Genomic DNA, 72,089 nt, shown 5'->3' with positions numbered 1-72,089 from the left:
GTGCTGTTTTTCTCAACAAAATAGAGCTTTTCATTTCTTTCTACGTGTTTCTTTTTCACTCTAGACCTGAATGAGTCAACAGTAATAACCATCCAACAAAAACAATATTTTGTCTAAGAAATTAGCCCATTACTTTTTAATTCTGCCCACTTTCTCTGGACTTGGAGAGAATAAGAAAGATTTGGGTCAAACTATCAAACAAATGAACTCTAGCTAATTTTTTCATTAAGTCTTCTAAGCACCTGCCCATATTTACCAGGCCAAGATCACCTGATAGGGCCACAAGGAATGAAGCCAGGCTTGGTTGGGTTGGAGGGGCCACAGCAAGAGGAGGCTATGACTGTTTTATTGAAAGCAATCAAACTTTTTATATCTTTATCAGAAACAGAACACAATGGCAATTTCCAGGATACAATGAACTGTCAAGCTATGTACAGGGCACACAAGATTAATGTCTAAGACCTGTTGTTCGAATGTTAAATGTTCTTATAATAAAAAACTCTGAGGCAGATATTGGGATGAAAACTGAAAGATCAGAGCACTGCCATGTCTCACCTCACCAATTCCATGAATCCTCTGACTGAAATCCTCTAAGTCCTCACCCAAAAGGGTCTCAGCTGAAATGCTTTTAGTTCTGATCTCTTCACATCTGATATAACTTTCTCTGCCCTGCCATTTTACTTCATGGCCTGTGTGCTTCCCAAGCAAAGGTATGAGATCTCAAGTGCTGGAATTAAAGATATGTGCCACCACTGCCTGGCTCTGTTTCTCTCCTATACTGGATCAATCTCCTGTAGCCCAGTGTGGGTTTGAACTCACAGATATCTAGATGGATCTCTGCCTCCTAGTGATAGGATTAAAAGTGTGTGCCAGCACTGCCTGACCTCTATATCTAATCTAGTGGCTAGCTCTGTCCTCTGATCCTCAGGCAAGTTTTACTGGGGTACACAATATATCACCACAAAGACCAATTGTCCTGTTAATTTTCCATGCTTTTTGACTACTAAGAGATCATACAGAAAATCAGCTTGAATACTTCACTGCCTGAGGGAGTGCATCAGTCTGTCAGAACTGGAAGGCACATTGTGCCCCAGGAGCCATGGACTTTAACCTGAAAAACATATGACACATCTCTCAAGGAAGGTAGGCCAGGCTAACTCCATGATTTCCTGAAGAGCTTATTGCCCAATAAAATCTTATGACCTTGACCTCCACTGTCTGCCATTACTTTCAGCATTCCCATCTTCCAGGAACTACAAGTACAGCCAATTATCTCTGTGTCTAGCTGTCTATGGCTTTTGACATCTTAAGATGTAGCATGAATCTTAAAAGTTCTTATTAATAAAATCAAACTTGAGGCTAGGTATTGGGGTGAACACTGGAAGATCAGAGAAGCAGAACAAGCCACAGCCACCTCACCTTGCCAATTCCTCAGCTGATCCTGTTTCCTCAGACTGGAAACCTCTGAGTCCTTATCCAGAATCAATGTCGGCTGAACTGCTGCTCAAAAGCCTAAAAGCTTAACCAGCCAAATGCTTCTAGTTTCTGGTCCTCACACCTTATATATCATTCTGCTTTCTGCCATCACTCCCTGGGATTAAAGGCTCATTTTCTGGGATTAAAATCATGAGTCATCATGCCTGGCTGTTTCCAATGTGGCCTTGAACTCACAGAGATCCAGAGGGATTTCTGCCTCTGGAATGCTAGGATTAAAGGCGTGTGCTACCACAGCCTATCCTCTACATTTAATAATGTGGCTGTTCTCTTCTCTGACCCCAGATAAGTTTATTAGCGTGCACAATATTTTGGGGAACACAACACTACCACATTAAGACCTAATATCTTCAACATTTTTCCAAAAATCAACATTTCCAGATCCTTTGCAGCAATAAAATCACTTTTGAGGCACCATTTTTGTTACAACTTTCTTCTCTGTTGCTGTGACTAAATTATCTAACCAAAAGCAACTCAGGTAACAAACAGATTCATTTGGTTGATACCCCTAAGTCACAGTCCTTCCTTGTGGGAGCTTAGGATAGAAACTCAATCTAATAACTGAAGGCAAAACATGTGGAAACATTGTTTCCTGGCTTTGTCTCTTGCTTTATCACTGCCTTATGCTCAGCTAGCTCTCTTATCCAGCCCAGGCCCACTTCCTCAGAGATACTGCCAACTCAGTGGAAGAGCCTTCCCACATCAAACAAAATCAGCACAATCTCTCTTTGACACAGTAACCAGATATTTTGATCTAGGCATACCCTCAATTGATGTTCCCTCAAATGACTGTAGGCTATGTCATGTTGACAGCTGAAGCTAATTAGGAAAAACAATAATACACAAGAAGGTTTTAAAGATCCAAAGCCAATGTATTAATCCTATCAATCACTTAAGCAGCAAAAACACAAACATGAAGATAGCAACAACTGGAAAACACAGATGTGCCAGAAAATGGGAAGAGACAAGCCTCTAACATCAAGAAGAGAAAACTAAAATTGTCTCTCCACAGAAACTTCCCAAACCAACAAAAACACAAGGAACTCATAACAAGGAATTTTCTGAATACAAAATTGGTGAAGGTTCATCATTTTCCAGAAAATGAGCAATATAATTAGATAATTGATAAAATTAACAACATAGTTGATACCACTAACAAAACAAGACACAAAGACAGACCTATAAATATATATTGTGGTCCCTTAAACAAGAATGACAAGATTCTAATCAAAATCAAATAACAAGAAATCACTGACCAAAACTCATCCTGCACACTCCAGTTCTCTCCTTTTCCAATAACAGAAAATGGGTTGGGAGAGGAGGACTGTTCCACCAAAATTGAAGAGATTCACTTGAAGCTTTCTGATGTTTTAACTTTGTAAAAAATAGTTTTGACTACTAAAAGGATCTCATTCTCTTATGATAAAGAAAAAGATGTCTGTTAGGATCACTTAGACACCATTTTGTTTCCTATGTTTGATAATGCCCTGTAAGTCTGCATCAGAGTGAGGAAATAAAAACTTTTTAAAACAAAATTCAAGAAAACAGATTTTTAAGGAACACCTAAAGCAACTTGTTTTACTCTAATTGTTTTATAATTCAAAAGCACTTTTGAAAACAAGTTTGCTACTACTTTTTTGAATAAGTTTGTGCAAGAGAATGTCTTCCACATGTGTACAGATGACATACAAAAGAGGGTGTCAGAGCCCCTGGATCTGGAATAGCAGAGAGTTATGAACCTCCCAACTGTAGGTATCTTAACTCAGGCCATCACCAAAAAGAATATGTGCTAAGCCACCTGCCAAGACCCATAATACCTTTTATCTAATAAAACAAAAGTCTTTCACAGATTAACAAAAACAATAACAACAAAATCTAAATAAAGTAAAGAAATGATCCTTGGGAACATAAAGCATCAAAATTAAGATGTTCTGTATGATAAACTGGCACCATAAAATGAATACCATCCAATAACAGTGCTCAACAATTTATAACAGGAAAGCTGATTACAAAGCTACATTCACAGTAGAAACATTCAGAATTCTCAATGGGATTATAAAAAAAATGGTACACAGATTGACATGACTTCTATACTTATCATAAAGATACAACAATCAAGAATGTGTAAAGTATCTGTGAAAGAATAAAGGGGAAAGAGAGAAAAAGCCAGAAATGAAGGCAGGAAAATATAGTCAACTTTTAATCAAAAGACCAAAGGAAACTTCACCAGGAAAAGTGTGATCTTGACCAATGTCACCCAGCTACCTATGATTCTATGTGAGTAGAAATTAAATAAACACAGACTTCACAACTTTCACAGAATTAACTTTAAGTGACCCTTAAACTGTTGTTTCTGACCCTCCAGCTACTGATATTTCTCTCAAAGGCAGAAGCCCCATGATCTAGAGCTCTCTTTGCAAATAGAAGTGATCTCCTACTATGGCTCTGCAGCCCCTTATGCCTCTTTGTGGTTTCAGGTAAACCCAGCCCCACTGATGCCCAATCCCAAAACAACAGAGAAGAATAATTTAAAATCTGCTTTCTGCCACATGGATTATGGCACAAGATGTGGATTCTGCCCTATCTACCTGCCCAACACCATGCACACCTAAGAAATCTCTGCAGATCACTCCTTTTGTCCCCTGGAACTAAACTTCACCAAATCACACCACTGTGGCTGGTAGTAGCAGAAATTTAAAAGCATTCTAATCATGTATTGCTGACAGGTGATCCACATCACCATCTTTCTACCAGTTTCTAAACTATTTGTAACATTTATAAAACAAACCTGAAATTGGAATGCAATATTCAGAACTTCTAGAAACCAGACCTTCAGTTTTTCAATCTGTCTTCCCACTGCACACCAAAAGCAGTGCCTGTGTGTGCACACTGGACAGTGACACTATAAGCATCATATCCTCCCATGTCAGGGCTGCAGAGTCTCCCCTTCCCCCAGGAAATCCATACGCAGGGAGGCTCAGGGGACAAGGGCCACTGTCCAGGTCAAAACATGGACCAACAGAACCACAGTCTGCCTCATGGTCCATCCAAATCTCAGCAGAAATGACAGCTCAGCAGACCTGCTCTGAACACCCTACACACACCATGGTATAGCTTGTGGTCTTTTTTACAACTCCCTACAGCAGAAGCAGAGGAGAATCCTGGAAAGAACCCACAAGCTACCTGCCACTATTTCTCCTGATTGCTAAGCCTCCCCAGAATTTCTCATTGGCTAGGGCCATCCAGTTGGACCTCAGAATATTAGCAGCTCCCCTACTGGGTGACTAGAGATCAAATGACTTAGAGAGCACAGTCCTTCAAGCTCTGCCCTTCCAATCCAGCAGAAAGGGCCCTAGTCTGGAACATTTATTTGTATTTTAGTAGGCATTCTTCCACTCTCCTAGAGCACATTCTGTTCCTCATTCAAAGCACAGGTTCCTTTGTATGCACATTTCATTACACACTCAATGTCCAGTACAACCAACCCACTGCCTCATAGCTGGGAAATCCTTCAGACAAACACACTGAAAGCTTTGCTTGATCAGGCAAGTCCTTAACTGTAACGGCGAGGGGCTGCGGATTAAAAAATAAGGGACAAGAGACAGCTAGTCATTCCCCACAGCTGAATGCTGAAACCTTAAATACAGGCTTACAGCACAATGGCGGATCCCCGGAGGGCAGAAGTTCGCTACATTTTTGCATCTAAGCTGTTTACACCAAATGCAGGATACAGGAACAAAGAACCTCCAATTGATCAGTTAGGTGAGAAGGAAACCGGCAGGGAATCTGAATAGGGAGGACATCTGGTCAAGGTCGGCAAGCAAGGCGGCAGCCACTCACAGTGGGGACCAGGGCCCACACTTAACACAACAGTCTTTTACTTATCAAATAGTTGTCACTTGGTTTCATATTGCCCATCTGACAGAACTATGCTTTTCTCAAGAAAACTGGAACTTTATGGCACAGCAGGCCTTAAGGTTGGTTGTGACTCTGAAAGCTGCCTTTAGCAGCCTGTTCTTTGATATGGGGATGGGTCTAGTGGCTAGTTGTAAATCAGGGGCGGCTTCTTTGTAATGGTTTGGAGCCAAATGTTTGGACAATCCTGGTGAACAAATGTGTATCCTAGCATTCTAATCTCTAACAGGGCTGGTTAGCATATACTTATCTTTTGGGTGTTTTAGACGTAGTCTTCCCTCAGCTGAATTCTACTTTGTGAGACTTACACTCTCCTAAGCATTGGTAAATTTTTTAAATCAACAATTCTACTCTTCTACATGGTGGCATATTAGTGGAATGCTACACAACACTTGAGATGCCCTTTACAACCTCCACAAAATTAACTATAAATGGATCTTACACATAAAGATTAAATGCAAAGTGCTGAACATCTAGAAGATACTGGAGAAACTAGGCCTCTCCAAGTTTCACAACCTGCTTTCCATGGATGCACCAAAAGCATGTTTAAGTTGACCACAAAAACGTTTCTACACAGAGCTCCCTGCTCCCAATGCTCTGAGCAGATTCAGCCCACAGGAAAATTACTCAGAGGCCTGCCCCTGGGTCCAGGGAGTTGCAAAGACCACATGGGACCTCACAGGACAGGGAATCTGGCAGCAAGTTACCACCCAGATCTGGGGAGGACCCACCACACTGGCTGCTGCACCTCACCATCTGCTCCTACCCATCTGAGGACAGCAGTCCCTCACTTACCATGTTGTGGTTTCCCAGCTCATCCAAGCTTCTTGCAGCAGCAATGGCAGAATGGCACACAAAACCACTGGTGCCAGCTCCTCTTCAAAGCCAAGCCTGAATTCGGGCGCCCGGAAGAGCCCTGCACCACTTCTGACTGGCAGGTCACCTAGAGGGCCTGATTGGCTAGTGAGGCCTGAGTGACAAGAGCACCTCCCATAGGGTTACAGTGTGCTTAAAGACACAGCACAAAGGTTCTTGACCCTGCCTTCCACCACAGACAGAGACATTTTCTATATCAGCAGAGATATGCATTTCAATAGCACTTGTCCCTGCCTCCAACAGCCAACCAGGAAAGAAAAGCAGGAACCAGATCTCAAACAAGATAATAGGTCTTTCTCCACTCAGAAGGCTAGATGATGGCTTTAGGAGTTTTATTCCTGAAATTCAGAGCAAATTCTTGGCAAATGAATAATAAGAAAAAGAGTAGGCTTCACAGAATGTTGAATACTTAGAGAATAATGGAGCTAGGAAAATGTCTTTATGAGCACTACTGTTAGCCAGCACATCTTTCTCGGTGGGCAGGTGGAGAAAAATAAATAAATAAAAAATAAAATAGCTGCATTATTTAAGGTTCTCTACATGAATAGGAATGGTAGAATAAATCTCTCCGTGTATGTAGAAAGTGTATTTATTAGAATGTCTCACAAAATGTGGTACAGGTAATCCAACAATGGCTGCCTACCAATGGAATGTGAAGAATCCAATAGTTGTTCATTCCATGAGACTGGATGTCTCAGCTGGTCTTCAGGATACACCAGAATTCCAAAGAAGTGGGTTCTAATGCTAGCAAAGGAATGAACTTGATAGTCAGAGTTAGGGCAAGCAGGCAAAAAGAGAGAACTTCCTTCTTCAATATCCTTTATATATGTCAGCTGCTACCAGAAGGTACAATCCAGATTAAAGGTGGATCTTATTCTTTGTTTGATTGTTTGTTTGTTTATTTTGGTGTTTTGGAGACAGGGTTTATCTGTGTAGCCCTGGAACTCATTTTGCAGACCAGATTGGCCTCAAACTCAGAAAATATGACTGCCTCTGCTTCCTAAAAACTGGGATTAATGGTGTGCACTGCCACCAAGCAGCTAAAGTTGGAACATATCACCTAAAATGATCCAGATTAAAGATGGGTCTTTAACTTCAAAACCTTTAAGAAAGATCATTCACAGGTGTATCTAACTCTTTGGGTTTTAGTTAAGTCCAGATGTAGTCAGTTTGATTACCAAGAATAGCCATCACAACAGCCAAGATGGAAGAAATGAAAAAGATTTCTTACCTGCAGGAGGCAAGGAGAGCATGAGAATTATTTCCAAAACAATGCTTTTCCTAAACAAAGGAAGCATATGGATTTTACTTAGGGAGTTTAGACACGTTTACATAGAGTTCTGCCTATTCCCAAGCATGCTCAGTTAACAAATACACTTCTGAACATGATTACAATGTAAAAGTAGAGACATTTAGGGACTTTCTTACCTCAAAGTCATGCAAGAACATATATAAATTATAAAAATGATGGAAAAAAATGCCTCTGGTGTATTTATCTTGCACCACAAGGTCTTAGCTGAAAACCAAGTAAATGACACAGTGAAAGTAAATTGCTTTGGAGCCTATGTGACCTGTCAATCATGATGTTTAACCTAAAAGATAACTGTACCAATGCCACAATTCTCATAGATACAAAAGATAGAGAACACAAATACAGAAAACTTCAAGGAAAAGTCACCTAAAACACTGTATACTCTGGTCCTAGATTAATGGTTATAATAATCTCTATTAATCTCAGAACAAAGGTGCTTTTGCCTCTGAGCAGACTGGTTCAGCAGAAAGCCACAGCTGCTTTAATGCAAGACCAGAGGAACTCATTTTAACTAGCCCTGGCTTGCTGTCTGTCTCAGGGCTATGACATCATTGTAGAGAATTTCATTCTTTCATTTTTCTAACTTTTAAAAAATAACTTTAGTTATATGATGTTTTGCTTGTATGTGTCTCTGCACAGTACCTACAGAAGCCAGAAGATGAGAGATGCCTGAGACTGGAGTTATATCAAATGGTTAGCTACCATGCAGGTTCTGGAAATGGAACCTGGGTCTTCTGTAAAATCACCCAGTGCTCTTAATTGCTAAGTCATCTATCTAGTCCTTTTTTATTTAAAATTTATTTCCATAAATTGTTAATTAAAAGACATTACATCACTTTCCACTTTTATCTCTTCATTCCATCCCTTCCCAAATCCCTTCCAACCTCTTCCTTGTTAAATATGGGTGAATAAGAACACTGAAATACATGAATACAACCTTCTGCACCCATTTTGGTTGGTTGTATATATATATGGATAATGGGCTGACCACATTGTATTGGATAAACAACTAGGGAGCTCATCCCTGCTTGAGACTAACTCTCTCAAATGGAGGCAAATTCCACTTTTTAATGAACATCAGCTGTCTGACTCTGACTAGGCTGCCATGGACAGGAAACATAATCAAGAATAGAAAACTTAGTGTGGAAAATACCTTAGCAGTTAAGAGCACTAAAAATTCTTTCAAATTATCCAGCTTCTATTCCCAGTACATATAGAAGCTCACTACTATCTATAACTCCAGTATCAGGGATTCTAACACCATATCCTGGCCTTCCTGGCCACAATAAGAAGAGGAGATTTGAACAATAAAAATTATTTTTCAAGCTGTGTGTGGTAGTGCATCCTTTTAGCACAAGCAATCTGAACACAGAGGCAGGAAGATCATTGTAAGTTTTAAACCCTCTGCTACACAGTCCACACACACACCTAGAAAAGAAGATAACTTAAAACATACAAGAAAAGGAGCATTGGAGAATTGGGACAATATAATACCTCTTAAAGTCATTTCAAGTGTCTGCCACTGGTGCCCATTAGAATCATTTTCAAAAATAAACATGGCCAAGCATGTAAGCATATGCCATTAATTCCAGCCACTTGGAGAAACTGAACATTTGACAGTGGGCCACCATTTTACCATGCAACCTGAACTGCCCATCATGAGCTATGTGTTATCAGATCCACCAAGTCATAAAGTAGGACATGCACAGCATCAATCTATTATCAAATGGAAGTGGTATATAAGAGATCAGGCCCAAGCAGGTCCTGAAGGCACAAGCAAGATACATGAAGAAGATGCCAAAATGTCTATGGTTTCTACTTCTGTTACAATGCTTTCTGCTGCCAAGCATACACCTGTAGCCTCATGGGGTGTTCCCTATGATTGGTTGACTGAGGAAGATAAAGACTAAGGCCTGGTTTACTAATGGTTCTGTACATCATGCAGGCACCACCCAGAAGTAGACACCTGCAGCATTACAACCCCATTCTGGGACAACCCTGAAAGATGCTGGTGAAGGGAAGTGAGGGGAGAGATACTGAAGAAGTTCAGGCAATACACACAGTCATACAGCTTGTTTGGAAGGAGAAATGGCTTAATGTGCAACTATTCACTGATTGATGGGCTGTTGCAAATGGATTGGCTGGATGGTCAGGGACTTGGAAAGAGCATGATTGGAAAATTGGTGAGAAAAGACATCTGGGGAAGAGAAGTATGTGGATAGTTTTCTCCAAATGGGCTAAGGGTATGAAGATATTTGTATCCCATGGAAATGCTAACCAAAACGTGACTTCAGCTAAGGAGGAGTTCAGTAATCAAGCAGATAGGCTGACTCTGTAGACAGTCAGTCTCCTTTCCCAGCCATTTATGTCATTGCCCAATGGGCCCATGAGCAATATGGCCATGATGGCAGAGATGGGGGTCTATGCATGGGCTCAACAACATGAACTTCCACTCACCATAGCTGACCTGGCTACTGTTGCTGTTGAGTGCCAGATCAGCCAACAGCAGAGATCAACACTTAGCCCTAGATATGGCACCATTATCCAGGGTGACAAGTCAGCAATCTAGTGGCAGGTTGACTACATTGGACCATTTCCTTCATGGAAAGGACAACTCTTTTTCCTTACTAGAGTAGATACTTATTCTGATTATGGATTTGCCTTTCCTACATATAATGCTTCTTCCAAAACCATTATCAATGGACTTATAGAATGTCTTATCCACCAATGTAATATTCCACACAGTATTGTTTCTGACCAGAGAACTCAGTTCACAGCCAGAGAAGTACAACAGTGGCCACAATCATGGAAGCTACTGGTCTTTTCATGTTCCCCAGCATCTTGAAGAAGCTGGCCTGATAGAGAGATGTAATGGACTTTGGTCTTTTGAAGACACAGTTGCAGTACCAATTAGGTGGCAGCATCTTTAGGGCTGGGGCAAGGCTCTCCAGAAGGCAGTATATGCCCTGGATCACCATCTGATATATGGTATGGTTTCTCCTATAGCCAGGATCACCATGGGTCCAGGAATCAAGGGATGGTAAAGGAAATAGTTCCAGTCACTATCACCCTAGTAACCGACTAGGAAAGTTTTTGCTTCTTGTATTCACAACTCTAAGTTCTGCTGGCCTAGAAATTTTGGGTTCAGAGTAGAGAGTGCTTCTGCCAGGAGCCCAGCTACAACAAACATTCCATTGAACTGGAAAGTCAGACTTCCCCCTGGTCATTCTGGGCTTCAAATGCCCTTAAACCAACAGACTAAGAAAGGAATAACACCATTAGAAAGGATTTAAGGCAGGAAGACAACATGCCTTTGATCCAGATCCTGAGGCTGAATGACATAAACCTTTAATCCAGACTTTCAGGCTGGAAGCCACACCTTTAATTTGGGTCACACCTTCTGCTAGCAGGACAATGGAAAAAGGCTGCTTTCCCTCATCTTGTCAGCACATTCATTCCTGAACTGGCATTGAAGCCTACTTCTTTGGGATCCCAGCATATACAAGAAGACCAGCTGAGACACCCAGCCTCATGGGACTGAGCAACTACTAAATTCTTGGACTTTTCATTCACAGCTAGCCATTTTTGGATTGCAGTCTGTAAGTCATTCCAATAAATTCACACACACACACACACACACACACACACACACACACACACACAGAGAGAGAGAGAGAGAGAGAGAGAGAGAGAGAGAGAGAGAGAGAGAGATTTATTCCATAAGTTTTGTGACTCTAGAGAACCCTGACTAATACACTGGGATTTCCAGTCAATTAAATTTCTATATTTTTAGGTCTTAATTTTTGATTTATACTCCAACTACATATCTGAAACACTGTTATCAAATACCTCCGTACCACATTGCATACATCTACAGAAAATAACCTTTCCTATTGAATAAAGTTAAAGAATATGGGAAACAGTGAAGCATAGGGTTGGGTGTTATTTCTGTAAAAAATTTAAAAAACAGTATGAAACATTAGATACATAGCAAGATTTGGTTATTTGTTTTGATCAAGTTGATAGGTACTTGCTACTTGGTGGATAGGTACTTATTTATTAATTTAATCTTGTAGGCATTCGTTCTTTAAACCTATTAAAGTTCAAAAGTTAAGTAAAGTGATGCTTAAAAGGGAAACACCATCATCAAAGCTCCAATCACCAAGGAGGGAGAAAGTAAACTGTCTCCAGTTCTAAAGCTACCATTTAGAATTGCAGTTAAAGGACTGAATGATGGGGCTGCAGAGATGGCTTGGTGGTTAAGAGCACTGATTGCTCTTCCAGAAGACCGAGGTTCAATTCTCAATACCTATGTGATAGCTCACATCTGTCTGTAGCTCCAGTCCTAGGGACCTGACACCTTTACATGGACATACATGCAGGCAAAACAACAATGCACATAAAATAAAAATAAATAAATTTAAAGTACTGAATAAAATTTAGCATCACTTTCTAAATGGAGGTATCTTATTCTAGTATCATCCCGACTTAACAGATTTCCCAGTTGCTAAACCTGAAGAAATAAAATTGGAACATTAAAGCTTTAAATGTATGGGTTAATAATGAACTGCAAGTGTTACAGTTCTGGAGGGAAAGGTATACTGACCTGTCAGGAAGTCAGGCTGTATCTGAAGCTGGGATGAAGTGGGGAATGGTCTCCCCACAGGATGTAGCAATCCTGCTCCTCTCATAGAGACAGCCATTAGAGCTGAGCTCTGCTCTGTTCTCCTACGAGAACATCCTAGCAGAGCTATTGGTTTCTTCTTCTGTTCTGGCCCAAGATAGTATTTCTGCTTCACTCTGCTAAAGGGGAAACCACTGCAGAAATGTAGCAATCTGCTCTGGCTCTGGCAACAAGTTGTTACTTTTTTCTGCTCAATTCCCTAATGGAACATCTCAGCAAAGGTTCTTCTGCTCCATGCTGGCAAAAGAATATCTTCACCCAAAAACTCTTTTAAGGGAGAGATTTATTTGGGAAGGAGAAGTCAAGGAGAGTGGCTGCCTTGGCCAAGGTGGGAAAGGACAGCTGATAACCTAAACAGGCAGAGGAGCTTATATAGTGCTTCTTAGGGTTGTAGTTTTTTTTTTCCAGGGAGATTTTCTGCTCAGTGATTGGTTAGTTTTCTTGCTCAGGGATTAGTTGGTTTAGTTGGTCAGGGGCAGAGTTGGCTCTGGTTTAAGGGCCAAAGTGTTTCTTTCACTGGCTCTTTTCAGCCTTTTGGCTCTAGTTTCAGGGCTGGGGTGTTGCTTGAGAATTTCTCTCCAGCTCCCGCCACCAAGTCCCGCCAGTCCCAGAGCCCACTTATAAAATAAACACACAGACTCTTACATTATTTAAACTGCTTGGCCATTAGCTCAGGCCTGTTATTGTCTAGCTCTTACTCTTATATTTAGCCCATTTCTATTAATCTTTACTTTGCCACATGGCTCATGGCTTACTGGTACCTTACATCTTCCTTGTCCTGATGGCGGATGTCAGTGTCTCCCTCTCCGCCTTCCACTTCCCAGAATTCTTTTCTTTGTCCCGCCTATACTTCCTGCCTAGCCAATGGCCAATCAGTGATTTATTTACTGACCAATCAGCAACACACTTGACATACAGACCATCCCACAGCACTGGGGTGTATTTCTTTCACTGCTTCTGGTTCTAGGGCCAAAGTGTGTTTCTGCTAGCTTCTTGCTGCTTCTTGGGTGGCAGGCTGGTGTCTCCCCTGACTCTGCCCTTCTTCTCTCTGTATCTCTACTTGGATTTCCCTCCTGGCTGAAAGCTTTCTTGCCATAGGCCAAAACAGCTTTATTTACTAACCAATGGGAACAGCATATATTCACAGTATACAGAAAGACATCGCACAGCACTTCCCCACTCTGCTAACCCCAAATCAAAACATGCTTCTCACTTGAGAAATGGGTGTCCTAGGTCCTCAGCCACCTTGTAATAATCCGATCTGTGTATTACCTAGACTGGTGTCCTTAATGTTTGTCTGTCCTATTTTTCTAACTAGCTATTGTGTAGAGTGGGCATATAAAATGTAAGTCCCAGTCCAAGGGGTCCCAGTCCAAGGACCCCTTCAGCTGCTAGTAGAGGTGTGTAGCTACTGTGAACAGAAATTCCTGTGCTCCATGCAAGCAAAATCCGCCCACCCACATTCATGAATGACTTTGTGTATTATTTCCTCTTTTCATTTATTTTTATTTTGCTTATGAGACAGCTTTCCTCCTACAGGACAGAACTAGATGCCTTAGCAAAGACCATTGAAAAAGCTGAGATACTGACACCCCTGAGCTCTTATTGAAATAGTTTGCCCACCCTGGTTTGAACATGGTCTGGCAGGAACCTAGGCCCCAGGAGTACACCACTCACTTGCCTGCCACAGTCTTTGCTAGTGTGTTTGCAAAGTAAAGTTTAGGGCCTTCAGTTTTTCTGCTTTGGAGAATTTGTTCCACAGATTTCTATTTCATTCACAAAAGTCCCAGGGCCTGAGCCTAGCCAGCAGGATCAGGTGGCTTTTGGCAGCAGCAACACCATGGATCTGATCTTCTATCTGCCTGGAGGTACCTCCACAGGCTGCACTGTCTGGTCTAAGAGTATCAGAGATCTGGTATCCTCCCACAGCATCTTGGAGGATCCACAGAAGCTAAAAGTGCTGAACACCTCCCATGAGAATCTGGAGGTCTATATCTGCCAGCAGCAGCTTGCTTAGGGTGTTCTGTGGCATTTTACTGTGGGTGTGACAGGTTAAGTGTTTGGTGGCTAGGGCTGCCAAGTGTGTTGAGCAGCTGCATAGCTAGGGAGGTCAGGGCAGTCCTAGGCAGGGTGGCTGCAAGATCACTGGCTCAAGAATGTTGCTAGCTGTAGTACCCCCAAGTATGTGCTATCTCAGTGAGTGGACTTGCAACGGCAGTATTGAAAAGGCAGGGTGCAGTGGGCCCTGAAGGTAGAGAGTAGTGGACCCCAAAATGGGAGCAGCAGGTCTCTGGATGTGCTGGAAATTGGAAAATCACATAGTTCATTCTACATAACAGTTTGAATACATCTCTGTTTTTAAGCTGTCGGCTTCCAGGAATCCCCCACAAATCAATGAATCTGAAGTGGGTGTAATCTCTGTGTTGTTTATTCTTTAACATCAAAGTTGCATGTTCTGCAAGGTCAACTCAACATCAGTAGGTAAGGGAGTCCACTTGGACTCTGATCCTCATACATCCATCAGACAAGTTCTGAAATTACAGACACGCATCACAACTATACAGCCTTTTCATTTTAATGCAGGTCTTATCTAATGAAAAATTATATAAACACATCCAAGCAAGTATGTTGGGTCTTGTTGATTCTCACTGAAATAAATAGTCAGAAGTCAAGTTTCCAATATTATGCTTATCATATGAAACTGAGCAGGTATATAGGAACTGACATGAGGAAAGATACTGTTCATTCTCATGGAAGTCCATTTAAATAGAATATAATTGAAAAAGTAACAGTTTTGGTGAGTATTACCTCTAAAATTGTGATAAAAGAGTATATATCATTAATATTTTGAGGCATTATACACTAATGTGTCTAGTGGTCGACTAGATGTTCCTGTTTGGATTTTTATTTTTGTTGAGTGATAATATGAATATAAGTTCAAAACTATTTCAGGTAGAAGTTCCTTTTTAATTTTGTGAATTTATAATTAGCTATTTGTGAGTGTATAATATGATTACATCATATCCTTCTATGGTGATATTTTATTTTGTACTAAAATATTATTTGTATGTTAATAAATAAACTTGTCTGGGGGTCAGAGCTATTAGCAAGCCATAGAAAAGCCGGGCGGTGGTGGGCCACGCCTTTAATCCCAGCACTTGGTAGGCAGAGCTAGGTAGATCTCTGTGTGTTCAGGGATACAGCCAGCATTGGAGACACACGTCTTTAATCTCAATACCAACCGTAGAAGACCTGGAGGTCTGTACAGACAGGCAGTGACGAGGTGGTCATGTGGTTGGGTTTAGAACCAATGAGAAGGCAGAACAGAAAGTCTTTATAAAGACTTTAACACAGGAATTAGCTCTCTTTCGGAGAGGTAGGACCACCGCAGGAGTAAGGGTAAGGTTTTAGCTCTTAGCTCTGACCTCTTGGCTTTCTTCTTTGCATTGGTTCTGTGTTTCTTATTTAATAAGATGGTTGGTTACATCTACATCCCTCTCACTTTCCTCCTGAGAAACAGACAAGCCACCCATGGAAGCTCTCTATCTAAGACATGACCTATTTTTCATTTATTTTTGGTATATACAAATATATGTGTATATATATATATACACATATATTTATATATATATATATATTCTTAAACATATAAATACACTATGGTTGCTTGTTTTTCTAATATTAAAAATTAATAAGTCTGAATCTGAGCAATACATTAGAGATATTAGCATGAGATTCAAATCATTGATTCAAGTATGGCAAAAATAAATGGTCCTTTGTTTTTAGATACAAAGACTGTGTCCATATCAGTTTATAACACTGTGGAACACAAATGAATCTTCTTTTTTCACAGTCAAAGGTGATTTGGGGGAATTAGTATATTTTATAATAGTGAGAAGGTTATATGTTTAACACAGAATGGCTGAGATATTGAGATGGTATACATCCCATAAACAGAGTTTCAATTCTCATCATAATGTATGTACCTGCCTTTCCAAACCCTGCTGTAGATATGTACAAATTGTCTGTGTTAAATAAGTATTAACATCTGAAAGTCTAGATTACTGAGGAGCTGTATTACCAGGCATCCTACAGTGAAAAGCTAATATACACACATATATGTGTGTGTATTGAACTTATAAATATATATACATATATATGTATTCACAAATATATATATATGTATATGTATTTCAAGATGCCTTATGCTTGTAATTTCATCACAGGAGAAATGTATGAAGAGTATTCCTGAGCATATTAGTAGAGTCATCCATTCATTATAGTGTATGAAACGCAAGGTATATTATTCATGTGTTTAAGCCAAAGGATGTAGATGCAATATTGAATGACAAAAACTAAATGATTCTTACTTTGTGTCTAGGCGAAACTATGGATGCTAACTGTATACAGTTCTGGTTCAAAAGTCAGTTTCACTCTCAACTCATTATGTGAGTATCTTATCTTTTCTGGTGACTATAAAAACAATGTATACAGTATATTAAAGTCACACTCATATTAAGTATTCTAGTTGTAGCTTTACCAAAACATTTTGAGACAGTTAACTAATTCAGAAGTAATTTATTTTTGTATCATTGTTTCAGGGGATCCCACATCATCATGGAGCAAAGGTCAGGGTGGAGATACTTATATTAAAGGATTGTGGATTTTTTGCAATAAATTTTCTACTCTCCCAGAAAGCTGGGATCATACACAAAAAGATTTCTATATCATTTTGGTTCCTCATCTAAAACTTCCATGAACCCCACAATCATGAAACCAGTGGGAATGTTTACACATTCTTTGCATCTAAATGGATAAGTGGCTTCTAGAACACATTTTTACAACTGTTAGAAAATGAAACAATGAAAAATGTTATGAAGCTTAGAGAAATTACAGTTAGTAAATCATAAAAATATTTTTGTAATATAGGTTAATATCTCTTTTTTGTTAATAAAGCAGAAAAAATGTTTTGCCTGATGACATGATAAGAAAGTGAGGGTTTGAAGTTCATGTCAGTCTGAAAATTTAGCATGTGGTTTAAAAAAACTACAAAGAAAATTATCAATTAATATTTAGTTGGACTTTTTAAAAATATCAGCATTATATCTCATTAAATATTGGTTTTAAAAAGTCATATGTACAAAGTTTAAATAACTCCCGTTGGGTATCACTCTTTCAGAGGAAAGGTAAAACAATACATGAACTTTTATTTTAGGATTACACATTCAATCAAATCATTTACTGTTCCTTTTATTAATGACATAAAATGCACATTTAAAGCAGAATGTGAGGCACACGTACACATACACACAAAATATACATACATACATATATATATATATATGATTTCACACATCATAGTAACAATTGTTATTAGCAAATTTCCAATGAACTAAAATGTTAAATTTAATGTCTTTAATTTAATTCTTGTAAGTGTATTCTTGTTTCCAGGATAGTAATGACTGCCATTTACAATTAATTCTGAAAATATGGTAAAAACTATTTATTTATTTTTTTGTTTGGGCAATCCCTACTTTACACATACATAAACACTATAACTAAATTAAAGTAAATGACAAAATACATTCGCACTATCTAATGCAGTTCAATTATTTCTTCTCAGTCTCAGGTGTCCTTCCATTTGTGTTATATTTTCTATAAGTAGTACCAACTTCATACACTTAAAATTTTTTGAAGAAAAGAAAAATTAGAAAACTGAGTGCAGTATTCTGTAAGTATATCTAATTTTAGGTGGCTACAAACATGCTTATTCAGCTTTTTTATATAAGAAAATATTTAACATTTGTTTTGAATCATCAGCATTACTTGACAATAAGTCTCTTTTCAGGTATGTACAAACTACACTTTGGGGTACATATAATTTTTAAATAAATTTTCATATTATTTTAAATCAGAAAGGTCCATGAGACCATTGGCAAGCATCACATCTGTGTCATTGGATTTAACCACCAAAGTGTTGTGTGTTACTGTCACTGAGGAGGAATGAAGAAGTATCTATTCATTCCAAATCCTAACCCAAGGGCTTTATTATGCCGTCATGTTTATTGGAAAAGCAACTACACTTAGATATCTCATAAGGAATATGAACTGTCTATCAGATATAATTCTATCCATTGTGAAGTACTTTGGTGTACCCAGAATGACCTAGACCCATATATAATTATGTGAAGTAAAATATCATCATTATTCTTACAATCTGAAAAAAGGTATAACATTGTACATATTAAATATCAAACTAAAGATAGACTATTGTGTTTTGGAATCACAGTCTAGAAGGGAATGATTAATGATACACCTAGCATGTTGACCATCCTGAAGTCGAATGCCACACATCCATCAATACATGGGCAAAACAAATTGGACACAATAGGTTAAACAAAAAGGAAAGTGTGTGTGTGTGTGTGTGTGTGTGTGTGGTCTTGTTTGAGTAGAGAAGGGATTTGTTTGTGTGTGGATGTTTTGCCTGCCTGCCTGTTTACAAACCATGTAATTGCCTGGTGTTTTTGGAAGCCAGAAGAAGGGGGTGGATCAGCTGAAACTAGAGTTATGGATGGCTGTCACCTGCTGATTGGCTGCCATGTAGGTAGTGGGGCATGACATGTGGGTAGTAGACAGAGACAGGAAAGACAGGAGGGAATAGAAACAGGCTAGTCCATTTCAGTATTTCAGAGGTATGTCTGAGGAGCAGCCTAGTTACATGAAACAAAAATAAATCCTTTCAAACATCCATATGTCCTCTGATGATTGGGAAAAAAGGGGGAACAGTGTTTTACGTGTTCCTAAATCCTCAAAGACACTCAAACAAAAATTACCCTTAGATAGGTGTGGAGAACAGCAGGAGTTCACTGGGTACCTATCTCCTCTGAATTACTTCAAGTTTTCCTCAATTTAGGATGATGTTGGCTATAAGATTCTCATTTTTAATGATGATTTAAAACTCTAGCTTTTGTTTGATAGACACATGTTCCCTCTAGTCCTATTGGCTGTATGATTTTCATCATGAAGCCAATCATGATGAGGGATTTCATCAAAAATTTCTCTGTATTTTATATTTCATCTTTGATTGTTATTACTTGCCTTCTAGTGGGTTCCTGTTAGATTTGTTTGCATATTTCCTAATTCTTGAATGAATGGTGTAGATGTAACCAACCATCTTATTAAATAAGAAACACAGAACCAATGCAAAGAAGAAAGCCAAGAGATCAGAGCTAAGAGCCTTACCCGCCTGCTGCAGCTAGCGTCTTCAGCCAAGAGACCTCTCTGAAAGAGACCTACTTCCTGTCTGTTTGTCTTTATATAGACTTTCTGTTCTGCCTTCTCATTGGTTGTAAACCCAACCACATGACTGCCTCGTCACTGTCTGTTGGCTGTATTCTTGAACACACAGAGATCTACCTAGCTCTGCCTACCAAGTGCTGGGATTAAAGGCTTGCACCACCAACACCCAGCTTTTGCTATGGCTCTAATAGCTCTGATCCCCGGACAATTTTATTTATTAACATACAATTAAAATCACATTTCAGTACAAATAAAATACCACCATATTTCCCCTTTTCTATTTTAATAAAAAGAAAAAAGGAAAAAGGTTATAACTAACATAAGAAAAACTATATACAAAAGTACAATAACTATATACAATATATACAAGTAATAAATACCTAAAAAATGTCTAGTCCATTTGTATTTGACAAATTCAAAGAAAATAATTCCATTATCTATCCTATTTTGGTAAGTCCAAAATGTACCTAATTCACTTTCTATCCTAACTGGTCTTAAATTATAACTAACTAATCTTCAACTATAACTAACTAATCTTCAACTCCCTCGGGACCCAAGAAGGAAATAATATTACCTAACAAAAATAAAAACAGGAAGTGCATGCAAGCAACTTCCAAAAAAATTGTGAGTTGACAGAAACAGCCAGCTGCCTGGACAGTCACCTGAGGTTTCTCCACAGTGTTGGGGTATCATCTTCAGCCTATAGGCTTAGCGTATCTGACAGACTCATTTGTGAAGTAGGATGTATACAAGGTCAACAGTTCAATCTCACATTGGGTGAGGGCAGTCCATGTACCAGAAACACCTGAATTCCACTAGTGTCATGTCATGATTCAGGATTTTAAATTCTGGAAATTGTTGATGGTTTTTTAGTTCAGCTGTCCATTCTTCTTGGCTGTGTATATATGTGGCTTCATCTCAGCATTCCATTCTTCTCCATATCCCTCTATTAAATGCCAGTCTACTATTGAGAGGCATGAGCTTAGTTACTCTTCAAGAATAATTGTTTCAGCTGCTGTTCCATAGCACATCAGAAGCCATTGGCCCACTGCCTGTTCAGCTGCCTTCGAAGAAAAGGGCACTGTACCTTTTCCAAATTGCGAAGGCCACTTCAGGGATGGTGCCATATTGTCCTGGCCTCAGAAGATGCCTTTTGATAAAGCCATAACCACACTTGTTTTGGCAAGAATCAGTAGTCCTTTGTTTCATGTCCTGTCTGTCCATTTTGTCAGCAGTTGATTCGAGGATACTTTGTTGTCCAGTGGCTAACTTTTGCCACAATGAAAGTTAACTCCATACGCAGTTTCTTCAATGCCCATATTTTCTCTGAAGTAGATTGGTACTGCCAGGAGCCGACATGTCTCAAAAAAGAAAAATTTTCTAAGTTATTAAAGCATTTTAAATGCCATATTCTGTAGATCTCTGAAGGGTTTGAAGATGACCTGTCTAAAATATATCTGCTCAATTTTTAAAACATATCTAATATAACTACAAGTTCTATTGTAATGTCTAACTACTAACTTTCATTTCTTTATATCCTAATAGTTGGTAATAATAACATTCAAGGATCAGAAAATTGCATTGTTAAATGAACGGTAGAAGTACAATTAGAAATATACATATAGCATTTTCTAACAATATCAATTTCAATATATATAATTTGTATACAATATAAAACAATCCAATCCAATGTAAAGTATTTAAAACTAGTAATTGTCTTTTTCTTTTCTTTTCTTTCTTTCTCTTTTTTTTTAAAAACAAGAACCTTAAATCTAATCTCCTTTGCTTAGCCTTTTTTCTAACCCTTTACAACAACTTGTAACCAACCCCCCTAAACAATGAAAATTATCCCAGACCCAAAACCCATTAAAAAGACCAAAAAAACCACCGGCCCCACACCACCTCTTTGGGAATATGGGCGTCGTATTCTTAAAATTGCTTCCTGCTGGGTATGGGCGAAGGTATCTTTATCCTGAAAGAAAAATTTTAGGTTAATTGTCAAATTCTAGGAACAGTAACTATATCCTTCATCATCCAGTATGTGTATAATGCCAAAGTTCAGGGTTTATCTCAAGTCCTTATTCAAGTAGTCTTTGAGACTGGATCATCTCAGCTAGTCATCTCAAAATTGCTCTGAGCACCTTGTAGTTCAAAGCTGATCTGTAGATGATGTTTGTCAGCTTAGTGATGTTATTATTGTCCACGTGGAAATGTTGTTGTTGTGGGGCCCCATCTTCTTCCTGGAAACTTCAGTTGATGTTAGGCCTGGCAGTGATTTCCTGCAAAAAACTGATAAGAGACTCGAACACAGACGTGTATATATACAGCTAATTGAAGCCTTTTTTCTAGAATTAGTTAGTACTCTATATGACCATTCATATCTTAACAAAGTTTAAAATGTATATATCTATATATGTATATTAATCTTATAAATTTTGATATAAAATTTATAGAATTTATAAGTTTAAAGAATCAGAATAGAATCAGAGAGTTGAGATTAGTAATAGAATAGTTCCTTAATTAATTTGGCTTTTCTCCTGTCCCATAGCAGAAGATGGCTCTTTTATTCTGGCATGATACAGGGAGTTTGCATTTTCCTTTTAACAACATGCTTGAGTTTAAAGAAGGAGAGAGCCATTCTCCAACTTCAAAGTCAGCTTTAAATTTTAATTGAACTGGGACTATTAGAAGACCAATAGTGTTAAATCTTTAGAGAAAAGCAGAAACAAACATTTAGGAAGACATAAAATTTTTTACATAATATATACCCATACACCATTTCACTCTGCTTCCTGGGATAGATGATTTGTCCCTTTTCTTCAGTTGTCTCATTTGTCCAGTGTTCTTCAGATTCCTTAACTTTCATTCTCCTAAAAGACAAAAACAAAAACCTTTCCCCAAGACTAATTTTGGGGATGTTCCTTTTTGGCAAGTTATTATGTGATTAAATGAAAAGACATGTGTTACTGGTATAAGTTAGTTTAAATTAGATGTTCATGCTGGTTGATGAACTATCACCTCCTCTAGTTAAGAGGTTTCTCTTGTTCAAATCGAACCTTTATTAATTTTGATGGTACCCACAGCTTATCTTCTGTAGAAACAAAAGCAAAACCTCGTCCCCAATGTAACACATACCCTGGTTTCCATTCTGAGGTCAGCACATCCTTAAAGTATATAGGCTGATTTAATTCTGTAGTTTCTTCTATTATCCAATGTCTCTCTGCAACTGTTGTTCCTTTCTCATTGGCATTGAGAAAATTCAAAGTTAATAGAGCATTATGCAGTCTATTTCTGGGGGGTTTTGTTACCCCTTTCTGTTTATTTAGCATATCCTTTAGAGTTCTGTTTGATCTTTCTATAACTGCTTGACCTGTAGGATTATGTGGTATGCCTGTAATATGCTTTATATTGTAATAAGCAAAAAACTGTTTCATTTTAACAGAGACATATGATGGAGCATTATCAGTTTTGATTTGTGCAGGTATACCCATGATGGCCATAACTTCTAGCAAATGAGTGATTACAGAATCAGCTTTTTCAGAACTCAAAGCAGTTGCCCATTGAAATCCTGAATAAGTATCAATAGTGTGGTGTACATATTTCAATTTTCCAAATTCTGCAAAGTAAAACACGTCCATCTGCCAGATTTCATTCTTTTGAGTACCTTTTGGGTTGCATCCTGCTGGTAATGGTGTTTGATTGTAGAAGGAACAAGTAGGACATTTCTTTACTATTTCTTTGGCTCGTTGCCAGGTTATGGAAAAATCCTTTTTTAAATCTTTACTATTGACATGATGTTAATTATGAAATTCTGAGGCCTCCTGCACATTTCCTATCAATAATTTATCAATCTCATCATTGCCCTGTGCTAGAGGGCCTGGCAGACCAGTATGGGATCGAATGTCAGTTATATATAAAGGATGACTCCTTTTCCTGATTATATCTTGTAATTGAATAAATAGTGAAGTTGGGCACCAAATGTAGATGTAACCAACCATCTTATTAAATAAGAAACACAGAGCTGATTCAGAGAAGAAAGCCAAGAGGTCAGAGCTAAGAGCCTCACCCTTCCTGCTTCAGCGATCCTCTTCAGCCAAGAGAGCTCTCCAAAAAGGGAGATACTTCCTTGTGTTTGTCTTTATAGCCTTTCTGTTCTGCCTTCTCATTGGTTGTAAACCCAAACACATGACTGCCTCTGTAGAGACTTCCAGGTCTTCTATGGTTGGTATTGAGATTAAGGCGTGTGTCTCCAATGCTGGCTGTATCCTTGAACACACAGAGATCTACCTAGCTCTGTCTACCAAGTGCTGGGATTAAAGGCGTGTGCCACCACCGCCTGGCTCTTGCTATGGCTCTAATAGCTCTGACCTCCAGGCAACTTTATTTATTAACATACAATTAAAATCACATTTCAGTACAAGTAAAATACCACCATAGTTTGGCCTAATGGCTCAGGCTTCTAGCTATCTAGTTCTTACATCTTAAATTAATCCATTTCTATAAATCTATACCTTGCCATGTGGCTCATGGATTACCGGCATCTTCACATGCTGCTTGTCATGGCAGCAGCTGGCAGTGTCTCCCCCCCCCCTTCCTGTTCTCTCAATTCTCCTCTCTGTTAGTCCTGCCTATATTTCCTACCTGGCTACTGGCCAATCAGTGTTTTATTTATTGACCAATCAGAGCAACACATTTGACATACAGACCATCCCACAGCATGGTAGTTTTGAATTTAGAAGGAGAAACACCTTTATGAATGTGAAGTTATCGAAGAACCATTAAAGATCAAATTCTTATTGACTGTAAACACCTTAGTTTGCACAGTAGGGAGACACTTGGGTCCTCTGAGTCCATATGTCCTTATCAGTCACTGACTTAGATTCACCCAGGAAACAAACAGTGAGATTTCCAGTCAGGTATCAGGAGAAGCCTTGTTTGACACCTCTGGGCTTGCTGTGTGGAAACATCAATATTGAGACTGCCCAGGACTGTACTCCTGACTATATTTAGCCCCCAAAAGTTGATGATTATCAACCATGAGGAAGAAATGGGCTGTGGTAAGAGAAGGCAAGTGCCACATCTGTAACCCCTTGTCCATTTCAGGGGGTTTCCATCCTCAGCATGATCACACAGAAATGACAACTTCTTTCAGTCATTGACTTCAGGTTGACATTCTATAACACAGGAGGAAATACTCTGTATTAAAGGGATTTTGCTTTCATCACTTTTTTTATTATCTAAAAAATATTAAGAGGATCTGTCAGTCAAGTTGCTATACAAATGTGGGAAACACAAGACTAAAAAACTGACTTAGTATATAAACTAGACATTTATATAGAATAACATCCTTATGAACAAACAGAAATGCTGACTGTTTCACATGTGACCTTCTGGTCTGGAAAAGGAGTAAGAATGAGCCAATAACATTCATTCCCTCCATTGGACAATAGGTCCTTTCCATATCTGGTGATAAAATAAGGATGATCTATAAATACTTCAATTTAAAGTAATTTGACCCTCAAAGGGTGAGTTCTAATAGCAAGTAGGCTCTAGATTTGTCTTGGCCTGAAGTTTAGTTTTGTTCTGCCAATGATTTATTTGATTTGATTTCAGGAAGTTGTTTTACACAAAGCATGTGAACTGTCTAGCATGCAGTGGCTTCTTGATTTCTTGGTTCTTGTTACTTCACAGAGAAAACGTGGCAGTGACAGAGAAGAGTCTAAATCCCACCTCGAGGACAGAATTTGATGAGGAGTGTTGGGTCCTGAAATTGTGCAAATAACTCTAGTCCCAGGAAAGCAAGGAGAGGGGACTAGAAAAAGATTTTCAGGATTAAATGGGAACTGGGGAAAGAGGGTTTGTGAGCTGGGATGTGTCTTGTGAGCAGAGACTGAGGGAGTCTAGAGGATAGCATTGACCTCCACAAGTTAATAGCCACCAGTCATATGTTAATGGGAGACCCACCAGTTACTCTTGTCAGCAAGCAGAAACTTTCTTCAAGCCCCCTGCCCATCCACCCCCCAGGAAATGGGGGCTTTTGTCTAAATGCCTGACCTTGGGAAAGGGAATTTCTTGGGGGACCAGATGATACCAATTGGTAATTTTAAAGTAAAACTTTTCTTAAAGAGTTTAGACAGGGAATAAAGTGTTAATGATGTGTTTAAATTATATGCAAGCTGAAGGAGCACAAAGGATTTGGCTCTGTTATTATCATAAACATTAAAGACGTCTCTTGAATATACTACAATTATTAAATTTGTGTCCTTTGTATTCCTTGGTCACAAAAGTGGGCGAGTTTTCCTTCTTCAAACTGGAAACCTATTTTGTGAAGATCAAATTGGACAGCACAACCACTAGATGGAATGCACAAATTATCCATTCATGAATATTCCAGACCATTGTGACCAGTTAAATACAATCAAAATGTTATCCAGTAAGATAAAAAAGTAATGCCATTTTCAGAGAAATAGGTATGATGCAAGTTTCATGAATGGAAATTTATAATTACTGAATTTATTAGATTTAATCCAATTACTGGCCTTAAAGTATAGCTTAAATGTATAAATATAGCCTACTTTTAGTATAAATTTATTTCAGAAATAGGTTTTTGTATGTAGTATTCCATGTACAAAATCCATATTTGTAGTCATTCAAAGAATATTTGACAAGTATATTTGAATTAATATTCTTTTCACTCTCATGTGACTAGAACTGAGGCACAAGTCACCTTCCTGTCAGGTTGTTGACTTGTTGAACTCCTAGGTATGCAACAGTGCATTGTGCTTTTTCTTCATATCCCCCCCATAATAAATGAACACAGTTTAATTACTTTTATACGGCTTAACTGTGTGATTTCCAAGTTTAGACTTTTTTCTTATTGTTTTTCATATCACTAAAGCAACCAAAATTTGGTTTTGTGTTTCTGTTTCATCTATTGCCTGTCTGAGCAATCACACCTTTAATCCCAGCACTAGGGGAAAGATATCTAAGGCATATGACTCCTAAATACTGGGATTAAAGGTATATGCCACTACTGCCTGACTCTGTTTCTTTTCTAGACTGAATCAATCTCATGTAATTCAGGGTTGCTTCAAACTCACAGAAATCCAGATGGATCTCAGCCTCCCAAAGTGCTAGTATTAAAGGTGTGTGCCACCACTGCCTGGCCTCTATGTCTAATCTAGCGGCTGGCTCTGTCCTCTGATCCTCAAGAAAGTTTATTGAGGTACACAATATATCATTATAGGGATTAAAGGTGTGTGTGTGTGTGTGTGTGTGTGTGTGTGCATGTGTGTGTACGTGTATGTGTGCCTCCCAAGTACTGGGAGCAAAGGCATGAGTTCCCAAGTGCTGGGACTAAAGGTGTGTGCCACCACTGCCTGGCCTCTGGCTAACTAGTGCCTGACTTTGCCCTCTGATCTTCAGGTAAGCTTTATTTGTTAGAGCATATACAAAATATCACCATGTTTCCTTCCCCTTTTTTGTCTAAAAAAAATAAGGTTATAACTAGCATAAGAAAAACTATATACAATAAGTACAATAACTATATCTAATATATACAGGCAATAATTGCATCAACAATGTCTAGTCCATTAACATTTGACAAATTCAGAGAAAATACTCCATTATTTATCCTATTTTGGTGAGTCCAAAGTGTTGTACCTAATTCACTTTCTATCTTAACTTGTATTACCAATACAAAACTATCTTTTGGTGTCTCTCAAGCTTATATACTTTACACCTCTTTAGTGAATTTCTTTTCTGAATTTGTTAACAAGGAAAACCATAACTATAACTATCTCATCTTCAACACCATCAAAGACCTGAGAAGGAAATAATATTAACTGAGTAAGCAAGAAGTGAAAGCAAAGGACTACCAAAAAAATGTAAGAAATAACAGAAACAGCTGCCTGCCTGGACAGTCACCCAAGGTTCCTCTGCAACATTGGGGCTTCCATCTTTGGCATACAGGCCTAGCACATCTGACAGACTTTTCTGTGAAGCAGAATATTCTAAAGGGCTGTCCTACCTTGTCTTGGCAAAGTTCAGCAGCCAATTTCATACTGTTGCAGTTGAGGCAAGGGCATTTTCTTGCCCAATGGCTAACATTTGCCACTTGGAGAAAATAAACTCCATATGGAGTTTCTTTCATGTGCATCAACTTCTACAAAGTAGATCAGTGCTGCCAGGAGCAGACATGTCTCATTGTCATAAAAAAGAACCTATGTTATAAAAACATCTTAAATGTCATATTCTGTAGATCTCTGAAGTATTTGAAGACCACCTGTCTATCTAAAATATATCTGTTTGATCTTGAAAACATACCTAACATGACTATCAGTTTGCTATTATAGAAGACTATTAATCTGTATTTTTAAATTATATATTACATGTTTAAATGAGCTACATAAATATGTAATACCCTAAACAAAAGTAGATATATACTTACAGTATAACAAAATTAACTTTAAATTTGTATCAATAAACCAAAATCCATACTAATGTAAAATATGCAAGATTAATAGTTGTTTTTTGGATTAAGGTAGATTCAATAATCTACCCTTTTATCCTATCATTTCTTTCTTTTTTTTTTTCTCAAGGTTTTTTTTTTTTTTTTTTTTTTGGTTTTTCGAGACAGGGTTTCTCTGTGTAGCTTTGTGCCTTTCCTGGAACTCACTTGGTAGCCCAGGCTGGCCTCGAACTCACAGAGATCCGCCTGGCTCTGCCTCCTGATTGCTGGGATTAAAGGCGTGCGCCACCACCGCCCGGCTGTCCTATCATTTCTATATCCCCCTTTTCTTTTTACAGTGAGATCCCTGAATCTAATCACCTTCATGTAGCTTTTTTCTGACCATTAACAATGACAACTTATAACCAACCCCCTAAACAATGACAAATATCCATAATTTATTTTGGGGAATGTGAGTATAGTTCTCTAGACTATTTCCTATTGATTGGGGGCACTGGTAATCTTTGGGGGACCCTGAGAAAATTTAGGATTTTGTTCAAATCCTGACTGGAGTATTCTGTGAGGCTGGATCATCTCAACCAGCAGCCTTGAAGCTGTTCTAGATGCAGAACTCAGAGGAAACTGCAACAGAGGTGCTCTGAAACATTGGGTCATCTGGGCCACCTATTCCCATTGGAGATTTTTCAGGAGGGTCTTCCTCAATCAGACCTGATTTTTCTTAACCAAGAATGAATCCAGAGCCTCTCTCCTCTGCTGAATCCTCAGACTGAAAGGAAGAGAGCTTCTGTCTCTACCCTAACTTATCACTTCCTCTCTCTGCCCAGCCATATCACTTCCTGTTTCCTCCTACCAGGTACTGGAATTAAAGATAGGTGCCACCCCTGCCTAGCCTCTAGTGGCTAGCCCCACACTCTGATCTCCAGACAAGCTTTATTTGTTAGAGCATACACAAAATATCACCATACTAGGCTGGTTCCTCTTTTAGCATTAGCCAGAGCTTGGTACTTGCTGTTATTAAAGATATTTTTGTTTATTAAACTTTTAAGTATGTGGAGTGATTTCTCCCTGGGAAAACATGTTAATTCTAGAACAGCTGTACCTCCAGCCTTTTTAGAAAATGTCTCTGAGACAAGCTCTCTTATGTTGACTCAGGTGGCCTTAATTCCACCGTGTTGCTCCCCAGAGCAATGACCTTACTGTCCTCTTGATTAAATCAATTAAATTCTTAAATTAAAGGGCCAAACAACCTCAGGGTTTTAAAATTACCCATTTGAGCCATATAGTTGACTGTCTATTGCAGTCATAGGAAAAGGATTTGCATGTGAACCATGGCTTCTACCTTCAGACCAGAATAGGAGAAATGGTTTATTGTATATACTGCAGAGGGAAACAAGGTAGATAATCAGATGCTGAAGTCACCATTATGAAAAAGGACCTGATTGCAGCAGGATTAGTGATTTCATAATTTTCTAGCATATATTAATTCATGTCATGTGAATGAAGGCAGGCCATATTTGTGAGTGTACAATTTGGGGAGGTTATCTTGAGGCAATGAATATTGAATTTTCAACTAGGGGTTTCTCCTTTGCAGATATGTGCAATCATGGTTGGTATAGTTAAGTCAGCTCAGAGAGTTGAGACACAGACCATTCATTGGCTGTAGCTGTCTGTGTCAGGTTACAGTTCTCAGCAGCTAACATTGCACATAAGAGCAAGGTCAAACAGTATCTTATTAATGCCATTCCCTCTACCAGGCCTGCTCTTTTTCACAGTAAGGATAGCTATGTGTTTTTTCAATTATATTTATCTTTTTGAAAAGTCAATTATTGGTTTTACTTATTAATTTGATTTTCTTTAAATGAATCACTGCTTTACTTACTTATTTGTTTTATTCTCCAATGTTTCCCAGTCATTAAGAATTTCTTTCCATTTTTCTCAGGTGCTGTTGATTATTTATTTCTGTTTAGAACAGTTCAGGCTTGTCTCCCACTATGTAATTGACAATTGCTTTGAACACCTAATCCTGGCTATGCTACCCAGTGCTGGGAAAACAATCCTGCAACTCCTCCCAGGCTGGACCTTGACTGGTCAGTGAGAAGGAAAAATAGACCAGAGTTTTCCAGTCTCTCTGGCTTTTATTGGGGATTAACAAATGAAGTGGGACCTGTGCAAGAATTGAGTTTACTGACCAAGTTTACTGTCAAGCAGGTATAGTAGTCACAGCACAGAAAGGGAGGGGCAAGAAGGAGAGTGAAAGCTTTCCTGCTGTGACAGTAGTTGACATTAGCTACGAGTACTGAAGTAATCAATCTTAGATAATTGATAAATGTCATGACTGGCAAGAAACTAGGCAATCAAGAATCTGGATAAAGAATTGAACTTTCATGAAAGCAAATTACTGTAGTTACTCTGGCTCAACCAAAATAGAAAATCTGGATAAAATAGTGTGGTCCTGCCTAATGGTACTATTATTTTCCAGGTTTGAGATGTTCAGCTTGAGAGAAAATGTGTGAATAATCTCTGGTATGCTCTCATACAAATCCCTAGTCTCTGGAGCACATGACCATAAAGCCTATTTAAACTTTTTAACATAATTTTGGGGGATTATAAGTACATCATTTCCACCATCTCTTTCCTGCCTCCAAGCCCAAATGTGTCAGTAATTCCTGGCTGGGCCTTGACTGGTCAGTGAGAAGAAAAATGAGACAGAGGAATGAGTGTCCTAATGCAGCCAAGACATTTATTGGGGAGTGACAATGAAGAGGTGCTTATATAAGAATGGGAATTCATTATTCACACATTATAAGCGGTTATGGTCACAGTACAGAAAGGGAGGGGCAGAAAGGAGCTTGAAAGTTTATCAGTTTTGACCACAGTTGGGATTACCAATGTGCAATCAGTTAATTACAGGTGATCTATAAATGTACTGAGTGGCTATTTCTTGAGTTCCACAGACCAGGTTCCTTGGCCAGGAGACTGACCTGTCCCATTGAAATGTTAGGTCTGTACCCAGGACAGAGATTCTATTCTTTTGACCAAGGACCTTTTTCACTTAATGAGTCTTCTTTTCTACTTTTAACTTTCCTCCTTCTTAAGGCCCCCAGAATCACTTAGCATCAGAGATCAGAGGTCCTAAAACACTTTTGGCATCTTTGGCCTCTAGCAAGGATTAAACTACTAAGAGTCCCAGTGACACTTCTGGCTTTTAGTCAAGAAAGCAACTGGTTACTTTTCTTTGGGGTCTTTTCACCCTAAACTGTCTAGTTGATTTCTACCCCCAGTTCTTAACGTACCTCCCTCTGAAGAGGTAACCCTAACTGTCATTATGGGATTGGGGCAATGACTGATCTGGCTTCTTCTAGCTGAATTTGGAGTATCAGGTGGCAGTGTTAGCACACCCTTCCAGAGGGATTCTCATAAAGTCCAAATATAGTCTTAAATATAGTCAGGAAAAGAATTTCTTTACTGTTGTCTGGAAAGGACTAAAATGTCCAAAGTCTACAAGGCATTCTTAATGGGCTCACAATAGCCCCTATCTACTGCATGTTTCTCTCTGACCTCTATGGTTGGTCTCCAGTGTGATGAACCCAAAATCAGCTTTCACACCCTTCCATAGCCGTTCCATCAGCCAAAAGTCAGCATGATGCCCTTCCCATGTGGGAGAGAAGAGGTATTTAGCCATCATTTAATTTGGGGTTAAAACAATCATAGACCTGTCTTCCTTGGCTGTGGAAAGGTGCTCAGTGAGCCAAGGTCTGATGTTTCACATCTGGGTAACATCTTTTTGTGAAGAAGAAAATATTAGTGAGATTGGTTGTCTAAATAATATCTCATGCAGACTTATATCTGGTGAGAGTGTAAACCCAGACAGAAGAATTTAAAGGTGAACTAATCTCAATATTGCATTATAAGACAAACAGCCTAAGTCTTTCAAACAGCCAACCTTAATCTATTCAATAACCTTACAGGAACTGTAAAATGCTCAAGGCTGTGTAAGAGCTGACTAGACTCCTATACAAATGCTAGATTTGAGGAGATTCAAAGAAGCTATAGTGTCATATGGTATGCATTCTCTATTTGTGAAGCAGATGTTAAACTCATGGGTAACTTGTAATACAATTATCCCTCAAGACTGGAGAGATTTGGTTACAGCTGTCCTAGAAGCTGGTCCCCAATGGAGGACCTGGTAGAAGGATGAGGCTAAGACCATTGAACAACAAAATAGAGTCAGAGGCATGGAAATCTCCTAAGATCAACTTCTTAGAGAGGAAGATTATGCTAATGTAGAAAAGTAATCTCTATATGATGACCACACCCTGGCTTTATGCTGAATGGCAGCCTGGAATGCTTGGGACAGAATTGAAGAAATAAGAAAGAAAACTGAGTCATTAACAAAAGTTATATTAGGCCTAAAAGAAACTTTCACTGATTTCTTACAAAGACTGACTTCAGAAGTAAATACCAAATTCAGAATGCTAACACACAATGCAAAAAGGATAATTAGGCCATTAAAGGCAAGATCATCACCCTTGGAGGAATGAATCTGAGATACAATTAATATTGAATCTCATGACCATGATGATACTTGGATAGGAGAGGTGATTTCCAGAGGTTTGAAGAAAAATAGTAATGTAAGATGTTTTAATTTCAGTAAACAAGGTTACCTAAAAAGGGACTGTAAACAGGGCATTCCTAGAAATAATGTTTTCTCAAGGAGTAATCCCAACAGAACACCCCTCCCTTCTTGATTATACTGAAGGTATGGCAAAGGCAAACATTGGACTAATGAATATAGATCAACAAGGGCCAGACAAGATAATTCTTTGCCTTTGCCATTGGGAAACTCCCTGAGGGGCCTCTCACAGGCCCCCATGACAAATTTAGTTTAGTCCTTTACTGTGGTCATGGAAGAAACCCCTTCCCAGAGAAATTAAAGAACCAAATGCCTATTGTAAAATACCATACTGCTCAGGATGATAGAACAGCTATAGAAGAGAGATCAAAAAATTCAGGAGAAACCATAAAGTGGATTTTTTGGCAAACTTCTATAAATGAACAAAGACCAAAATAAAAATATGAATAAATGATGTTCTCATTGAGGGTCTTGTAGACAGTGGTACAGATGTAACAATAATTGCACCAGAATCTTGGCATCCAAATTGGCCTCTTCAGGAGGTAAATGTTCAGCTGTTAGGGATTGGAACATTATCTCAAGTGAAACAAAGTGTGAGATGGGTTGAATGTGTAGGGTCAGAAAAGCAGAGAGGAAAATTAAAGCCATATGTGGCTAATATAGCTATGAATTTATAGGGACATGATTTGTTACAATAGAATACCCAGATTAACATTCTTCCAATCTCAGAAACAAACCATAAACTGACATATGTTTCTGAGAAAAACGTTAGAAGGTATTATAAAGAACAGTCACTGACCATCGAGATTGTAAAAGAATAGGGCACAACAGCTGCTGATCTTTAAAAGACACCAACAGTCCTACCTTTAAAATGGTTAACAGACAAGCCTGTATGGGTTCAGCAATGGCATTTAACAACAGAGAAACTACAGGCCTTAGAAATGCTAGTACAAGAGCAGTTAAATGCTCAGCATATTGAAGAATCAACCAGCCCTTGGAATTCTCCTGTATTTGTTATTAAAAAGAAATCTGGTAAGTGGAGAATGGTAACAGATCTAAGAGCTATTAACAAGATATTTCAGCCAATGGCCTCTTTACTCTGTTACCTAAAGGATAGCCTCTTATAGTTATCAATTTAAAAGACTGATTCTTCTAATACACTTACAAGAAAAAGACAGAGAAAAGGTTGCCTTCATAGTGCCTACTTATAATAATTATCAGCCTGTTAAGAGATATCAATGGAAGGTTCTTCCACAGGGAATGTTAAATAGCTCAAACCTGTGCCAATATTTTGTATGACAGCCATTGGAAGTGATACATAAATTGTTTCCTCAATCTATAGTTTACCATTACATGGACATTTTACTAGCTGATTCGAATATAAATATTTTAGAAAGAATGTTTGAAGAATAAAGAAAATTTTGCCTTGTTGGGGATTACAAATTGCTCTTGAAAAGATACAAAGAGGAGATTGTATTAATTATTTAGGATATAAAATAGATCTACAAAAAATTAGACATCAAAAGGTGCAAATTAGGAGAGATCGATTATGGATTCTTAATGGTTTTTGAAGATTATTAGGAAACATTTCCAATCTACCTATTATTGGGGTAAAAAAATGATGAACTGAGTAATTTGTTCAAAACCTTAGAGGGTGACAAGGAATTAAATAGTACCAAAGAAGCCAGGTGGTGGTGGTGCATGCCTTTAATTCCAGCACTCAGGAGGCAGAGGCAGGTGGATCTCTGTGAGTTTGAGGCCCGCCTGGGCTACAGAGTGAGTTCCAGGAAAGGCACAAAGCTACAAAGAGAAACCCTGTATCAAAAAACAAAAAAAAATAGTACCAAAGAATTATCAGCTGAAGCTGAGAGAGAATTGGCTTTGCTGGAAAAGAAAATACAGGATGCATATGTGAATTGTTTTGATCCAAAGCTTGATTGTATTTTGGTTTTTTTTACCCTAAGCATTCTCCTACAGGAATTTTAATGCAGAGAGAAGGTATTATATTAGAATGGATATTTCTACCAAATAACAGAGTAAAAAATTAAAAACTTATGTGGAAAAGATCTCTGAGTTGATTTTAAAAGGAAAATTGAGACTTTATCAATTAGCGGGAATAGACCCAGCAGAAATTGTAGTAACCTTTAACTAATGATGAAATTGACAAATTATGGGCAGAAAGTGAACCTTGGCAAAGAGTTTGAAGTAATTTTTGGGGAGAGGTTAACAACAAATATTCCAAAAGTGATAGAATTAAACTTATAAAGAGAGCTAATTGGATCCTGCCTCATATTGTATGGGAAACACAAATATCTGGAGCCCCTACATTTTGTACAGATGCAAACAAACAAGAAAAGGCAGGTTACAAGTCAGAAAATTTAAGTAAGGTGGTTCAAAGTCCTTATAATTCTGTCCAAAAATTGGAATTATATGCCATTCTGATGGTATTAATGGATTTTTTGGAAAATCTCAACATAGTTACTGACTCTCAGTATGCTGAAAGAATGGTCTTACACATTGAAACTGCTGAATTTATCCCTGATGAGTCAGAATTAATTTTATTATTTATTTAGTTACAAGAAATAATCAGGAATAGGAATCATTCCTTATATATAACTCACATCTGATCCCGTATGGGTCTGCTAGGCCCTCAAGCACAAGGTAATGACGAGACTGATAAACTATTGATAGGAAATGTGCTGGAGTCCTCAGAATTTCATAAATTTCATAAAAAAATCATGTCAATAGTAAGGGTTTAAAAATGATTTTTCCATAACCTGCCAACAAGCTAAGGAAATTATACAGAAATGTTCTACTTGTTCTTTATATGATTAAACTCCACTACCAGCAGGATGTAACCCAAAGGGTTCTCAGAGGAATGGAAATCTGGCGGATGGATGTGTTTCATTTTGTAGAATTTGGAAAATTGAAATATGTACACCACACCATTGATATCGATTCAGGATTTCAATAGGAAACTGCTTTGAGTTCCAAAAAGGCTGATTCTGTAATCACACATTTGCTAAAATTTATGGCCATCATGGGTATACCTGTAAAAATTAAAACTGACAATGCTCCAGCATGTGTCTCTGATAAAATGAAACAGATTTTTTGCTTATTAAAATTATAAAGCATATTACAGGTATACCACACAATCCTACAGGCCAAGCTGTCACAGAAAGATCAAATTGAATTCTAAAGGATATACTAAATAAACAGAAAGGGGTAACATAAACCCCTAGAAATATATTACATAATGCTTTACTAACTTTGAATTTTCTCAAGGCTAATGAGAAAGAAAGAACAGCTGTGGAGAGATGTTGGATAATAGAAAAAACTGCAGAATTGAATCAGCCTGTATTCTTTAAAGATATACTGACCTCAGAATGGAAACCAGGATATGTGTTATATTAGGGATGAGGTTTTGTTTTCCATGGGAGAAGAAATGTTATAGATACCATCAAAATTGATAAAGGTTTAATTTGAACAAGAGAGACCTCTTAATTAGAAGAGGTAATAGTTCATCAACCAGCATGGCCATTCAATTTAAATTAACTTAGACTAACAAAAGCTTTTATTTGATCAGATATAACTTGCCAAAAGGGAACCTCCCTAAAGTTAGGCTTGGGGAAGAGTTTTGTTTTTGTCTTTCAGGAAAATGAAGGCTAAGAAATCTGAAGAACACTGAACAAATGAGACATCTAAAGAAAATGGACAAATCATTCAGAAAAAAATGTCCCAAGAAAAAGAGTAAATTGACCTATCAGTATATCACATATCTAACAGGATAAAATTTCATAAGTCTCCATAAATGTTTGTTCCTGCTGTTTTCTACAGACACATAATACAAATTGTCTTTATGTAGTCCCAATTCAATTAAAAATTAAAGCTGGCTTTGGATTTGGAGCGTGGCTCCCTCCTTCTCTAAACCCAAGCATGCTTGTTAAAAGGAAAATCCAAAATCTGTTTCATGTCAGAAAAGCCACCTGATATGGAACAGAAGTAAAACCAAAATTAAGGGACTATTGTATTGCTATTAATCTCATGATCCTTTGGTTTTTATTTTGACTCTTTAGAACCTTTCTTAAGGTATAAATTTTATATCAAAATTTATAAGATTAATATATATATATTTTAAACTTTTGTCATGATGTTAATGGTCATATAGAATACCAACTAATCCTAGAAAAAAAGGCTTCATCTAGCTTCCTGTACATCATTTCAGGTTTGAGTTTCTATCAGTTTTCTGTGGTGAACCATGACCATGCCTTACAGTGACTTTGAAGTCTCCAAAAAGATGATGGGGTCCTATGATGATAACTACGTCAGGACAATGATAATACCACTAAACTGACAAACACCACCTAAAGATCAGCTTTTGACTACAAACTGCTCAGGACAATATTGAGATGACTAGCTGAAGTGATACAGCCTCACAGAGTACTCCAATCAGGACTAGACCATAATCCTAAATTTTCTTTGTGTCCCCATAAGACTACTAGTGCCCCCAATCAGCAGGAAGTAACCTAGAAAACTATGCCCACATCCCCCAAAAAATGGATTATGGATATTTGTCTTTGTTTAGGGGTTGGTTAAAATTGTTATTGGTCCTTGTCAATCTCTTTCTAAAAGAAGAAAGGGGAATATGATATAGAAATATATTATATAGAAATGATAAGATAAAAGGTAGATTATTGAATCTACTCTGAAAAATAATATAGAAATGATAGGATAAAGGGTAGATAATTGAATCTACTCTAAAAACAAAAAAAGGGAGGATATTGATATGATAAGATAAAAGGATAGATTATTGAAGCTGCTTTTAAAAAACAACTAGTAGTTTTAAATATTTTTATATTGGATTGGAATTTTTTGGATTGGATTTTTGTATATTGTATACAAATTTTGTATATTGATACAAATTTGAGATTATTTTTGTTAGAACATACTGTACATATATTCCTACTCTTGTTTAAGATATTGTACCTACTCAGCTCATTTAACAATGTAATGCAGTTTTCTATTCCTTGAAAGTTATTACCAACTATTTAGGATAATAAAGAAATGCAGGTTAGTAGTTAGTCATTACAATCAAACTTGTAGCCATATTATGTATGTTCTCAAGGTCAAGCAGAAATATATTTTAGATAGACAGATTGTCAGGGATAAGGACAGAACCTCTAGTTAGTGGAAAAATACAGACCCCCGGTAAGACAGGGAACTAGATCATCTTACAGTCAGGTTGCCTAGCAACAGGACATTGAGTAGAGTCCTTGACTTTTCACCCTGTAAACATCCTACACAAACATCCTGTTACCTTGCCCCACCCTATGCAGATAACAGCTTCTTGCTCCCCCCACCCTGCAGGAACTATATAAACCCTCCTGGAGAAAAATAAAGTTACACCTTGATCAGAATCTCACCTTGGTGTATTTCCTTTGTGTCTCCTGTCCCTATCATTCTGTCCTTAGGGTGGTCAAGAACCCATTGAAGCCCTGCTGGCTGGGGCAACAGATCGTCTTCAAACACTTCAGAGATTTACAGAATATGGCATTTAAAATGTTTTAATAACATAGATTTTTTTTTTTAATGACAATGAGACATGTCTGCTCCTGGCAGTACCAATCTACTTCAGAGAAGATGATGAGCACTGAAGAACCTCTATATGGAGTTTACTTTCTTTGTGGGAAAAGTTAGCTACTGGGCAAGAAAATGCCCTTGCCTCAACGGCTGACAGTATGATGCTCAAGATGGACAAGGAAGACACAAAAGAAAGAATTGCCGAACCTTGCCAAGACAAGGTAGGAAGACTGTAGAGGTATTTGCTCCAAAAATCCTGCTTCACAGATAAGTCTGTCAGATATGCTATGCCTGTATGCCAAAGATGGAAGCCCCAATGTTGTGGAGAAATCTTGGGTGACTGTCCAGGTATCCAGTTGTTTCTGCCATTTCTCACATTTTTTGGAAGTCGCTTGTTTGCACTTCCTGCTTACTTAGGTAATATTATTTTCTTCTTGGGTTTCTGATGGAGTTGAAGATTAGATAATTAAAGTTACAGTTTTCCTTGCTAACAAATTCAGAAAAGAAACTCACTAAAGAGGTGAAAAGTGTATAAGTTTGAAAGACATTAAAATATAGTTTTTTGTTGGTAACACAAATTAGGATAAAAAGTGGATTGGGTTCAACACTTTGGACTCACCAAAATAAGATGATAGTGGAACATTTTCTCTGGATCTGTAAAATGCTAATGGACTGAACATTGTTAATATAATTCTTGACTGTATATATTGTATATATTGTATATTATTGTACTTATTGTATATAGTTTTTCTTATATTAGTTATAACCTTCTTTTATTATTTTAGACAAAAAAAAAACAGGAAATGTGGTGATATATTGTATACTCTAATAAAGCTTGCCTGAGGATCAGAGAACAGAGCCAGCAACTAGATTAGACATAGAGGTCACACAGTGGTGGCACATACCTTTAATCCCAGCACTTGAGATCTCATGCCTTTGCTTGGGAAGCACACATACTTTTAACCCCAGGAAGTAATATGTCAGGGCAAAGAAAGGTATGTAAGGCATGAGGAAACCAGAACCGAGGCTCTTTTTGGCTGAGGCTTTTCAGGTGAAGACTCAGAGGCTTTCAGCCTGAGTATTTGTGGAAACAGGATCAGCTGAGGAGTTGGTGAGGTGAGGTTGGCTGTGGCTTGCTCTGCTTCTCTAATCTTTCAGCTTTTACCCCAATATCTGGTACTGGGTTTTTTAAATTATAAGACCATTTAAGATTCTGAACAACATGTAAGAGCTAGCTAATAATAATCCTGAGCTAATGGCCAAACATTTATAATTAATATAAGCTTCTGAATGGTTATTCGGGAACAGGTGGGCAGGAGAGATTCATCTGGTTACAAAGGGGAGAAATATTCTCCCTTTTAGCCCCTCTAACCACATTAGAATAGCTTCCAAGAATGATTATTAAACACCTAGAAGATCAGTTTCACACCAGCTCATTATTTTTAACTACTGTATAATATTTCAATAGTCAGACATAACTCAATAAACTTTTGTTTGATATAAATTTTAGTCAGTCCTTGAAATAGTAGATATCTGATCTTGCCAACTTTAACACAATATATGATTCCTAAATCTCATCCTTTATGTACCTTAACAACTTTCTCAGACATTCGTAACTTTTTTATTCTGGAGCCATCCAAACATTATCTTTATATATCTATGTCTTTCTTTACTAAGGCCATTTCCATATTTACATTCTTCCAATATGTTCTTTTATGCACTTGTTCCTTTTTATAATACCATGAGGCATAGGAACATTAACAAATATATTTATGATCTATTGTGGGAATTTTCACCTCTGTGGAGGGGAATGAAGCAATGTCTATCCCATCCCATTGGGATAGACAATGTCTGTCCCAATGTCTTTGGTGGACTTTCAGCAAAATCTACCCTGGGGAACTAGTGAGTTTATGGAGCTTACTTACTGAACATGGTTGAAGAGATACTTACAGGAGTTTGGATACTTTGGTGGTTTGAATCAAAATGGCTCCCATAGTCCTATAGGAAGTGGCACTATTAGGAGGTGTTGCCTTGTTGGAAGAAAAGTGTTACAGTTACTTTCTTCTGCCTGCTGATCTGGATGTAGAATTCTTAGCTCTTTCTCCAGCACTGTGTTTACCTGCAGGCCACCACGCTTCCTGCCATGATGATAATGGACCAAACCCTCCGAACCTGTAAGCCAGCCTCTGTGAAATGTTTTTCTTTGTGAGAGTTGCCATAGTTACGGTGTCCCTTCACAGCAATAGAAACTCTAAGATAGATACTCAAAAACAGCCATACAGGAAAGTCTCCACTTACTATATACAATGGCTCTCCCATAGCTGCATATGTAGAGCTTACCTTCTCTCTACTCTTCCACTTCCCATGTACTCTAGCATTGTATTACACTTCTCAGTGTACATAGGAAGTAAGCCTGAGAGCTCAAGGTAAATTCCCACCTTTAAAGACGGCTTTCCAATAGGTGCATATGCAGAATCCAACTCCATCTAAGTCTTTCTGAGGCTATATACTCTAGCTCCTCCCACAAACCACAGGACCATGTGTCATTAGGGCTGAATTGCTTACAGTTGGCTGAGAAAGAGGCTGTATACTCAGAAGGAAGGGAAACTTCCTTCTATGACGGAATATCAATAGTCAGCAAACTCTGTGGTGGTCAATCTTTGTAAGCAGACAGTTGATCATAGGAAGGTACCAACTGTTTGTCTTAAGATAGTTCTGAGCAACAAAAATTAAGTAAAAGAAACATGAATAAAACTGTGAATAAGATAATGTAATAAATTAATATTTTCTAGGTACATTTTGTTAAACTAAACCATAGAGAAAACACAAGGCAGTCTTCACATAATACATGGCATCACTACTATAACCATGCTTTTGGTTTTTAATGGATGTATGTAGGCAATACAAAGAAATAGAAAATACATGACAAAACATCATTGAATTGATGTATACACAGTACAACACAACTAAGAAATCCCTCTTAACACTATGATGTTCCAGATTACTATAGAGATATCTATACACAGAGGATCTCTCTATCCTCTCCATGGATGAACATCCCATTAGCTGTTTTAACCACAGATGTATGACTAATAACAGTATTCATAAAAGGTGAACAAACATTTACATCCTAGCATCCTAATTTCTAACAGGCATGGTTAACATATGGCTTATCTTTGGGGTATTTTAGAAGCAGCCCTCCCTTAGCTAAATTCTCCATTGTGTGACTTACATTGGTAAATCTTTTATATCACCAATTCTATTCTTCTACATCACAGCTTAGTAGTAGAGTCTACTAAACATATGAGATGCCCTTTACAATTTTCACAAAATTAACTCCAAATGGATCTTACACCTAAATGTCAAATTGGAAGTGCAGAACTTCTAGAAGACACTTGAGAAACTAGGCCTCTCCAAGTTTGGCAACTTGCCTAGGCCTCAGGAGCTTTCTCTAAGGCCCTGATGCAAAACAGTTCCTTCTCTAAAACCAGGAATATGCTTGGGAGAGCTGATAAAGGTCTAGGGCCAGGGCATTGGGAAGGGGGTGCTTCAGGTCCTGAGAACCCCACTCTTTCCACTCATTGGGCTGTGGTTATCAGTCCCAGCACCTTTATGGACCTTAATAACAAAGTTCTTGAGTTACCCTGTGTTCCCTTTGTGCAACATTGTCTGATTAGCCTCCTTCTGAATTTGTATACTTCTTTTTAAAATTGTATCCATTGGTTTACATTAGCCAGAGACTTGTTGAATTTGGTACAGATCTCCAGCCAATTTGAGATAGGTCTGTGCTATGGGTGGAAGCCAGGGGGAAACTCCTGCAGTGTGTTCTTTCACCTTACTGGGTCCTGTCATTCATACCTCACTAGCCAATCAGAGCCTCCTGTGGACGTGCCAGTCGGATGGGCGGGTTCTTCCGGGCTCCAGGCTCAACTTCTCTGCCGAGGGAGACGGAAGTCGTCTCAGCTGCTGCGTCTCGGACTTCCCTGTGGGGAGAGTGTGGGCAAGCTTGGCAGCCACACCATGGTGAGTGAGCGGCTGCTGTTCCCAGACTGGAACGAGTGGCTGGCCATGGTGAATGAGGGATTGCTGTCCCCAGACTGGGTGGAGCAGCTGGCTGAGCTATGGGAGCCGGTGTGTTGGGTCCTCCCCTGCCTGGGTGGGAGCCAGTGGCTATGCAGAATTTAGCATGTTCCTGCATGGTCTTGAGTAGTCCTGAGTGTTGCTGCATGGTCTATCCCAGGGACTGGCTGGCAGCCTCTGAGTAACTTCACTTCACGGACTGCGTCTGCACCGGAACGGGACTGTGCTTAGAAATAGCCTTGTTGTTGACATCACTGTGAAATGCTGGCACCTGTGGTGCTTGTAGTGTCACTATGGAAGGCAGATTTGCCAAACTCGGAGAGTCCTAGTCTCTCTAGTATCTTCCAGAAGTTCTGCACTTTTAAAATTTAGGTTTAGGATCTGTCTGGAATTAATTCTGTGGAGCTTGTAAACAGTATCTTCCACTCCACTGCTAGACTGTGATGTGGAAGAGTAGAATTGATGATAATAAAATTGATACTATAAAGATTTACCAATTCTTAGGAGACATTAAGTCAAAAAGTAGAATTAAGATAAGGGAATGCTGCCTCCCAAATACCCCAAAGATAAGAGGTGTCCTAATCATGCCTGTTAGAGATTAGTATGATAAGATGTAAATGTTTGTTCACCAGGTTTAACTGGCCTTTAAGATACAATTTCCATAACAATGGAGACAAGTCTGATTTACAACCAGCCAAAAGGCCCACAACCAACATTAAATCCTGGTGTGCCAAGAAGATATATTAATTCTAGAACAGCTGCATCTCCAGTCGTTTTGAAAAGTGGTTTTGAGTCAAGGTCTCCTATGTAAATTGAGGTGGACTTGAAACCTGTCTGTAAACCCACAGGGCATTGCCCTTGCTCTGACTAGACATCCTAAATTCTGGCATTACAGATCTGTAGCACCACAGAATTCTAAAATTACCAATTTGAGTCACATAGTAGACTGTCCATTGCAGTAACGGAAAGGATTTTCATGTGGAGCATGGCTTCTCCCTTCAGTCCAGAAGAGGAAGAACAATGTATTGTGTACACTGCAGGGATAAACAGACTAGACAGTAACTAGATCACGGACAAAAGTTTAAGGCAGTGAGCTGCAGGGGTCTCCATCATAAAGGCAGACCTGCAGGAGCAGGGTGAGTGACTTTCTATGTAATTTAAGTCTTTGTATTAATTGCTTCCATGTACATGAAGACAGGCAGAATTGGTGGGTGTACAATTTAGGGAGGGTACCTTGAACTACTGAGTTAGGAAACTCTCCTATGCAGATATATGCAATCCTGGTTGACACAGTTAAGTCAGCTCAGAGGTTTGAGACACAGGACATCAGCTATAACTCCATGTGTCAGCTTATAGCACTCAACAGCTAACATTTCACATGGGACAAAGTCATCCAATGTCTTATTAATGGCATTTTCTCTACCAGGAAAGTGCCTAGTCTTTTTCAAAGTCAGTATAGCTAAGTGTTTTTCCAATTATTTTTATCATTTTAAAAAGTCAGTTACTGGTTTCATTTTTAAAATTTCATTTTCTTTAAATGCATTACTGATCTAATCTCTGTTTGTTTTTATTTCCCAGTGTTTCCCAGGCATTAAGAATTCCATTCTGTTTTTTTTCTTAAAGTGCTATTTATTTATTTATATGTATAAGTTTAGAGCAGTGGTTCTCAACCGAGGGGGTTGAGGCTTCCTTTGAGGGATCAAATGAACCTACCAAAGGAATGGCCTAAGACCATTGGAAAACATAGATATTTATATTACAATTCATAACAGTAGCAAGTTACAGTTATGAAGTAGCAATGAAAATAATTTTACAGTTGGGGGTGGTCACCACAATGTGAGGAACTGTATTAAAGGGTCATAGCATTAGGAAGGTTGAGAACCACTGGTTTAGATCAATGTCTCCTGTAGCTCAGGCTTGCCTCACACTATGTAATTGAGAATTGCTTTGAACATTTAATCCTTCCTCTACTGTCCAGGGCTGAGAAGACAGTCCTGCAACTCCTTCCAGGCTGGGACTTGACTGGTCTATGAGAAGGAAAAATAGACCAGTGAATAAGTGTCCTCCAACTTCTCTGACTTTTTTTGGGAACTTACAGATGAAGAAGGACCTGTGTAAGAAATGAGTTCACAGACCAACTGTAAAGCAAGTGTAGTCATAGCATATAGAAAGGGAGGCAAGAAGGAGGGTAAAAGCTTTTCTGCTTTGACAGTAGTTGACATTAGCAATGAGCAGTGAGATAATCAGTTTTAGATGATCAATAAATGTTCTGACTGGCCATTTATCTGGTTTACAGACCAGGCAATCAAGAATCTGGACAAAGAATTGAACTTTTGTGAAAACAAATTACTGTAGTTACACTAGTTCAACCAGAATAGAACTGGATAAAATGCTGTGGCCCTGCATAACATGATAGGTTTTCCATGTTTAAGATGTATAACCTGAGAGAAATGATGTGAGTAGTACTTGGTATGCCCTAATACAAATCCCTTGTCTCTAGAGCACATGGCCATAAAGCCTGATTCAACTTTTTAACATGATTTTTTAGAATTATAATGATATCATTTCTACTACTTTTCCTGCATCCAAGTCCTCCCAGAGACACTTCATTGTTGTTTAATCCATGGCTTCTTTTTGCTTTAACAACAGTTACTGTTTGAATATGACCTGTGTTTGGCTGTAGGACCTCTGAGCTATGAAGTAAAGGGTTGACTGCATTGGACATTGAGTGTGTAATGGAATGTGCACACAAAGGACCCTGTACCTTGGAAGAGGAACAGGAAGTATTCTGGGAGAATAGAAGATTCTACTAAACTACACTTTTCCCAGACTAGGTCCCTGTGTGACCTTAGGGTAGAAGGGCAGAGCTGTGATGGCCTATGCTGTCTTAGTCATTTGATCTCTGCTCACTCAGTGGGGTAACTGCTGATGTCTGGACCCCCAGCTGGGTGGTCCTAACTCTGGGAAGACTTAGCGATCAAGAGTACCAGTAGGAGGTAGGGTCTTTTCAAGATTCTCTTCTGTAGGATTCTCTTCTGTTCTGCTGTAGGGAGCCTTAAGGAAGACTGCAAGCCATGCCATGGTAAGTGTGGGGACCACTGACCCCAGACCAGGAGGAACAAGTCTGCTGAGCTGTCAGAGCTGCTGGGACTGGGATGGACCATGAGACAGACTGTGTTTCTCTTGATCCATGTCATGACTTGGGCAGTGGCCCTTGGCTTCTGAGCCTTGCTGAATGTGGATTCCCTGGGGAGCAGGAGGTTCTGTTGCCTTGGCATGGGAGGCTAAGATGCTGGTAATATCACTGTCCAGTATGCACGCCCAGGCACTGCTTTTGGTATGCAGTGGGAAGACAGATTGGAAAACTGAAGATCTGGTTTCTAGAAGTTTTGAACATTGCTTTCCACTTTCAATTGTCTTATAAATGTTAGATAGTTTAGAAACTGGTAGTAAGGAGGTGATGGGGATCATCCTTCAGCAATATATAATGAGAATGCTTTCAACTTTCTGCTACCACCAGCCACGATGGTGTGATTCAGGGAAGTTCAGTTCCAGTGCACAAAAGAAGTTTTTGAGCTGCAGAGGTTTCTCAAGTTTACATGGTGTTGAGCAGGTGGATAGGGCAGATGCCGCATCTTGTTCCTTAATCCATGTGGCAGAAGGCAGACATTAAATTATTTTTCTATACTGTTTTGTGATTGGACATCATTGGGGCTGGTTTTGCATGAAAACACAGCGGGTATGAGGGCCTGTAGAGCCATAGTAGGCTCTGGAGACGATCATCTCCATTTGCAGAGAGGTCTCTAGAGCATAGGGCCTTTCTGTTTGGAAGAAATATCTGCCACGGACTGGTCCACCGGGAGTACCACAACCATAGGAGAATCAGGGCTTGGGTAGTCAGGAAGGCAAGGATTTGGCGAATGACAGACAGACAACACACTCAGAAGTGGTTTGAATCTGCTGGAATATGGACTCTTGTACTTTTTCACCTGTAAGGGGAAGGGGTTCTGCTCTAGTCCTTAAGTTTCCCATGCTGAACTTCCTCAACAGAGGGGCCCATCATCTGCCTCCTATGAGATAACTTTTTTTTTTTTTTTTTTACCATATATCACTTTAGTTGGGATTCCTAAAGGATTCCTAGTGGGTGAGTGTTCATTCCCTAGAAGTGCCTGAACCTTTATACTTTCTTTATCTAGCAGCTTGAGGTCTTTAAGAAATAGCTCATTCTGACATATCTGATTAAGATCCATGTCCAGCTTCCCCTTTCCTCCATAGTTCACAACCCAAGCATTCATTAATTTTGGCTGTGCTTCATAGATTAATTAGAACATTATCAGAAAAGCAGTTATACAGAACCCATAGCCCAGGGAGCTCATGATCCGTGAAGCACATCTTCGCGGGCACTCTGCCAGGGACCTCCAGGGAGCTTAGTCCCGTGGGACACGTATCTCCCATCTGCTATTATAGACATAATTGTTTATGTCACACGGACGACACTGGGGTTGGTGTGGCAAATATCAATAGATAAAGGGTAAGAAACACAACAGTTTAATGGTCACTTGGAGTTAATTTTGTGGGAGTTGTGAAGCCTGTTTATTAAATTTCCATACACATAGAATCATAGGTAGCTGGGTAACATTGGTCAAGATCACAGTTTTCCTGGCTGAGTTTCCTCTGGTCTTTTGATTAAAAGTTGACTATATTTTCCTGCTTTTGTTCTTTGGCTTACTCTCTCCATCCCTTTATTCTTTTACAAATATGGTACACAATCTTAATTATGGTAGCTTTTGTGGTAAATATAGAAATCACATTTTATCCATGTGTGTACTATTTTTTAACAATCCCCTTGAGCATTTTGAGTGTTTCCACTTTGCATGTAGCTTTGGAATCAGCTTTTCTGGTATATATTGTTGGGCATTGTCTTTGGATTCTGTTAAATTTGTGGTGCAAATTGACCATATACATCTTAATATTGATTGACCATTACATCTTAATATGGATTCACCATGTTCCTAAGGATAGTTTATTTACTTTATTTATTTAGGTTTTGTTGTTGTTAGTCTGTGAAAGACTTTTAGATTATTGAATAAAAAGCATCATGGGGCTTGGTAGGTTGCTCAGCACATATTCTTCTTGAGGATAACCTGAGTCCTGATTCCAACACCCACATTGGGAGGCTCATAATCACCTGTAACTCCAGGTCCAGGGGATCTGATACCTTCTATTCTTGTGTGTCACCTGTATACACATGGAAGACATACTCTCAAACACACAAACATACACATACAAACAGTAATAAATTTGTTTTCAAAAGTGCTTGTGACTTACAAAGCAATTGGAGTAAAACAAGTTACTTTAGGTGTATAATACGGGTCATACACTGTTTCTTTAAAAATCTGTTATGTTGCATTTGGAAAAGTTATGTTGGTTTGGAAAAGTTTTCCTGTCATTATTCTGATGCAGACTTACATCTAGTCATCAATCATAGGAAAGTGATCCTAACTTTCATGAGCAAGAAGGTAGATATGCATAGTCAGTATAACAAAATTATATTTTATTATGCTGATGGTCATCACACAAGGTTCACCCTCTAAATTCCTAACTGAGATCCTAAACCTATTTCCCAAAGGCTGCTCATCCGTGTCACACACCTTAGCTGAAGTTCAGGTCCAGTCTCTAAAAGATGTCTCTGATTCAAGGGTCAGGATCCTTGAGGAGGTGCTCTAGCTGCTGGGCAGATCAAGGTGATGTCTCTCCAGATGTACAGAGCAGAGCATTGCTCTTGGTCTCTGCTTATATACTGCCCAGTGGGCATCATGGTATTCTAGGAGTATGTCTGATTATCTTGAGTGAGTGATGTCACTGGGTTCTGGTTATTAAGTACAGCCTTGGGTATAGTGGGGTTCTTGAATAAGCTATTTTTAACATATCTAAAAGGCTTTTTTTTCTATGCGCATTCCATTCCATTCTCTGATCCTTGAGGCATACACAGTGCCAATGGGGACCACATAAAAGAAATATTAACAGTTTCACAGCAATTTACAAATTTAGGCCACAACAGGAAAAAGAGAAATCATATAATAAATATTCCAATTACTAATAGACAAATAAATGCAGGCAAATAAATCTCAGGCACTAAAACATACAATTATTAAGCAAAATGGTCCAAACAATATAGATCATAGGATATTGCTATGATCTTTTGCATATACTTATTTTCCCAAATTTGTATTTTCTCTAGGTTTGTTATGTATCAAGTAGAAAAACACATTCAGAAATAACAGGAAATGTAATCACTTTCAAACAAAAATGTTAATGGGGGCATAGCCAGGGTTTGAGCTGTAGGAGTCTGAGTTAAGCAAATCATAGTAGTGCATTATTCTAACTTGATCATTTTAAAGTAGGAGCATGTGGGTCATGGCCATGGGCCAGGTATTCTTTTATTAGTGAAAAGAGCAACTAAGAGTCCCATAGGCTTCATAATTCACTTCTAGTGTTGTTTCTCAGTTTTTTTGTAAGTTAATATTATAAAAAAGCAAATGATGCATATAAAGCATCAGGAAGTCTGGTGAGTCTCCAGTGGCATCCATCTTTGGTCTATGACCAATGTATATAGACCTTCTTTCTGGCAAAAATGCCAATGATGTAGCGAGGCAGAATCTGGAATACAATATTCCTGGCCTGAGGTGTCATCATGGAGATGAAACATTTTCTGAAGAAGTTTCTTTTAAATCATGATTTGCACAGATATGTCTGCTGGAATCATACATAGCTGGTTTGTTCCTTCTGGTATGATAGGAGTCTTGAGCTCATTGTCATAATTTCTCCTAAAATGAAGTTTATTAAACCAGCCCAGAAAGAATTTATATACTACAAAGACCAATATGATGTGTACAAACAGCCAAAGGCTCTCCTCTATCCAGTGGAATAAGTTCCTTTTAGGGAAGCGGTATAGTCAAATCTAAATATCCTAACAGTCACATCACATAAAGAGCATTTTTAAGCTTGATAACCTTATGGGTATAGGCAATAGTGTCTGCTTTGAGTATAGCTGATAAATATTGGACTCTATCTATCTGTCTTCCTGGAGTCTCAATATTCCTAGTAATCTCATAATCCATTGACTATAATTGTGGCATGTTAAAGGCAAGAACAGTGGAAATATCATTAATGACTTTCTAGCCTTTCCTAGCAAGTCATCTTCTGGTTTATTAATATATAAGGTACCTGAGTCAAAAACATGTCTCTATTCAAATGTTAGGATAGATAACTTGAACATGTTTACCTGTCCTTAGAAAGGAGCTGTAACTCTAGTAGCATTGTATATATCCAGACAACCAGATTCTGCAGAATAAAAAGTAGAATCCAGTGTATCCCTGGTGATGTTATATGGTGATGTTAACTGTGAGGTTAAAGGCTTCATGGAGCATGCAATAAAGACTCCATTGCCAAGGTCTGTGAGTTGGTTTGCAAGTACCTAAAGGGTCCATTCTGACATTTGGTGGTGCTCACTGAGCAGAGGGTGGGTGGCCATAAATATGTTGGCCCTAAGTGAAATGGTATGTTCCTCTGGGTACTAGATACCCTCTGTACTAGTCTAACTTGTTTGCAGGAAAGAATCAATGGATACAACAAGCCCATCCCCAAGTTTTCTAGGCAATAGGTATGTGTGCTAAGCTGGTACTGCATTGTTTCTATAGACTAAGTGTAAATGTATTTTGCAAAATATACTCAGACCAAGAGGTTTGCCTTGGGTCCAGTAGAGACTTACAGATTGCTGTTTTTGTTCCAAGTCCTGAGAAAAGGGCTGAGATAGGTCTGTGTACTCATTGAAACATCCAAGTCTTGCTTGGATACATTCTTTTCTTTGTTCCTCTGAATAAGTTGTGGCAGATAATTTTGAGAGATCTTGTAGATGAATTTCTAAACAGTCTATAAGAAACACAGAGCCAAATACAGAGTTAAAGCCTAAGAGATCAAAGCAAGAGCCACAACTACCTTTAGCTTACCACTTGCTGTCGTCCTTCCCCTGAGAGAGAGACCGTCTTCCTGTGTGTCTTGTGTTTTATTGCTTTCCTCTTCTGCCTTCTCATTGGCTTTAAGCCCAGTCACATGACTTCCTTATCACTGCCTGTCTATACAGACCTCCTGGTCTCTATGGTTGGTACTGGGATTAAAGGCTCAAAGGTCACCACACTTGGCTGTGTCCTTGACCACACAGAGACTCTGCCTGCCATGTGATCAGATTAAGAGTATGGGCTACCACCAGCTGAATTTTGTTCCTGGCTCACTAATGACCTCTGATCTCCAGGCAAACTTTATTTATTAACATATGAATAAAATCACATTTCAGCACAATTAAAATATCACCACAAGATCTAGTGGGCTACAGCTAGTCTCTTCAATTTTTCAGCTTATATCTGTTAGTATCTACCAATGATTGCTTTAATACACTTAATTCCAGATGAAGACCTGTAATCAGTTTTTGAGTAGTAGCTAGTCCATCAGACAAGGTGTCAATAGCCAATGTTTGTTGTTCAGTAAGATTTCTGATGTCTGCTGCACCTGCATTTATGTCTGAAAGAACAGAAGATGCTATGGTAGTTCCATGTAAGGAGCCAACCAACATAGCTCCAGCAACCATCAATTGTAAAGGTTTTCTTGCAGCAAACTTATTTCCTGAGGAGTAGGAGAATACTGGTATTTTCCTAAATTCAGGCTCAGGGCAGAGTTCTTCAGATGGGAGCCATGATTTGAGGTTGAAGGTAAGTGAGATCTTCTGGATCCTAGGTGTAATTATGTTTTACAGGCAGGCTAAGGTCAGGCATCATCATGGGTACTCTCTAACCATTGGTGGGAAAGTAGGGGGATTGACATTCTGCCTTGTAGTAGGCTATGAAGAACATGTTGTTCTCATGCTATCCTCCTCTATTAATAACGTATGGTGTTAGGTTGCCTTCTTTGATTACATAGAATTTCCATATTATGGGGAAGACATATACCTCATCAATTTGGGGTCCTTTGTGTAGAGTTCCTACATGTGATATGTTGAGTTTGGGCTCATGAGCCACAAAGTCTGCAATGTCTCATTTCTTGAGCTGTGGTAGTGGAAGAATCATGTGGAAATAATAGGGAGGTCCTGGGTATGTATGTTTCCAAGGTTCCAGTTTGGAAAGATCCATACCTGCAGTTTTCCACCAATGTAAATTTCTGTGGTCTGCTGTAGTCAGAAGTTTTCTTGTGTCCCAGCTGGCTGGTCGTCAGGAGAGATCTCTTCCATTTGCATCCCCCAAGTAAGCACACAGAGGCTTATATTAATTATAACCGCTTGGCCATTAGCTCAGGCTTATTACTGACTAGCTCTTACACTTAAATTAACCCATAATTCTTATCTATGTTTAGCCACGTGGCTTGATACCTTTTCTCAGTTCTGCCTTGTCATCTTGCTTCCTCTGTGTCTGGCTGGTGACTCCTGACTTAGCCCTTCCTCTTCCCAGAATTCTCCTCATCTGCTCACTCTGCCTATAGTCTGCCTTTTTAAATGTGATACCTTGGTACAAAGGAGTCATAGGATCCATCTTGGGCATCCTCTGGTTGCAAAATGTATCATATCCACTCTTGGGTTGATATAATCAGTTTGTTAGCCAGTATAAGTACAGGCTAGAATTTCAACAGACTGGGAACTAATGTTCCATATTCTGGAAGGAACCAATGTGTGATGTTCCTGGCATGTATATCCAGAGGAATTGGGAAGTTTGTTGTTTCATTGTTGTGGAGTATATGCATTTTATCACAGCTACAAAAATTCTTCCTTGTTTGGCAAGCAGATTTTTCTTTGTTATAAAGATGGGTTCCAATGTATCATCAATAATTATTGGAGTCCATTGTTCCTTTGGTTTCATTTTCCTTAAAAATGTGTCAGTAAATGTAGTTGTCAAGTTGTAAATCTTCTGAGAATGTAAAAGACCAGAAGGTCAGTTAGGTTACTCTATTGTCTCTTCCATCAGTTAAGTTTGTTGTTTTGTTGGTGATGTATTAAACCTTGTATAGTGGTGGTCCAGAAGAAGCTGGAGCTCTTGATGGGCTGCAAGGCAATCTGAACAGACTTGCCCTCACAAGTCCAGTGTGAATTGAGTGATTGCATTGAGTGTTTGCCCCATATACAAGAAGTGACATTAGTCAGTACACTATTCCTATTTGCATTGTTTGGTATCCATTCCAGAGATTCTGTTATGGGGGTTGAGGCCTTTTGCATTAAAAATTAGGGTGGTATATAGTCCATGTATGTAAAAAATATGGATGACTGTGCTAAGGTATAATCTGAGTTCTGTAGAACACCATGCAGGCACAAAATGTCTGGGCATCTGCATAGCTCCTCAGGTGGTGGGGCTTTAGTATCATAAGATGTGAAGAGTTGTGGCAATAGGTCAGTCATGATCAATGGAAATCTGTAATATTGTGTCCCCAGTGCTGTAATTTCCAGACAGTCATTAATAGGTAGAAATGAATCATTTTCTGCCTTCCATACCAGGTGATTATTAAATATGTCCATCTTACCATAATAGGGTAGGTTGGGAAATTTGACCACAAACACTACAGTCATGTTTGGCATATTCAGTTTGTGCTTATAGCCCAAAAAGTGAATTTGGGCATTTGAATCCATGTGGGAATGGTATTGTATTCCAAGAGAGAAAATGCTTCCATGGTGTTTTCCTATCAGTGTCTGGATCAAAGGTACAGTTCTGCCAAATCATGGGTTCTCATGGGTTTGTTGTGATTGATGTTGATGTCTCCTCTGTAGCTAGAGTTTTCCTGTCTGGCCCACAGTCAGGACAAATCTCTGTCTACCGCCAGTCCCACAGCCGCTCAGACCCAACCAAGTAAACACAGAGACTTATATTGCTTACAAATTGTATGGCTGTAGCAGGCTTCTTGCTAACTGTTCTTATATCTTAAATTAATCCATTTCTATAAATCTATACCTTGCCACGTGGCTCGTGGCTTACCGGCATCTTCACATGATGCTTGTCATGGTGGCAGCTGACAGTGTCTCTCTCCTCAGCCTTCCACTTCCCAGAATTCTTCTCCTCCTTGTCCCACCTATACTTCCTCTTGCTTGACTACTGGCCAATCAGTGTTTTATTTACTAACCAATCAGAGCAAAACATTTGCCATACAGAACACCCCACAGCACTCCTCAGTCAAGTAACCTGGCTCCTGGTCTCAATCCAGATAATTGTATACATTTTCACTTGCAATTCTGGTAGTTTTATTGTACTGGTAGCCAAACACAGAGTTCATCTTCAATATGTATGGCATGAAGAATGCTGAAAGAAATTTTGTGTTTGCTACTATTTCCATGCCTGGCATCTCAAATCTTATTCTCCCCTTGTTCTTCATTGTAATATGGAAGGGTGATTTAAGAGACATTTTTCTACATTAGAAGTTATAGATGACTGTTGCTGCTGTGATGTTTTTCCAAATCTATGATAAATGGCACTCCACTGGGTTTATTTCTTTAAAATTGGTATTTTCAGTGTCCTCTTGGTCATTGGTGATTGGCTCTCAAACTTGGTCTGTCTAGCTTCTCAATTTCTAGTCCTACTTCATTGTTCAATGGTCTTAGCCTCATCCTTCCACTAGGTCCTCTATTGTAATTGGGGAACAGCTGCTAAGACAGCTGTAACCAAATCTCTCCAGTCTTGAGGGATAATTCCATTGCAAGTTGACCACAAGTTTAACATCTGCTTCACAAATAGGGAAATCTAACATTTGCACAGGAGTTCAGTCAACTCTTACACAGCCTTGAGCATTTGGCAGTTCTTGTAAGGTTACTGGATAGATTAAAATTGGCTGTTTGAAAGCCTTAGGCTGTTTGTCTGTAACATATAATGCAATGCTGAGATTGATTCACCTTTAAATTCCTCTGTCTGGGACTGAATTTCTCTATGATTTGTTTTAAAAGTTTTTCTAAAACTTTTATCTTGGCACTTATATTAACCAAGATATAACCTTTTTAAATGATAAAACAAAAATAATTAAATAGTATTTATAATTGACATTACATAAATCCCATCTATATTAATTATCCTCTCATTTAATTGTTTCATTTTCAGACTGTCAATTGTATTATCAAACAGAAGCCAAATTCCCTCCATTGTAAAAATGTTTCCCATTTTTTAATGTGGGAAAAATTTTTTTTAACTAATTTCTCCCTTTAAGAAATCCCAATTGTCTCACCAAATCTGCTGACAATGATAATTCAGATGTGAGGCTGACTGCTTCTGTGTAGAACAGTAGAAGCCTGAGCAGGTTTCAAGGCAGCTACCTAGTGTGGTAGCAGCCCAAGATGGGGATCCCGGGAAAGCCTTCAACCCACCAGGAGAGAAGAAGCCAAAGAGCCAGCTGTCTGCATGAAGGAACATGAGAAAGTGGCTAACTCCTATGGTTTTTGGATCCCCCAACCCCACCTAAAAAAAATCCTATGGTGTTTGCTGCAGAGAGGCTGCAACAAAAACTTAGCCAGTGGGTTAGGGACTCGAGTCCATATGGGGTGGAGGTTCTGGCTGAGTGCAGCTGGGACTTGAGCCATGGCCTGCAAGGCCACAGGCAAGCAGCTTTTTCGTGAACCATGCCCCACAAGTTGGACACCAGATGTTGTTTGAATCTTGGATGGTTTTTTAGAAAAACAACAACAACAAAAAAAAAACCAGAGCCAGATATTAGCATGAAAGCTGAAAGATCAGAGAAGCAGAGCAAGCCATAGCCAACCTCATCCTGCCAACACCTCAGCTGATCCTGTCTCCATGAATGCTCAGACTGAAAGCCTCTGAGTCCTCACCCAAAAAGGTCTTGGCTGAACTGCCTTTTTCCTAACTCCTCATGTCTTATATACCTTTCTCTGCCCTGCTGTCACTTTCTAGGATTAAAGGCATATATGCTTCCCAATACTGGGATTAAAGGTGTGTGTCACCACTGCCTGGCTTGTTTCCAGTGTGGCCTTGAACTCACAGAGATTCAGACAGATCTTTGCCTCCCAAGTGATAGGATTAAGGGTGTGTGCCACTACTGCCTGACCTCTATGTCTAATCTAGTGGCTGGCTCTGTCTTCTGATCCTCAGGCAAGTTTATTAGGGTACACTATATATCACCACTTACCTGTGGCCCATGTTTGTTATTGTCCATCCCAATTAAGAAATCAAACTTTTCAGGACCACCCAACATGTACTGGTCTGGAAACAAGAAAGAAAACTTAAGGTTACAGTTCAGCATTGTTGCAGGCATCTATATTTGGTAGAGTAGACACCCAGTGAAGAGACTGTGAGAGTTCATTGCCTGAAGCTGTGATGATGAAGCCTGGTATTGTTGGTTGGCTGTTTCAGTTTGTGTGTGTGTGTGTGTGTGTGTGTGTGTGTGTGTGTGTGTCTGTGTGTGTCTGTGTCTGTGTCTGTATGTATGGACATGTGCATCTCTGTGTAGAGCAGATGGTGTCAGATCACCAGGAGTTGGAGTTATGGGTGGCTATGAGTGGCCCTGGTTACCGGGAACCAAACTCAGGCCCTTTGTAAGTGGAATAAGCGCCCTGAGATGATGACCAATCTCTCCAGCTCCTGTTTTATTTGAGTCAGGGCCTCCTTTTTCTCTGGCTGGCCTTGAACCTATGCAGGTTCTGATCCTTATACCTTTGAAATGTTCCAGAGGGACGCTGATATGGATGGTTGCGCTTACATAAGGAGTCAATGCCATGGACAGATAGACAGATAATGTAACATGAGGGGCTCTGAGGAGAGTTAAGGCCTCACCACTAGAGACAGCATAGTAGGGGCTCCAAAGAGAGAAAATCAGGGCCCATGTGGTAGAAGTGGGAGTCTCCTCTTCTCTTTCTGATGATGAGGTCATTACATTTTTGTAGCCTTTACCTCCCGAAAATGCTCTAATGGGCATGAGCTACCACACCTAGTTTATGTGGTGCTGGGGACTGAACCCAGGGCTTTATGCATGCCAGGCAAGCATTCTAAACAACTGAGCGACACCTCCAGCCATAAGCAGACAGTTTTCTGAAAATCTTTCTTGTAAATAGTGAACCAACATTGTGGGTTACAAAACAAGTTCATGTCCATCAGTCATGTCAATTCCCCTCATTACCACTCCCCAGTCTCTGGTGTAAGCTGATGTTTTTCCATTTCTATCTATTGACTATATCTTCTTTTCTCTACTCACTTGGAACTCTTGCTTTTCAAATGTTAATTTTTTAAAGTATCACTGTTAGTATTTCTAGGAAATTTTGTTTTATCAATCAGCGTGGCTCCCATTCTCTTTTTTTTGGGGGGGGGGGTTTCGAGACAGGGTTTCTCTGTGTAGCTTTGCGCCTTTCCTGGAACTCACTTGGTAGCCCAGTCCAGCCTCGAACTCACAGAGATCCGCCTGGCTCTGCCTCCCGAGTGCTGGGATTAAAGGCGTGCGTCACCACCGCCCAGCTCCCATTCTCTTTTAATTATTATAGATATATGATATGGTGAGATCTTTAACACGGACTACCATTCATTATTCTTCCTTTGGAGAGCTAGTCTAGGTTTTCATCTGTCTACTATTCCAGATGAAGTCTTCAACCGTTCTGCCGGATCTCTACAATTCCCTTTAGGATTCTCTTAGGCATTCTTTCAAACCTACAAATTGTCATCCCAGAATATTTCAACCTTCCTAGTTCAAGAACATGCTATATGTCCTCATTATTCACATTCTGTTTTACATTGCTCAGTAAAACTCTGCAGTTTTATCATACACGTCATATAGTTCTCATTAAGATGGCATAGTAATATTTATTAATTTTCTTGAGTAGGACATTTTTAGTGTATTGCTCAAGTGGTTTTTCAGGTATTTTGGAAATACCTTGACTTTGGAAAAATCTATCTATACCTCAGTTGCATGTTTGGGCTCCTTATCAAATAATAGCTTTTCAGTTAGTGATTGTGTGTGTGTGTGTGTGTGTGTGTGTGTGTGTGTTTTACAAGTATAAACACATCCCTCACAAAAATAATAACTCATTTTGCCTTAGTCTCTTATTTCTGTTATTCTCTATACTGACCAAAGCTTCTAAGACACTGTATACTAGTGGATATATCATACTTGGTTAGTAATTTTAAAGAACTATTTATAATATTTAACCTAGAAGTTGAATAATGGCATTTTGATAGACATTGCTATTTCCCCTGCTCTTTCTTTGTTTTATTTTCAGTATCTTTGTGACCCAATATTGTCATCAGAAGGGCTTTTATCACTTGTACACACAAATCAGCTCTCAGGATAGTACATGGTGCCCTCAAAAAGTATCTGAAATTTGAGTGCATCTGAACCAGATGAACTGGGTTGGGACCCTGGGTGTGATCTCACACAGAACTCCCTGCCGATTTTGGAAAAATAGGGTAATAATTCTGACCATACAAGGTCATGATGAGAATTCCAATGAACTGATGTATTTCCATTATACTCAGGGTTGTATTTGGAACTTGGAAAAACTCAATGGGTTTTATTTCTTCTTCTTCCACTTAAAAGAAAGATAATGGTGACACATCAATATCCCCAAATGCAATCTTCCTAAGGAACACCTTGTATTTAGAGGTCTGCAAAAATGCAGGTTCCATTTGTGGCAGACATTATGCTGGCTGTCCTGTTTTGGTGCCTATGGCCATTTTTCATATTTTCAAGCTATGCAGTCCATCTCTTGCACCCTGAAGGGGTTCTTTTGACCTATTACACCCGTTGGAAATAAAAAGTCAAGCTGACATGTAATATGAACCACGGCTGAAACAAACTATGCTTCCATTAGCCCAGAACATGAGTGTGCTCAGAAAAATGCAGGAAGAGGCAGCAGCTCAAACTTAAACCAGATGTTCAGAAAGCTCTGGCTTACACTTTTTCTATTGCCCTTCACATAACACTCATGAGCCTGTCATTGATGTAGAAGAAGGTCCAGTACTCTGTTTAAGCATTAGGAACAAGCTCAAGCCCTTGTCAAAGTCACCATCACTGAACCATGGCTTGATTTTGAAGGAGCCATTCCCCCAAGTAATGGTCCTGGGTACTCATTCTTTGGTATGGGGAAGTGCTAGAGAGCAGCGGAATCTCAGCACAGCCTGTACATCTTCCTCATGTGGTGGGAGGGAAATGGGGACTAGGGAAGGGATGCTCACTTGGGAGTGGTCGGTGTACATCAGTGATTCTTCAGTCAGACCTGTTTAGATGCAATTCAAATCCTACCTCTGTTTCTGCTGAATGCTGCTTGGGGGCAAGTTTGTTGGTTTCTCTGAACTTGGTTTCTTCATCTATAAGGGGAAATAGTAGCTGTTTCTGCCTGTCTAGGACTGTCACAAACTTCAAGTTAAGTGACCCATGTGTAACACTTCCTGCTTCCTGGGATCTGGTAAGCACATGCAACACTTGGGTGACTATCCCAATAATAGCAACACATACTCCTATGGGCCAGCATGATTCTGATTATTTTACAAATATTAGTTCATTTCTCTTCATCATTCCCTCAAGAGGTGGGTGCTAACATTATCAGTTTTTCAGATGAGGTAACTGGGCGCTGATCAGTTATGCATCTTGTCCAAGGTCACACTGCTAATAAGTGGCCAAGACTGCATACAAACACAGCTACTCGCATCCACTTCCTAACCACTAGGCCCCCACGGGCTCGGCTGTTGCTCTGCCTGATAGTTGATCCTCTGCACTAGTAACACTGAAGTAGTTTTTCACAGAAGAGAACACAAGCAGAATGGCTGTCCTTGCAGGGCACCCCGTGTCTAGAAAGTGCTGTGGTGGGGCATCTTGTAATAATGAATGGTTGTGATCCTCCATGTAAGTACTGGCAATTAAGCCCACCTATATGCAAGACTAGCAAGAGCTCTTTACTACTGAGCTGTCTCTCCTGCCCTGTGTTGATTATTTATGATCAACATTTATATTGCTAATGTTTTCATCTGTCTGTTTGTAACATTTTAAACACACAGTGCCTTTTAGTAAAATCTTATTGATGTTACAGTTTAGATTGGATACTTTGGTTTCTGGAAGATGAATACTGAACTAAAATGCATGCATAACTCTTTGTAGGAACTTCAGTAAAAACCTCTGATTTCTTTCTATCTTTTTTGTTTATTTGACTGATTTTTGCATGGGAGACAGGGTCTTAATATGTACTTCTGGCTGTCCTTGTCCTGATTGCATAGACTATGCTGGCATGCAACTCAGAGGCACATATACCTGCCTCTGCTTTCTGAGTGTTGTGATTAAAGGCATGAGCCAATACACCAAGCTTGCCCATATTATTTTTCCTTTTTGTAGTTAGTAATTAATTGTTCATACAATTTCTGTCATGTGTACTCTGTACTGTTGATCTGTTTACTTATCTCTCCATTTGTTAATAGGCATTTCTCTTATAAGGTGATATCCCATTCAAAGGGTACAGAAGTGACAGAGGTGAACCTCCCATATAGTTTCCTTCTAAAGTGACTTGCTGATAAAATTATAATGTCTATGTCATGGGATAGGTATGGGGAATACCAGAATTATATGACTATACTGTCAAGGAAGTATACATTTACCTTGTTGTTAGCATCATGCTTTCTGTTATACACATGTATGGGATATTTTAGAATACAATCACCTATGATGATGTGCATGTCAACTTTACTTGGGAAGAGTGGACTTTGCTGGATCCTTTCCAGAAGAATCTCTATAAAGATGTGATGCTGGAGACATACAGGAACCTTACTACCATAGGTAAGACTGAATTTTCCTTCATGTTTTAAAATGAGACAACTGTTTCTTAGTTATTGATGCTGTTCTGTAATTTGATTGAGAAAGAAGAGTGAGCTGAATAAATCAGGCATAGTACTAAGTTTCACTGAGGATAATAACTTAAATTTTGCAAAACTCTCAAGTAACATACATTTTCTGGTACTATATTTTAGGATACAGTTGGGAAGACAGTAATATTGAAGTACATTGTCAAAGTTCTGGAAGACATGAAAGGTAATTTTCATGGGCAAGATGATACAAATGTGCCTCTGAAGAAATTATAATGTGTCCTGAAAGTTTTACACAAAAGCAACCATGTAAATAAGCACAACTTAAAGTGCATCGATGATTATGAAGTTCTCAAAAAACTATATACCTCAATTTCAGGTAGGTGAATTGCCTTTGCAAGGCATGCTTTTAAGAAAGAAGACAAGGAAACAATGCCTTAACAGATATCACCATTTGAATCATAACACCATGAGAGTTATGCTGTAGAACTGTCAATCTATTTAATTTCATACCACTCATATTACAAAAGGTATATACATTGAAGAGGTAATAAGTATATCTTCAAAAAATTCTAATAAGTAAATAGTCCATAGTAAAGCTAGTGTAACTCATACACTTGTGACTGCTAAGTTGAGTGAAAGGAGAGGCAGTTAGAGTCAAGGGGCAGTTGTTGTGGAGATATATTAACCCCTATACCACAAGCTTATGAGGAACGGAAAGTCAAACTGTATGAATTCAATGTGGAACCCTTTTATTCATTATTCTCCTTTTACTAGGCATATGATATGTCTCTCTGGAGACAAGACATATGAACATAGGCGTATGGAACAATGTAACATACCTCTCAGAAAAATTAGAAGATATGTAGCAGTCCCCACATTGAGTATACATGTTGAATTTGATTCAAGTATACAAGTAGTTGGTTTTCTAGTTTTATTGTTAATATATCAACAAACTTACACTGCTAAAAAGCCCTATGAGTACCTAGTTCACTTTGCAAAGGTAGTATGACTCACAGTATAGGAAAATTTATGAATGCACTAAAGTTGGTAAAGCTCTGAGTTTTTCCAGTTCTCTTCAAGTATGTGAAAAATCTCATATAGAAAAAGATTCTGTAAATGTGAACCATGTAATAAAGGATCTTACCATCATAGGTATCTTAAAAATGCAAAACAACCCTTAATGAATGGGAACAACATGAGTGTAAATACAGTAATACAATCTTAAGATCTGATTCCTCTTTACAATTGGATCAAATGGTAAAATTAATTCATACAGATATAAAGATTCAACAGTATATTGAATGTGGTAACACTTTTACATGTGCCAATTATCCTTACAGGCATGAAAGAAGTCATACTGGAGAGAAACCTTCTGTATATACTCAGTGTGTTGAAACCTTTGCACATCATGGTAATCTCCAAATACATAAAAGAATACATACTGGAGAGAGACCCTCTGAATGTAATCAGTGTGGTAAAGCCTTTGTATGTGAAAATAATCTCCAAATACATAAAAGAACACATACTGGAGAGAAACCCTATGAATGTAATCAGTGCGGTAAAGCCTTTATACATCAACATACTCTTCAAATGCATGAAAGAACACATACTGGAGAGAAACCCTATGAATGTAATCAGTGTGGTAAAGCCTTTGTATGTCACAATTACCTTCAAAGGCATGAAAGAACACATACTGGAGAGAAGCCCTATGAATGTAATCAATGTGGTAAAGCTTTTGCACATTACAGGCAACTTCAAATGCATAAAAGAACACATACTGGAGAGAAACCCTATGAATGTAATCAATGTGGTAAAGCCTTTGCTCATCACTCTAATCTTCAAAGGCATAAAAGAACACACACTGGAGAGAAACCCTATGAATGTAATCAGTGTGGTAAAGCCTTTGCTCATCACTGTAATCTTCAAAGACATAAAAGAATACATACTGGAGAGAAACCCTATGAATGTAATCAGTGTGGTAAAGCCTTTGTTCAATACAGTGCTCTTCACATGCATAAAACAACACATACTGGAGAGAAACCCTATGAATGTAACCAATGTGGTAAAGCCTTTGCACGTCATGGTACTCTTCACATGCATAAAAGAACACATACTGGAGAGAAACCCTATGAATGTAATCAATGTGGTAAAGCCTTTGCACATCATAGTCATCTTCAAATGCATAAAAGAACACATACTGGAGAGAAACCCTATGAATGTAATCAATGTGGTAAAGCCTTTGCTCATCACTGTAATCTTCAAAAGCATAAAAGAACACATACTGGAGAGAAACCCTATGAATGCAATCTGTGTGGTAAAGCCTTTGCACAACACAGTACTCTTCAAGTCCATAAAAGAACACATACTGGAGAGAAACCCTATGAATGTAATCAGTGTGGTAAAGCCTTTGTTCATCACAATACTCTTCACATGCATAAAAGAACACATACTGGAGAGAAACCCTATGAATGCAATCAATGTGGTAGAGCCTTTGCATGTGTCAGTAGTCTTCGAAATCATGAGAAAAAATCATACTGCAGAGAAACCCTATAAATTTAGTCGTGTAGCAAAGTTTTGCACTTTATATAGGAGTAAAACTTTTAGTGTGCAATCATTCTGTTAAATCCTTTGCATATTACATTAGTCTTTGAGTAACTGAAAAAAAAATCCTGAGGGCTCCTTATTATAAAGTATTTTGTAAGATCTTTATCCAACACAGTTGCATTCAGTTACACTAGTATTTATTCTGTAGAAGAAAATTTGACAATATTAATATCTGTTCAAGCATTATGATGTCCATTTTTATATTTGTACCTACAAACTCAGAGAAAAATGAATTTGTGAGGCCATATGTGTAGGGGGTAAAGGGCCAGCCAAAGAAACACACCCTGGCCCTGAAACCAGAGCCAGTGAAAGACACACTTTGGCCCTGAAACCAGAGCCAAAGGAACACACTCTTCCCCTGATGAACTGAGCATGAAACCAACCAATCTATGAGCAGCAAAGCTGGGTCTAGGTACCCAAACCACCACAAACCTCAGCTGAGACAACCCTGTTTGACCTGATAACCAGCCAATCACCAGAACCCTTGGCCATTCAGGCCAAAAACAATAAAGGAAACACACAATAAAGGAACAAAAGACCCATCCAACAAAGACATCATGAGCAACACCTGTAACTATAACTATCCCAAGTCCAGATGGCTAAATGGAAGTGTAAGACTACATTCAACAACATAAAGAGCAATATGGCACCACCAGAACCTGGTGGTTCTACAACAGCAAGACCTGAATATTCCAGTGCAGATGAAGCAGAAGAGAACGACCTTAAAACAACTTTATGAAGATGATAAAGGCCCTTAAAGAGGAAAAGACCAACAAAAAATTGGAAGAAATCAACAAATCCCTTAAGGAAGGCTAAGAAAAAACAAATAGGTCACAGAAACATTTCTAGACTTGAAAATTGAAATAGACACAAAGAAAACAAACTGAGGGAATTCTGGAAATGGAAAATCTGCATAAATGGACAGGAATTACAGATGCAAGCATAACCAACAAATACAAGAGAAAATAGAAGAAAGAATCTCAGGCATTGAAGATATGATAGAGGAAATAGGTTCATTGGTCAGAGAAAATGTTAAATCCAGCAAATTCTTAACACAAAACATCCAGGAAATCTGGGACACCATAAAAAGACTAAACCTAAGAATAATAGGGATAGAAGAAGAATAATTCCAACTCAAAGGCACAGAAAATATATTCAACAAAACCAGAAAAAAGTTTCCCAACCTAAAGAAGGACATGCCTATGAAGATACAAGAAGCTTACAGAACACCAAATATACTGAAAAATTTTTTTAAAAAATCCCCTTGCCACATAATAATCAAAACACTAAACATACAGAACACAAAAAAAGAATGTTAAGAGTTGCAAAGGAAATAGACCAAATAACATATAAAGGCAGACTTACCAGAATTATACCCAAATTCTCCATAGAGACTCTAAAAGCCAGAAGGTCCTGGACAGACATTTTGCAGACACTAAGAGACCATGGATGCCAACCTAGACTACTATACCTAGCAAAACTTTGAATCATCATAGATGGAGAAAACAAAATATTCCATGACAAAACCAGATTTAAACAATACCTATCCAGCCCTACAGAAAGTATTAGAAGAAAAACTCTAGCTCAAGGAAGTTAGCTGCACCCACAAAAACACAGGCAATAGATAATCTCACACCAGCAGATCTCAAGGAAGGGAAACACAGAGACACACAAACACTACCACTGACAAAACCAAAAAATAACAGGAATTAACAATCACTGGTCATTAATATCTCTTAATATCAATGGACTCAATTCACCTATAAAAAGACATAGGCTAACAGAATGGACACAAAAACAGGATTCATCCTTTTGTGGCATACAAAGAACACACCTCAACTTCAAAGACTGACATTGCCTCAGAGTAAAGGGTTGGGAAAATATTTTTCAATCAAATAGACCTAAGAAGCAAGCTGGCATAGCTATCCTAATATCTAACAAAATAGATTTCAAACTGAAATCAATTAAAAGAGATAGAGAAGGACATTTCATACTCATCACAGGAAAAATCCATCAAGATGAAGTATCGCCAGGTGGTGGTGGTGCACTCCTTTAATCCCAGCACTAGGGAGGCAGAGGCAGGTAGATCTCTGTGAGTTTGAGGCCAGCCTGGTCTACAGAGTGAGATCCAGGACAGGCACCGAAACTACTCAGAGAAACCCTGTCTTGAAAAACCAAAAAAAGGATGAAGTCTCAATTCTGATCATCTATGCCCCAAATACAAGGGCAACCACATTTGTAAAAGAAACATTACTAAAACTTAAATCACACATCAAACCCCACACACTAATAGTGGGAAACTTCAACACCCCACTTTCACCAATGGACAGGTCTCTGAGACAGAAACTTAACAAAGAAATAAGGGAACTAACATGTTATGACTGAAATGGATTTAACAGACGTCTATAGAACATTTCACCCAAACACAAAAGAGTATACCTTCTCAGCATCTCATAGAGCCTTCTCTAAAATTGACTACATATTGAGCCACAAAGCAAATCTCAGCAGGCACAAAAAAAAATTCTAATAACCCCCTGTACCTTAATGGATCACCATGGCTTAAAGTTAGAATTCAACAACACAAATTACAGAAACTCTACAAACTCATGGAAACTGAAAAATGCTCAACTGAATCACCACTAGGTCAAGGAAGAAATACAGAAATTAAAGACTTCCTAGAATTCAATGAAAATGAATACACAACAGCCAAAACTTATGGGACACTATGAAAGCAATGCTAAGTAGAAAATTCATAGCACTAAGTGTCTACATAAAGAATTTTGAGAAATCTCACACTAGCAACTTAAGAGCATACCTGAAAGCTCTAGAGCAAAAAGAAGCATGCTCACCCAGGAGGAGTAGATGGCAGGAAATAATCAAATTGAGGGCTGAAATCAATAAAATAGAAACAAAGAGAACAATACAAAGAATCAATGAAATAAAGAGTTGGTTCTTCAAGGAAATCAACAAGATAGACAAACCCTTATCCAAACTAACCAAAAGGCAGGGAAAGAATATCCAAATTAACAAAATTAGAAACAAAAAGGGAGACATAACAACAGACAATAAAGAAACCCAGATAATCATCATGTCATACTTCAAAAACTTGTACTCCACAAAATTGAAAAAACTAAAAGAAATGGACAATTTTTTTTGGATAGGTACCACATACCCAAATTAATAGGTTAATTTAAATAGACCTATAACCCATAAGGGAATAGAAACAGTCATTAAAAATCTCCCAAACAAACAAACAAACAAAAAAAGCCCAGGGCCAGATGGTTTCAGAGCAGATACCTGAATTTCACAGAAGAGCTAATACCATTACTCCTCAAATTGTTCCACACAATAGAAACAGAAAAAATATTGCCAAACTCTTTTTATGAAGCTACAGTTACCCTGATACCCAAACCACACAATGATGCAACAAAGAGAAAGAATTACAGACTAATCTCCCTCATGAACATTGATGTAAAAATACTCAATAAAATACTGGCAAACCGAATTCAAGAACACATCAAAAAAAATCCATCATGATCAAATAGGCATCATCCCAGATATGTATGGGTGGTTTAACATGCAGAAATCTGTCAATATGATCCACCATATAAACAAACTGAAAGAAAAAAACCCTACATGATCATTCCATTAGATGCTGAAAAAAACCTTTGACAATATCCAACACCCCTTCAAAAAGTTCTTGGAGAGATCAGGGAAAATATCTAAACATAATAAAGGCAATTTACAGCAAGCCAGCAGCCAACATCAAATTAAATGGAGAGAAACTCAAAGTGATTCCATTAAAATCAAGAACAAGACAAGGCTGTCCACCCTCTCCATATCTATTCAATATAGTACTTGAAATTCTAGCTATAGCAATTAGACAACAAAATATTGCATGGCGCAGAATTATGCAGTAAGAATTAATCCATCATTTATGAGGCCAACCCATCAGAAATGTGGATTTTGTTTGAGGAAGCCATCACATATAGCATTTTGGGATTATTTGCCTTTTGAATGGATTGCTGGTCTGGTTGCAGGATTTCTTGTTAGCTACAATGCTTCCCATCTGATACAAATTTGAGATTTATTCCTACAGTTTAGCAGTGTTCTGATCATTTATTGGGCATAATTTCCTCTATGTATTGGTGTATTTTGGATGACCTCCCTACACTATGTGTGAAAGCAGTCACACAGTCAAAACTTTTCTTTCCCACAACCAAGTACTTGTTCTATTTTCCAGTGTAAACTTAGAGGTCTGCCTTCCTGCAATTATCCTTATTGGCCAGTGTTAGTGTCCAGGCAAATAATCTCATTTGAGACATTCACAGACACTACATGTCTGGACCTGTTGATTTATAGCCACTCAGATAGATAGGGAACAATTGTGCCCTGGTTTTACCCTGCTGACCCAAACTACCTCACACTAACAGACCCTTAACTCCTTGCTTTTATTCTCACCTTGGTTTATTAATACAAGATTTTAGCTTAGAGATTTACTGCTTGTGATAACAGGTAAAGTAATTACACATTTGTTCATTCTCAAAGAAAGATAATTTTCCAGACTGGCTGGGATTTATGCCACTAAGACTAGAGCAGCTGAGATGTGCTGGGTTCCATATGTTGTGCAAAATAGGCTCATGTCCTCCCTTTGTTTTAACCGCTTAAGGCAAAAGGTGTAATCCTTTAGATCTGATAGCTTCTTTTTTTTTAAAGCATTTTTTTAAAGATTTATTTATTAATGTATACAGTGTTTCTGTCTGCCTGTATGTCTGCAGACCAGAAGAGGGCACCAGATCTCATTACAGATGGTTGTGAGCCACCATGTGGTTGCTGGGAATTGAACTCAGGACCTCTGGAAGAGCAGTCAGTGCTCTTAACCTCTGAACCATCTCTCCAGCCCCTAGATCTGATAGCTTCTTTAAAGGCAGACAACACTGGCAAAAGTTCTACAGCAGACCAAAAGCTGCATGTATTCCTCAACTGCTTATGTTGGTTGCCTAGTAACAGAGGACATGTCCACTGCCCACTGGAAAAGCAGCATGCGAGCTGCTTCGAAGCATCACATGGAGAAAAAGAAATTTTTTTTTACCTTATTTGTGATTTTTACTGATTATAGACTTTTAGCTTACTACCTAGCCACATTTAAGAATGTAGTTTAAACACACAAATTAGATTTCCTTTGTTGGTTTAATCTGTAGTTGACCTCATCGGGGAGCCTCCATTAACCACTCCCACTTTGTGCCATAAATGAAAGCTGACAGTAACTGCTCTGTGTGTCAATCTTATCTCTTTGGGAAATTCAAGCCTTGTAATATATTGCCAAAGAACCCACTGTTTGTAAATGTATATAAGCTAGTGCTCTCACTGTAGAACTTGGATAGTTTCAGAACAATAAAGAGACATGGATAGAAAGAGCACAGTGTGAGTACACTTATTCTCATCCTCAGATATTAGTATTTCTTCACTTGTTATAGTACCTATTTAGAACCCTGGAAGAAGGCTTTTAAGGTAGGCACTTAAAAGTCTTCGTTTCCTGGTGCCTGGGTGTTAGGGAATCAGAAAAAGTAGGTATTCAAGCATATCCAGGGAAAGAGGTATCACTTGATGGGGGCTGTCCAGCAAAGGGAGACCTAGCCCCTCCTAGAGATATGAATAGGAGACCTCCATAGTCGTCAGCTACAATCAAGATCTCACCAAAGGATTCTGCAGATCCTGGGGGATTGCCTGTCAGAGCAGTGAGTAGAGACATTAAATAACCCCTCCCTTTAGCACTCTCCTTAAATCTTTCCCGCACTATGTGACAAAATGAATCTAAATAGAAACAGCTTTTTGTGGAAGTTATTAAACATATGCTAAGATGAAGGAGTTTGAGTTAATTCTAGTCAACTTTCTGAGTTTCTTAAATTTGTACAGAAACTAAGTCCCTGTTTCCCAGACCATGGGGCCCCGAATTCTGAGGCATGGGAAACTGTATGGAAGGATATTAAGAACTGGCATGCACAGCATGGAGCGCAGCAGATGCCATCCATAGGATTTTCCATGTGGAATATGCTTAAACAAGCTCTGACAACTGATCAAGAACTTAAGCTCCAGCTAGAATCAGAACTAACTATTCTCTCACCATCTGTTTATACCATGGCCCCTCTCCTTCAGAGAACACCCCACACATACACATACACACTGTCTCCATGTTCAGAATTGAAATAACATTTTCCCCTCTTTAAGGGACCCTAAAGAGGAGATTTCTGATAATTTTAGTGATGAAAAATCAATCTCTGAGGAAGAAGATGATTGGGTAAAGGGAGCAATAAGCTGTTGAACACCCGACTGCCTTCTGCTACAGTGTTTAACCATACACTCCACGTGGCCCCCTGAAAAACAAAAAGAAGTGAAGGGAACTGGTGGGTTTTGCTGGAGTGATCTGACAAGCCCACCTTCAGGGTAAGGCACTATGATGCTTTCCTGTTATTGCACCTAGTCAAGGAACTAATGACCGGCCCACATGGGAACCCCTTTTAAACTGCTTAAGGAAATAAAACAGGTTACATCTGCCTTTGGGCCAACTTTTCCATATACACTCATTCTTGTGGAGAGTTTAATTGGTCCCAAGTATCTAAAGCTTGTTTAGCAGAAAACACTTTCTTATTATGAAAAGCTGAATATGAGTGCCTCACTCACCAGGAAATGTCTAAAACTGCCAGGAGGAGAGGTGGGGAGACTTAACATATGAGATGTTCATTGGCACTAGAAAATGATTTGAGACAGCTGAACAATTAAAGTTATCACAGGGAACCTTGCAGACAATTTCCACAGCAGCTTTAGCAGCATGAAAGCATTTACCCTCAGCTAATGCTAACACCGAAGGGCTCACTACTATAACCAGAGGATCCATTTACAGAATTTATTGCTAGACTAATGGAGGCTGTGGAGAGAGCAGTTCCCAGCTCTGAAGCAAGAGATATCATTTTGAAACAATTGGCTTTTGAAAACGCTTCTCCTACTTGTCAATCTCTATTAACTCCAATAAAGAAAACTGGGTATAGCTAGAGTTTTGCTGACTGGACCACAGTCAGGACAAATCTGACACCCACCAGTCCCATAGCTGCTCAGACCCAACCAAGTAAACACAGAGACTTATATTGCTTACAAACTGTATGGCTGTGGCAGGCTTCTTGCTAACTGTTCTTATAGCTTAAATTAATCCATTTCTATAAATCTATACCTTGCCACATGGCTCGTGGCTTACTGGCATCTTCACATGCTGCTTGTCATGGCGTGGCTGGCAGTGACTCCCTTCTGCCTTCCTGTTCTCTCAATTCTCTCTGTTAGTCCCGCCTATACTTCCTGCCTAGCCACTGGCCAATCAGTGATTTATTTATTGACCAATCAGCAACACATTTGACATATAGACCATCCCACAGCATTTCCCCTTTTCTTAAAAAGGATGGTTTTAACCTTTACACATCTCCAAAGTCAGCTTGGTATATTTGAGAATTTGGGCATAGCTTCTCTTACTACTTCCTGCTGGAGGGGGGCGCTGTATCATGGGGACATAAAGAAAATTTTAGGATCATGGAGTAGTCCGTGAGGGTGTATCATCTGAGCCAGTTGCCTTGAAACAGTTCTGGATGTTGGATCATCTGGGCCTTGGTGTCATCGGAGACCTTTCAGGGGGTCTTGGCTGGTCAAACCTGGTGTATCTTCTGTGGAAACAAAAGCAGAGCCTCCTTTCCAAAGCAACATATCCTTACATCCAAATTTTGAAGTCAAGGTACCTTTAAAATATCCATATTGGTTTAACTCAACAGCTTTTATGATCAAATGTTTTTCTTCAGTTACGAATATCAAAGAGAACATAATCCAGATTCTCTGTGTGGTAGCCATCTTTATGTGGCTTATTTTTTATGCTACCTTGAGCCTATTGTCTTAAACTGCAGCCTTCTAAGCCTGAAACAGTGCTGTGGCTGCTGGTTCCACCTACTTCAGCTTCCCAACATGGTGGTGGTACGTTTTCTGCCACTTCTGGGAGCTATCAACTCTCAGAAATAGTGGGTCTATGCTTCTATCAAAGCAGCGTGTAGCCCAGAAACCTCTTTTTTTTTTCTAAACCCATCCACACTATCCCTTTACCCCAACATTCACTAGACCTTCTTCACTCCTGTTCCGAGACTCTTAAAGACCTCCTCCCCTATCCCTTTCATACATAAGAGGTTCCTCTAGCTACATCTGCCTACATTTTTTTTTAATTTTTATTTTGCAATACAATTAAGTTCTACATACAGGCACAGATTCCCTTGTTCTCCCCCCTCACGCCCCCCTCACCTTCCCCCCAGTCCGCCTCCCATTCCAATCTCCTCCAGGGCAAAGCCTTCCCCACAGACTGAGATCAACCTGGTGGACTCAGTCCAGGTAGTCCAGTCCCCTCCTCCCAGGCCGAGCCAAGCGACCCTGCATAGGCCCCAGGTTTCAAACAGCCGACTCATGCAATGAGCACAGGACCCAGTGCCAGTGCCTGGATGCCTCCCAAACAGATCAGGCCAATCAACTGTCTCACCCACTCAGAGGGCCTGATCCAGTTGGTGACCCCTCAGCCATTGGTTCATATTTCATGTGTTTCCGTTTGTTTGGCTATTTGTCTCTGTGCTTTATCCGACCTTGGTCTCAACAATTCTCTCTCATATAAACTCTCCTCATTCTCGCTAATTGGACTCCCAGAGATCCACCTGGGGCCTAGTCATGATCTCTGCATCCAGATCCCTCAGTAGTTGGATGAGGTTTCTAGCATGACAATTAGGGTGTTTGGCCATCCCATCACCAGAGTAGGTCAATTCGGACTGTCTCTCGACCATTGCCAGCAGTCTGTTGTGGGGGTATCTTTGTGGATTTCTGTGGGCCTCTCTAGCACTTTGTTTCTTCCTATTCTCATGTGGTCTTCATTTACCATGGTCTCCTATTCCTTGTTCTCCCTCTCTGTTGTTGATCCAGCTGGAATCTCCCATTCACCCAAGCTCTCTTTCCCTCGACCCTCGCCCTTCACTACCCCCACTCCTGTCCAGGCTGTTCATGTAGATCTCATTCCATTTCTCTGTCATTGGGAGATCCTTGTGTCTTTCTTGGGGTCCTGATTTCCAGGTAGCCTCCCTGGTGATGTGAGTAGCAGTCCAGCCATCCTTGTTCCACATCTAGTATCCTGTTATGAGTGAGTACATACCATGTTTGTCTTTCTGAGTCTGGGATACCTCACTCAGGATGATTTTTTCTAGGTCCATCCATTTGTCTGCAAACCTCATGATGTCATTGTTTTTCTCTGCTGAATAGTATTCCATTGTGTA

General features: G+C 38.9%; 1 pseudogene; it reads left to right on the top strand.

Annotated features, from left to right (window-relative positions):
- The first annotated feature begins 42,214 nt into the window (after positions 1-42,214).
- Positions 42,215-63,863, top strand: LOC131915598 (zinc finger protein 431-like; annotated as a pseudogene).
- The last annotated feature ends 8,226 nt before the right edge of the window (positions 63,864-72,089 follow it).

This window comes from Peromyscus eremicus, chromosome 7 (genome assembly GCF_949786415.1).
Source record: "Peromyscus eremicus chromosome 7, PerEre_H2_v1, whole genome shotgun sequence".
In the NCBI taxonomy this organism is placed as follows: Eukaryota; Metazoa; Chordata; class Mammalia; order Rodentia; family Cricetidae; genus Peromyscus; species Peromyscus eremicus.
Note: the sequence above shows the minus strand (reverse complement) of the source record. Positions and strands in the feature narration are given on the sequence as shown.